This window comes from Arvicola amphibius, chromosome 6 (assembly GCF_903992535.2).
Source record: "Arvicola amphibius chromosome 6, mArvAmp1.2, whole genome shotgun sequence".
Classification (NCBI taxonomy): Eukaryota; Metazoa; Chordata; class Mammalia; order Rodentia; family Cricetidae; genus Arvicola; species Arvicola amphibius.
Window position 1 is genome coordinate 131,952,783 of NC_052052.2, and position 72,089 is coordinate 132,024,871.

The window sequence follows — 72,089 nt, forward strand, 5'->3', positions numbered from 1 at the left end:
ATATGAATATGCATTTCACTATGGAAATCTATGAGCTATTGCATGAGAGACTGGCTGCTGAGTTAATTATTGGATGATAAGATTCAGGACAAATAAGAAGGCTCTGAATGAAAGGCGTCTTAAACAAGTTTTTGAAACACATTCATAAAAGCAGACCATATGCTATCTTTTGAAAACTTAGAGAAATATTAATTTTGAAATATAAAGTTCAGTTTTATTAAACATATGGGTGATTTCGAAATTATCCAGAATAGTAAAATTAATTTGAAAATAATTAAAATTCAGAAAAACTTCAGGTGTGCATCCAAGTTCTGAGCAACTCTAATATGATATTAAAATGGGTGAGGAAATTTACAGTGAACAGGTGTGGGAAATAATTGAAGGGGAAAAGTTCAGACATTAATTAGCAAGAATTATGAATATCCTTGTTGGGTTATTTTCTCTCAAATTGATATATTTAAGCATATGTATAAAGAAAACATTTAAAATTATGAATACAGACCAAAATTTTTACTTAAGAAAAGTTAACTGTATAACGGTTTCTATTTTTGCCATCAGTTGCTGGATGAAACAAAGGAAGGAAACAAAGTAGGAGTCTAAGGCACAAAAAAAATGTGATTTTAAATAATTTTGAAACTTTGTTCAGCAAGTCTTATAGTAGTGTTGAACTGTTCTTCATCAAAATCCAGCCAAATAAGGACATATATGCTCAGGGATTATCTCTGCTCTAGCTGGAGAAAAGAATCAATATGCCAAAAGTAAGACCTCAATTCCTGTATGCAAAGATCGCAGATGTTGAGGAGAGGTAGAAGGGGGAAAAAATCGAACCAGTTAGAAAACAAAAACGGTACCTACTGTACAGAGAGTTTGTCATGGTGACAGAAGGACTTTGCCAGAACTGGGAAAATGGTGGACTTAGACATTCATCAAGTAGACAAACTAGTTTTTTTTTCTTTTTTAAGTCATAAACAATTATTGGAAAAAGGAGAAGATGCATAAAGTTCAGAATTAAACAGAAGCCTGCTGCGCCAGCGGTTGAGAGTGTGACACAGAAGTACCCGCACGCATGGAACTGCGCGCAGTAGAACGCCGTGACGGGTTGCCCGGTACTGTGCTCAGCGAGAGTTACAGTGCAAGCTGAGTACTTCATGACAAACCCCGAAGAGTCCTTAGTGCTAGAGCCATGTGACAAAGCTGGGAAGACTCTGAGGAGAATATTCAGAGCTGGGAGAACCTAAAAGAGTGTTTCATGAAATCCTAACAATGTTTGAGAAGGCGTGAGCATGTTAAGGACATGTGAAGCAAATTCCCTTCGAAACTGGAGACAGACGATTCTGCTGCGCGCTGGTTGGAAGTTCAGGAACAGGCTGTCCTCTGCAGTAATGGGGACTTCTGGACTCCAAGATCTAGCTGCGCATTTCCAGGGAGCAGAGATAGCACTCCCGATTTCTTCTTGCCTCTTACAATAAACAAACACAAGAGAGAAAATTTCCGAAATTCCAACTGCAGATATCAAATGATGCTAACACCTATGAAAGAGACCTCCTTGATATTTAAAATACTGACACAGAAGACTTCAGGGCAAGACAAAAGACTAGAAGCCTCATCCACTGAAATTCCGTGATAGAGAACAGCAAAGATAATACACGGTAAGGTCGATCTTAGGGTCTTATGCAAGAAACATGATATGTGAACCAATTTATTAAGCCAAGGGATCTCTCTACCAGGAAGAAGTGGTAATGCTGAGACTGGAGCCCAGGAGGGTGCCCTCCTCCACATCTGCCCCCACATCTGCCCGCTCTGGCATGCAGAATAAAGCTGCCCAGGAAAACAGCGGGGAAGAAGCTACAAGAGGAGTGTTGCATTTCATAGGACATCAGATCTGCAGGACTAGAACACTGAACTGCCAGAAAAGGAACTGGAACCTCCCTCCTGCATAAACTGGAGCACCTGAGAACACCAAGTGGCAGAGAACAGTGGTTCCCACTGCATCCTGAAGGACCTACGAGAAGCGGACGCGCTCGAGGAACTTCATCTTTGATTCAGCGCAGCCGTGCCAGCAATTCCTTCTATAAGTGTTCTATATTTCTAACCTTTTCTACTGTTGATTCTATTTTGCATATACTGTTTCTTGATTTTGCTTCTTTTTGAACATTGCTCATTTGGGGTTAGGGACTGTTGTTCTGTATCTCTACCTGCTTTCACATAAGGTATTTTTACTACACTTCAGACAACACATCTTCTCCCCTTTCTATCCCGATTTCCATTTTTCTCTTGTTCATCTCTATCTGCCCCATCCTTTACATCTTAATTACAACCTTCCATGGCTTTAACATTTTCTAAATCTGTGGATCCTAACCGTATGTCACCCTTCCCCTCCTAGCTACATTATCTGCCATGGAGGGTACTTTTTCTTTTTTTAAAAGCCAATCAAATAACTAATCTTTATCAGTCCTAATTATATTAACTAAGACCAAGATATACCCCAAACACCCCTTGGTTTGTTTACACTGCAATGGTCTACGGAAGTCAAAGGGTCCATTGTTGTCAATTGGCTAGTACAGAAATTACATGGTGGTAACATCAAGCAGCTGTGGATGAAACTCCCAGTTAATATCCTACTCAGGGGATACAGCTTACACCAGGCAGCATGGTCTCCTAATCTGAGCAAAGTTTTCTAAACTATAATAAATGCTACCCACATCCCAAGTCCCACTTGAAACATTGCAAATACTCAATTGAAGAATAGGATGATTTAAAAAATGAACCAAGCCAAAGAAGTAATAGCAGATATGTAAAATACCAATGCAATAATATAAGAAACTGTACAAGAAAACACACCACACACACACACACACCACACAATCCTCCAAAGACTATTAGCACTAATAACCATGACACCTACTAAGAGTGAGTTAGATGAAACCCTAGATAACCCAAAATAATGATTGTAAGCATGTACAAAGATACAGGCACTTGAATTAAATAAAGAAGATGATGGATAGTATGAAACAGGCATTCAACAAAGAGATAGAAATATTGAAGATGAACCAATTTGAAAAGGGGGACATAAGCCCAGTAAGGTAGACTCTGTAGAAAATCTAAGCAACAGACATTCAAGAAGCAGGCAATGTATCTGAGCTTGAGGACAAGGTGGAGGAACCGGGACAATCCAACAAGGACAAAGATAAACTAATAATAAGATACAGTGGGCACTCCATACACAACACTTTGACAAGACCAGTTTTACTCATTATGTGGATAGGAGAAGAATCTCATTCTAAAGGCACAGAAAACATTTTCAAAAGAATCATGAAGGAGCGAGAACATGAGGGAGAAAGTCAGGAACATGAGGGGTGCGTTCACTCATGGAGACGGCGGGACAGAACTAAAGGGAGATCACCAACTCCAGTTGGAATGGGACTGATGGATCATGCGACCAAACCCGTCTCTCTGAATGTGGCCAACAGCGGGGGCTGACTGAGAAGCAAAGGTCATTGGCGCTGGGCTCTGATTCTTCTGCATGGACGGGCTCTGTGGGAGCCTTCTCAGCTTGGTCGATCACCTTCCTGGACCTGGGGGGAGTTGGGAGGACCTTGGACTTAGCATAGAGTGGGGAACCCTGATGGCTCCTTGGCCTTGAGAGGGAGGGAGGGGAGGTATGGGTGGAGGGAAGGGGAGGGAAGGGAGAGAAGGAGGGGCGGGAAGGGGGAGGAGGAGCGGTGGGAGGGGGAGGAGGAGGGAAGGAGATGGAAATTTTTAAATATAAAAAAAAATAAACCATGAGAAAGAAAAAAAAAAAGAATCATGACTGAAAACTTCCCAGAGTTAGGAAACAATATGCCAATCCTGTAGGAGGCTTAATTTAGGACACAAAATAGTCAGAAGCAGAAAAACAAAACAAAGCAGAAAAACTCCCTTGTCATATTATAATTTAAAGAGTAAATATGCAGAACAGAGGGAATACATTGAAAGCAACAAAAGAGAAATAGCATGTCATAATAAAGACAAGCCCACCACAACAATGACCAGATTATTCAGTTGAAACATTAAAAGCCCCAAAAGTGTGGAATGACATATATCAAGTTCTGAAAGATAACAGTTGTCAGCCCAGAATTTTATACCCAGGAAAGCTGTCTGTCATAATTGAAGGAAAAATTAAAAAAGAAAACTTCCAGTGATAAAAATAGACTAAAGGAATTTATGAGCACTAAGCCATCTCTGCAGAAGATACTTGCAGGCACTTTTCTGACTGAAGAGAAAAATAAATCCAACCATCAGGCCACAGAAAAGACTAAACCATGCTAGAATAATACTAAGCAAGAGAAGAAGAGGCAAAACCAAAGACTACAGAATCAATAAAATGGTAGAAGTCAATACATAAGTTTCAAAAATAACTCTGAGTAGTAATGGCTCAGTTACCCAATCAAAAGATGCAGACTAGAAGATTGGATCAAAAAGAATGAACCACATATTTGTTGTCTCCAAGAAACACATCATATTATCAGGATGGAAGGATGGAAAAGGGTATTGCAAGCGAATGGACCTTGGGAAAAAGTGGGGATACAGTAAAAAGTGGGGGGGGGGGGATAAAATTAGAAAACACTATGCTGTGGTAACCTAGATCCAGGAAAACAAATGCCCTATGTTCTTGCATATGTGGATCCTAGTTTTGAATTTAGAATTGTGTTTTAGTTTGGAGTATATATAGAGCTCAGGAAGTTAGAAATGGCCCATGAAGGGGGAAAGGAAAATGTTTGAAGAGATGAGAGAATAGCAGAACACATGTACCATGAAAGGAGGGGGGTAGACTTTGGGTCACAGTTAGAGGTTTAAGCTGGGGTGGAGGCAGTGGGACAAGGAAAAGGAGAAATTAGAAATAGGTCAACCAAACCTAAGATGTAAGAAAACCTACTGCTTTATAAGTTAACTTTAAAATATAGTTTTTCTAAGAAGGAGATTGAACACAGTTATCTTGAATGGATATATAGTGCTTCCCCTAGAAAACATGGGTTATTAAATGGAAATCACAATTCCAGGAGTGGGATTCCTCCTGCATTCATCAGAAATGCCCAAGTGGCCCTCAAAACAAAAACTATTTCTGTTGCTCTTGGTTGCCCACAAGAACTACAGAAAGACCATATTGCTGAAGACATAACACACTTTGATAGCAGAATATAGAAAATTCTGGCTGGTACTGATCTGAGCATTTCCTTTAGGCTGGCTAGCTTTCATAGTACCATGGCTCTGCATGCCACTGGGGTAGAAAAATCATCAATGGTATCACCCAGCAGTGAAAGCTGCATGCTACAGTACCAACCCCTACCATGATAGACTGTACCCTTGAAATGTGAGCTGAAACAAACTTTTTCTTACTTTGGGACAATGGTCTTGTACCCTGTAAAGATTTGTCAATTGTATTGGTTTAATAAAACACTGATTGGCCAGTAGCCAGGCAGAAAGTATAGGCAAGGTGACCAGAATAGGAGAATTTTGGGAAGAGGAAAGGCTGTCTGCAGTCATCACCCAATTGCAGAGGAAGCAAGATGAGAATGCCTCACTGATAAAAAGGTACCAAGCCTCATGGCTAACACAGACAAGAATTATGGGTTAAAATGTAAGAGTTAGTTAATAAGAAGCCTGAACTACTAGGCCAACCAGTTTATAATTAGTGTAGACCTCTGTGTGTTTTGGGGGGACTGAACAGCTGCAGGACCAGACAGAATAGAAACCTCCACCTACATTTTCTCCCTTAAAAAAGAAAGAAAGGTAGGAAGGTAGGAAGGAGGGAAGGCAGAAAGGAAGAAAGGAAAGAAGGAAGGAAGGATGAAGGAAGGGATGGAGGGAGGGAGGAAAAGAGGAAGGAAGGAAAGAAGAAGGGAGGGAGGAAGAAAGACAAAGGGCTTTTGAGTAAAGATCAAATCCAGGCATGCTGGTAAAAAGATGACCTAAACAGGAACTTAAAACTCTTTCCTAAGACCTTCCTTAGAAATGCCAAGGACTATGGTTCAGAGAACCATTCTAACAGCAGAGCTTCAAGAGGTTTACCAAAAATCAAAATAGAGAGGGGCCTATCTGAAAGGACTTGCAGGTATAGTCTTTATCTAATGGAGTCAGTCTCAACATTCTTAGGAAATTATAGACTTTTTAGGAAATTCTTCTTATCAGAAGTATCATCAGCTTAGACTGAAGTCGTGGGATAAAACTCAAGAACAACATGGCCTGTGCACTCTTAAAGTTCTGCAGAATAGAACTAGGCTGAGAGACGTGCACAACTGCACACAAATACTCACCTTCCTAGAAGCGGGTGAAAATGACTTGGAGAATGAAGCCAAAGCCAGGAAGGTGGAGTCAAGTTCTATGGACTCAGGCCTGGGACTAGAGTAAACTGGAATCCAAAACAAGAGCCTCCCATTATATATTCTCAACTGCACAGCTGCTCTGATTCCTTTCCTCCTCTTACTGTCTTAACCTGTCCATCACTGTCTATCAGGGGTCTGTGGAGGGGAAGAATAGCTCCCCTCTTTAGTTTTCTTGTCTTTGAACTCAGAGAAACTGTATTCTGAGAACTAAATCTAAAGAACTCCCCTCAATAAGATGCTTCATCCGTGAGACTAGATGGCAGATGATATTCTTGACTTTGAGCTGATACCATGAGGAACTTGACTTTGAGAGTCTCTGAAGTGGGAGAATGTATTGAGTGGTAGAATCATGTCTCATTGGAGATCTAAAGGGTGGACTGCTATGGGATGCTTCTGTATAATGTGAATACATATTGTTCGCATTGGCTAATAATAAAAGCTATTTGACCAATAACCAGGCAGGATAGGGTTAGGTGGAACAATCAAACTGAGTACTTGGATAAGAAAGGGCAGAACAAAAGAAAAATAATATACCAGCAGACCAGTAAAAGCCACAGCCATGTGGCAATACATAGATTAAAAGAAATGGGTTAATTTAAATGTAAGAGCTAGTTAATAATAAGCCTGAACTATAGGTCAAACAGTTTGTAGTTAATATTAAGCCTCTGAGTGGTTATTTAGCAACAACTGCAAGACAGGGAAGGACAGACAAACCACCATTTACAGTGGACAGTGATGACCAGCCTCACAATGCTTCCCATAATTTCCATTTCTTATTGTGTGTCCTTCCACACAAAAGGCATTATGGGAATTCTGGATTGTTGCTGCTAGGATCCTTTTCTTACTCTCTCCCCCTCAGCTTCTTGCTCTGAGAGGCATGTGGTCACAGAATCAGACCTGTAGGAAAGTCTGCACGGCAAGAGACTGAGGCTTCTGCCATGGTTGGTATCAGTTTGTCAGCTCTGCACTGAAACGCTGAGAAATGCATCTTCCCATCCCAGTCATGGCTTTTCTAGCCATGGTTATAATAAAGAAAAACACCACCACCATTGACCTAACCCTTCAGTGCTATGTGTTCTAAAAGCAGATAAATCTACATAATGTCTAAAACATTCCACCTTTGAAGGCCAACCATGAGAAGGTTGCCTTAGTGTGGCCCCTCAGAGGCCTAGGAAGCTATAGTACAGCTTAAGGTTGAGAAAGTGAGGGAAATGCCACAGATGGTCTGGGAGAACTAGCACATGGACACATGAAGATCTTAAAATGACACTAATACATGTAAAACTTCTAACATTTAACATGACCTGATTAGATGTAAAAACATAAACAAGAGGTGGAGGTTTGGATCAGGGTAGAACATAAGTTTAGTACATTAAACTGGATCCCCAACACTGCAAAAAAAAAAAAAAAAAGATAAAATGATCCTCAATGTGGAGGATTCAGGAAGAAAAAGAGAGAAGCCCAGGAGACCAGCAATGCAACCCGAGATCTCTACAGGATGCTCCATCAAGTGCTCCCCAAAATTGGGGTGGAAAGATGAGAAATGAATGCGGTGGAGGGAGGCAGATGGAGACTTACAAAGGTAACTTTGCCACTGTTACCTCAACTCACCATAGAAATTGTAAGATTTACTTTAAAAGGGAGTGAGGCTCAGAAAGACCATTCTTCCAGGAGTGTGGAGTAGCCCCAGTGTCCTTGGGAACAGTCTTTGCTGCTTCATATTTACGCTGAAACATTCCTCATAGGACCTAAGAGGACAAACGCTCTAGTTCAACTGTCCAGTCCACAGCAAGGGTTCTGGGATGATATGCTGTGCTGGGGTGGTGGTAGGGCGCTTTGGGAACTGTGCATTTTGGAGCAGAGACTGCCATCAGGGGAACGCAGGGAGGAGGAGTCCACGACTGGGGACTTGTGTATCCCTCAGCCAACTCAATGAGAAACTAAGGGAAGAAGCGAAAATAGATTTTGTTTTCCAGGAAGGATTAAGTGAGATTTTGTGGCTAAGCAGGGTGAATTTGCCTGCGATTTCTTATAAAACACTCTTATGGAAGTGAGGTAAGATCCAGAATATATTGACTTAATCAAGACTGTACCCCAGAGGCTGGGTGGGAACGTTTAAAATTAGAATTCCTGTCTTCATTCCCTGTATTTATTTGTTCAATAACAGAAGCTTTTTAATTAGCACAATTGCAATTATTTTTAACTGGTGAAATGACTAAGAGCTAATCAATATGTGGACTGGTGACAAATGCTCCCCATATATTTGCACGTTTACATTAGGAATGAGACTTTAATATAATAGGATATCGTGGTCTTACTCGTCATCTCCTAGATTCATGCGATCGATCATCTTCCTCAGCCTCATACGCAGCTGGGACCACAGGCCTGTGCCATGCTGCTTCATGGCCATCTCAGGCTAAGTAATAACTTGAAAGACCAGAGCCTATGCCTTTAAGAGTGGCTCTCAGGCTTTCTAATTCCATTGCCCCTTTGTTCAGCCATTCACTGTGGATGCTGCCACCATCAAAAAGGAAGGGATTTGTGTTGCATTTACGAAAGCTTCTTTATTGAATCATTTAGAGCGTTAACAAAGATAAATAAGATCCATGTTGTTCTTCAAAATAATACATATATATGACTTACAATACACCTTCATAAGGCAAAGAAATACAGCCAAATGTTCATACTCCATTCAGAATTTAAAAATATACATGACATATGAAGTCATCACACAATCCACTCCAGTTCTGATCTGCATGAATGAACCTCTTCAGGACACACGGACATCTGTCAGCTAAGGCGACAGCAAAATGCACACATGTCCAGCTTCTCCACTCAGGGTTAGGTGTCTGCTGCTCTTTGAGTGGGTGGTCACATCCTTTACATGTCTTCATGGAAGGTGAGACTGTCCATATAGAAAGATCACGTATAAAAACACACCTCACCAAAATGGGGCGAGACGACATGTGGGGGACTTCTGATTGGGGAAACTGCAAGTCGCACAAGGACACACTCTGACCCCGAAAGCCAGCATCGAATGTGTCACTTATCTACCTTCCTGTGGCACCGAAAGCACTTTGCCATTTGGAAAATAAATTTTCATCTCAAAAAGTCACGGGGGAGTTGATGTGCAGTTCGGTGGTACAGCATGTGCCTAGCATGTATAAGGTCCTGGGGTCCATTTCTAGCATGAAAGAAAGAAGGAGGAAGGAAGGACAGAAGGATGGGAGGGAGGGAAGGAAAGAGGGAGGGAGGAGGCAGGCCTGCAGATAGGCTGGCTGGCTCTTAGAGGAATATCATAATGAAGAAGACAGACTTCGTTCTAACTAAAGAAAAAGAAACAAGTGAAGAAAAAATTTAAGAAGCAAGCACAGTGTCTGAGTTCTGGAGACACTGGGCAATGAGCTCCAGCCAGTGAGGCCCACAGGGATGGTGGAGCCGAGCTTAACCACTGCAGCCCACAGGCCCCTGCCGCCCCCTCTTGCTTATACTTTCATAAATAAATTTTCCAAATGAGCTGGCCCACAGCCCAAGCTAAACAAGCACATGTATGTACATTGGCACCCCACTGCCCAGGCGAGGAAGTAAAGGGGAGCAGTAGGGATGCAGGGGGAGGAGAAGGAATGAGTTAAGAGTGTAGTTTTCATTTCCTTAGTATAAAATCCATATTTCTGTTCCAAAACAAGAAGAAAATTGACTGTTAATTTCCACAAGCACACACATGTTCTTCAAAACATCAAACTATACATGCCTATTTACATTCTTAAAGAAACAAAATAAATTAATATCAGTTTGACAAAAAGCCACCAACATTAAACTATTGGGTCTCAGTACATACGTGTTACCTGTAAAGCTTTGCCCTAAGCTATGTCAGAGAAATTTCTTCCAGAGTATTTTTGTGAAGCGAATGAAAACATACGCCCCTTCTTTCTTGTTCTTAAATATCTGGGTAAGTGTTACTGTCTTCCGAAAATCTGAACATGGACACATATCAAAGTTATTTGCAGGGTATTTCTCTCTGAACAGCAGGAAGTGCCCATTGCTGCCTTGTGATGCTCAAGAAAACAACTTCTCCAGGCATCAGAGGGAGATGAGCGGAGCCCTCCTGTTCATGAAGAGGGTGGAGGGCAGACAGTCCCTCAAAATCTTATGACCCCTTGGAAAAGTTGATGACAAGAGCCCCAGAGCAGACAGGCTCCACTTCCGAGTCCACACGGGCATCTGGCTTGATTCCCTGGCTTTGCGAAGCTCCTTTCCCACCACGGCTGACATCTAGCAAGTTACGCTGAAGCAGCAGTGTGGATGGAGGGGACAAGAGAAGACAGACTGGTCGGCTCCTGCACCTCTGTAACTCAGTCTGCAATCATCATTTGGTGGCTGAGCTCGGCTATAAAATGCTGCCGCTGGCATGGGGCTACCCACCTTTCTTACTGAAATGCACAAGCTTAACTGCACATTGGAAGAGCCACTCCCAGCAGCCTCCTTTCTAAGCCTTGGAAAACAAAAGCTAAAGAAATCATACCAACTAATTGTGGGGTCATCATATAGATTCAGGTGGCCAAAAAAAATCATGCCTGTATGTGACCTAAGCTGTCCCTTCCACATGTGGCAGGCCCAAGTGTCTGCCAACATGAGTTAGAACGAAAGCTGATGTCTCTCAGAAGATCTGTGCCCCGAGCTGGGGGAAGAGTCCATGCTTAGAGCTGAAAATGCCCTTCCATGCAGGGTTTCCAACCAGACCCTTGTGCCCCATTTAGCATTTGAGTGAGTGCCAACCTGCTGTGGTCAAGGAACATTAATGCATGCACTGGCTTGTATTTTTTCCATATTCAGTGAATAGTATCAGCTAAGCATAGCACAGTAATAGAACATTGAAGTCAGAACTCTGCTTATTTGTCCCTGCTCCTGTGTTTGTGTGGTGGGGGTGTGGGGGGGGTATGTGTTCTTTTTGAAGGAGAAGAGAAAGAGGAGGAGAAGGAAGAGGAAGAGGAAGAAGAAGAAGAAGAAGAGGAAGAGGAAGAGGAATAGGAAGAAGGGAAGGAAGGGAGAAGGGAAGGAAGGAAGCACTGCATTTTCAGGAAGCTTTGCAAAGTTCTGTCTTCGTACAAAAATGTTGCCTATTTTGCTTTCTGTAGCCCCAAAGCTTTCTGTCCCTTAAATGTCACCTACAGTAATGCTCACGTTCCTTATTAAACATCTGACAGAAAATAGCCCATGTGCTAGGAAATAGGAAGTTTGCAGCCCACAACTCTGCAGCAGGTACAAGTAGGTATCTATGAGTTTGAAGCCAGCCTGGTCCACATAGCAAGTTGCAAACCAGCCAAGGCTACACAATGAGACCCTGTTTCAAAATTAACTACAACAACAACAAACAGTTTGCAACCAGAAATCAGTTTTCCTTATTTATCTCCCTACAACTATTGACTCCTGTGAGAATTTGCAAAGCTGTGAATTTGCATAATTATGATTATTGGTTTTCTAAATTCAGTTTACCCAGAAGCTGGAGAGCCACTTTCTAGTCACCAACACTGCAATCTGAGCATTGTCCTTCCCCAGGGTGCACAGATCCATCTCCTACTGGTGACATCTAGGGCTTGAAGGAAGTTCTCGTGACTATCTTTTGAAGGTCATCATTTTAAGGACTAACCACAAATAGACCCCTTTGCATCATGTCCCCAAACCACCATGTTTAATGGGGATGAACTTGCCCGTTAGACCAGAGCAAAGGGCACTCTGTGAAAAGGTATGGTATGAATCTGAACATGGAACCAGCCATTGGGTAGAAACTGTTGCACTTGGGAGAAAGTTGAGAATACACAGAAGGTGCCCTGTGTGAAGTCTCTTGCCTTAGAGGCCTTATGTTCCAGCAAGTAAATTTTCCATTGACTTCATCCCATTTCAGATCACAAAGAAATGCAAATCAAAGTGCCCAAACCTTAGACATTTTCTGGTGATACTGCCCACTTGAAAAGCACAGTGCAACAACCGGAAGCCATTTTCTCTCTCCAAATGTATCCTCCAGATTTATGCATTTCAAGCTTTGCTCTGGTAGCCTGAAAAACAGCATAGTGTACCTGCTGCCGCACTAGCATCCAAAACTACAAACAAACACAAGAAGTCGAGGAGGCAGAGCAACATCTTCCCCCTCTGCGCACTAAGTGGGGTGTGGCCATCTGCCTGAGCCCCTAGGGAACCGCCTGGATCGCCCACTGAGCACAGCAAAGCCTCTCCAAGTTCAAGTTCACGGCTGCCCGTGCTATGGCTGCCAGTCATCACAAGGGTCAAGGCACCAGAACTGCTGATTTTTCCAGAAGTCTTCTCAAAGCAGCAGCAACCGCAGCAGTTTTCCTGCAAAGCAAACAAAATACCAATCTTGTTAATTCAGCAGGACTTTAAAATTGTAATTAGCTGGTTATGCCCCTTAGGAAAACCACAGATGATTTTTCATAATGTATGTGTGTATGTGTGTGAGACAGAAAGAAAACGCCTGACAGATTCCACTGCTCACCAGGGCTGCTTGGTTTTTTTTTTAAAGCCCCTGTGAGTATTTTAGCACTATTTGCAGTACTGAAGGACAAGGCCCTCTTTGTTTCCTCTGAAGCACAGCCACTCCTATGCTGCTGTCGTCAGTCCATGGTCACCTGATTTCAGCATCAGTGAGAGTTTGGGCTAGGCAGGGGATACGGTCACCCAGTATCTGTTGTATTTCCACCGACCCTCCCACAAATGCCGGGATCCACAGATGGCAAAATCCCTTATATAAAGTAGCATAAAATTTGTGTAAAACCCACATACAGCTTCTTGTATGTCTAAAATCATGTCTAGGTGACTAATAATGCTAATGATAGAAGGTTTGGTGAACAGTTGTGTCCCATTGTTTAGGAAACAACGACAAGTTCCCACTTTTTCCCTACAATGTTTTTCTCCAAATATTTTCTACCTACAGTTAAATAGATCCAAAGAGCAGACCACATTCCCACCTCTGATTGAGGTTGCTGCCCAGACTCATTTCTAAGCAACATCTCAATTTTTATGCCTTATAGACAGGAGAAGACTCAGGTTGGGAGTGATTGACAGAGAGCCACCAGGCTAGTTTTGTGTTTTATTGGAACCTACATCTCTTTCTTTTCCACAGGAATAATCTTTAACCACCAGATCTCTTAAAATATTCATCTCAAACTTAGTGTCACTTATAAGATCTTACCACAAACCTCACTCATCTTCTTAAGTGGTTTCTCTCAGTGTTGATACCTGCACACATACATACAAACACATACACACACACACACACACACACACACACACACACACACGAGTGCACACACACCACATTCCTTTTCCTTTTTGTGTGATGAAGAAAACTGAACCCAGGCTTTGCACACACTGGGTGAGCACTATACCAACAAGCCGTAGCCCCAGCTCTCTTTTATAATCTGAAAATCTGAGACAGTTGTCTGGTCTGACCTTGAGCTCATTCTGTAGGCCAGGCAGATCTGGAGTTTGCCATCCTGAGTTCATTTTTAATTTAAATAGTGGCACCATGGTAGGCCCCATGAACATTAAGCATGAGGCTGGGTTCCACCCCTACAATTGAGACTGAAGAGAAACTAAGGAAGCAGGCAGATTGTGTAGATCTGAAAACATTCTTCCTGACCTGCAAGGAGCCTCTATGGCCAAATGGGGCTAGAGGAGCCCAGGGAAGGGAGGCAGGCAGGCAGCCCTAGACCATCAGGAAACAAACCTGTCTGAGTTCAGTAATTCCAGCAGAGTGTACCCAGCTGTACGGTGTGACCAGCTCAGTGCTTCCGTTTCTGTTCCTACATGGGGCTGCACTGTCTTCCATCACACTGGGTTCAAAGTGACAGCTTTGGCAACGAAGGACGTTACCTCCTCCCACCACCATTTCCTCTTCATTCTTTCCCCACAGACCCTGGCGACAGGCCCGCCTTGGAATGCAACCTCCTGTCACCCAGTGCACTCATTCCCACCAGGCCTCAAAAGTGACTCCAGTACTCTCTGTGGGAAGGTGGTTTGTGGCAAACCCTAGGGGTTTGTGGTGGCTGGGGACAAAGCTGCTTCTGAAGGAAAGGGTGGGGGAGAGGAGAGATGGGGATTGGCATTGCCTGCTTGCTCTGGGGCCCTGGGTGTTCACAGCTCCCAGTGCAGGCTATGACTGAGTGCTGTCACTTAGGCCTGGGGCTCCTGTTGGCCTTAAAGCAAAACCTTCCTCCAACTCCTCTCACCTTATTGCCCTTACAGTTTTTGACAAACAAGGATGATCTTGGAAACACAAAGTTCAAATCTTCTCCTTGACTGTTCATAGGTTTCTAAATAAATGACAGACTTTTAGACAACCCCGACAAAGGCTACGTGCTTTCTAAACCCTAGCTTGAGCCTTTGACTGTGATATACTGACTTAGTCCCTCTCCATCTTATTCTCTAAAAGACTCAAGGCCGCTTAAAAGACTATATCCTGGCAGACGGACAAGCAGAAACCCTGGCCCAGAAAAATATAGATCAGAATGAAAGATTAAAACCAGTTAGAGCTGGAGTTTACAGCTCAAGGTTAGAGCACTTGTTTAGCATGCATAAGTCTCTGGATTCATCCCAGGCACCACAAGATGAAAAGGGGGCTGGGGCTGGGGTGGGGAGAAAGACTAGTTGCCCATTGCAAAAGTGTAAGCCTTGTGCAGTCATTAAAATTTTGCTGCAAGAATGACTGCAGACTTTCTAAGTTTAGGGAGGTAGCCCTTCTTAAAGTCTAAATATTGCGATTTCTAAGTCTCTTGGTTGTTGCCCTGCTGTTCTATCTTTTCTAGAATATGCCTTGAATTTATTATTGATATAAAAAAAGGCATGCCCCAAAACTGTCCCTTAATAATCCAACAAAACTAAGCATGGGGCAAAGAAGCCATACCTGACTTTGTGTTTCTTGAAGTCAGAGAGCTCAACCCTGGTCAGAGGCAGCTGCTGTGTGGGGGAATGCAGACTTTAGCTTCTAGAATTGCAGAGTATCTCACTCCACTGTTTTTAGGTAAAGTCTGAATAGTCTTGGGTGTATTACTTCATTCTGCCAGGTATCACAACTATAAGGGTACCCTGAGACAATTTCTGTGCAAATTCTGGAGCCCACTGTGCTAAGAAGTGTAGTGTGAAGCGGCGGGGCTGCGTTCCCGCCGCCCAGTTCCCAGCAACCAGCTAATCCGCCGCCGGCTAGCTTTACCCAAAATAATTACACGGAAACTTTATTCTTTATATTTTCTTTTTCTCTCTTTTAAGCCTACGTGAGCCATTTAAAGGCCTTCTATGTCTGAATCTTTTCTATTGTGAATCTGTAATTTTTTACTATCCAGGAGCATTTCTTAAAAGGTTAACCACTTCTTAAAATAATACGGTACTGCCTGTTTATAGCCAAGTCTAAACCTTAACTGCGCTGTTATCATGGTAATTACGATAGTTCCTGCCTGAGGTCAGCACAATTCAGCATGGCGGAGCAGAGCCAAAGCCGCTCCTGCCTCAGTCATTTGGTGCCCCTGGGCCGCACACAGTTCCAGGCACACAGCAGTCGACATTGGAGCCGCACTCAGCAGTTTAATTCTGAGACTGAGCGTGCAGCACAGAAACTCTTTTCATCCAAGTTACAATCAAATCTGACACGCAGAGCACCGAGCAGTCTGAAAAACCTCTCTCTCTATGGCGGCAGGAATCCGCAAATGCTGTCCCGCTCGCCTAAGCCTGATTCCGCCATCTGCCCAGGTGCAGGAAGGGAGCAGTGAGCCATTGGCATGGTCTCAGAGTACTTTCTTTCCGATCCCAAGCGGGCAAGGTTTTTAAGTGGATTTAGCCACCACGTTGGAGCGCCAATCTGTAGTGTGAAGCGGCGGGGCTGGGTCCCGCCACCCGGCCACCGGCTAGCTTTGCACCCGAAATAATTACACGGAAACTGTATTCTTTTAAAACACTGCCTGGCCCATAGTTTCAGCCTCTTATTAGTTAATTCTCACATCTTCCTTTAACCCATATTTAGTAATCTGGGTAGCACCACGAGTTGTGGCTTACCAGGAGAGATCTTAACCTGCGTCCATCTCGGAGAGGAGCAGCATGGAGACTCCTATGGCGACTGCCTGAAGCGTCTCCCCAACTCTACTTCCTTGTTCCCACAATTCTGTTCTGTCTACTCCACCTACCTAATTTTCTGTTCTTAAAGGGCCAAGGCAGTTTTCTTTATTAATTAATCAATGAAAGAAACATAGACAGATAACTCTCCTCCATCAAAGAAGTCGCAGGTCTCTGCCTGTATTTATCTCAGTGGGGCTACTCAACAAGCTGGGGCATTGGACTACCTACAATCCACTTCCTCCCCCAGGACCTGGTAAAGCTGGAAAGAAGAAAACACAGTAATCTGATTGGAACCTTCTCCTACCCACCAACCTAAACACTGCCTGGGTCTCTCAATACCTGTGCAAGAAACACCCAGCTTCTCTCTCCTACGCCCTTCACATAAGCAATACGCAGACACCACTCAGCAAACAGTCCCAAGACCAGAGGAGTACATTTTCATGATAACTGGAATCTGCTTTTCCTGGGGGTACAATCCCAGTTATCCCCAAACAAATGTAATTTTAATTGTTCCCATGGGAGGAGGTGGGGGAAACTTGAGACCAACCTTTGGAATAGGCTCGCTCCTCAAGTTATTTGGTCGTGAGGTTCTGTGCACCAGAGTTAGAGTTCTTCTAGGGAAACAGAAACGTTGGAGGAACGATTAGAACAGCTTTTTATCAGTTTCTGACTTACAATAACAGAGCATGTGAGGAACTGATAATTCGCTATTGGGTTCGTGGTGATCTTCCAGAGACATCCAAGAGGATAAAATGTCAGCAACCTTCTGATAAGCACACCTGTTCCTCACTCTACGATGACATCCAGCCATCAGTTCCCTTTCTTCCACTGAAGCCAGGGTCAATCCACTCCCTCCCTCGTTGTATTTAATTGACAAATGTATGTTTGCTCAAAGCCCACTTTGGCAGAGCAAAAGAACTAGTACCGATGACCCTGGGGCTAGGACAAACGAGAGGAATGGCTGCTTCTGTGGCATTGACCATCAGCCTTAGTTAACAGGATTCTATGCGACAAAGAGTGACAGAGACAAGACTGGAGTTTAGAATGTATTAGAATAGCTGTGTCTGCTAGTGTGTTGCTTTGGTGTGAACAGCGGCAGGAATATGAAGACTCTGTGATTGGGGATGGTCATGACATAGCTTGTATTTTAACTGTCCTTCCCCTAGGCCCATGTGCTAAATAAAAGCTTAGTCTCCAGCCCGTGGTGCTACTTGGGGGTGTTGGTATATCTTTAAAGTCACTGGGGTCATAACTTTGAGGGAAGTGATAGGACCCTAGCCTGTTCTGTTTGTCTTTTCCCGGCCAGAAAGTGAACCCTTTCGGACTACATCTCCAGAGGAGCAAGACTAATGAGTTTGTAATTGTGATGTAAAATAGGAAAGCTTAACACAACAACTTCATCATGTTGTATGTATGTTACAGTGATGGAAAGACAACTGATAGAGATGTTGGGAATAAGGAAATCCTTGGATGGTATGAACAGCAGTGGATATTAGCCTTTGGTCTGTTTTCGTTCACTGGCGGGAAAAGAACAGCACAAAGTGAGTAGATCTGAGAAGAGGAAGAAGGGGAGAAGGAAGTTTTGTTCCAGGAGAAAAGAAGCCAAACCATCCTTGCTCACATTTCTTTCTTCTGGCTCCAGAGCACTGAGGAATTTCATAAGAGTGCCTACTGAGTTCTGCTAGACAGAGGGCTGCTTCTGATGTGGATGTGTTGTGTGTGGTTGGGGACAGAAGACAGAACAGAATCACTGTGTTGGCGCTTTAAGCTAAGACTAGAAAGACAGAGAACTTCCAGGTCGTAACTTCTAGGAGAGGAAAAAACATGCTTCTTAAAGAAATGGCAGTTCAACTGATCAAAAGCTAAATTAATAGCTTTCAAGCATTAAACAATTAAAAGAGATAAATAAGAAAACACAAAGTACTTGAAATAATGTAGGCCAACTGGCAGTTTTCGATCAGATTAACATTTTGACACATTGAAAATTCTTATTTTAGAGAACATACAGGAACCAGATTGCTTCAAAAGCAAATATGCAAAAATTTAAGTCTCAACAGGTTTAATATCCCTAATCCAAAAATCTGAAATTTGAAAGGCTTCAAAATCTAAAACTGTTTGAGTTCCAATGACATGGCTATGTAAGTAGAAAAGTGCACAGCTGACTTCATGTGCTAACAGTCCAAATGCAGGTACACTAAACACACTGCACACAGCCTCTTGAAGATGGTACGCATAGGGTGTACATGAGACAAGGGGATTCCATGCCAAGACTGGGTCCCATGCTTAAGGTATCTCATCATACACATGCAAATATTTCAAAATCAGAAGAAATCTAACATCCCACATACTTAAGGTCCCAAGCATTGTAGATAAGAGATGATCAACCTGTATTTTATTGAAAAATAAAGAGTACTGATTGCATGTAGGCACCCGGAAATGCCAAACACATATAGAACTGGAGTGGGTCTGGAAGCAAGCTCCAAGCCTCTTCCCATTCGTCAGGAGCGTGGTAAAGCTTTATCCATGTTCCAGCACTTCCTGACCCCACCACAGTGTTCTCATCTACACGGTGGCCATAGTAATAATGCCAGGTTAATGAGGTCAGCATGAGGGTTCCATGTGTTAATCCTTGTAACGCAGTTAGAGTCAGCTCCATGTAAGTACGACTTTAATAATAACTAGATGTATGCACAGCGAGTTTAAAAACTATTTTCTTGTGATATCTATTTGCTTCAGGTGTCACCAGTTGGGTGGGATAACAAAAAGGTGATTTTTTTTTGTAGTTGTGGTCACATGATTTAAAATTTTTTTGAACAACTTTCTAGCCTGCATAATGTCATTAATTCCTTGCTGTGGTTTCTATATTGTCCTGACATGGTCAAAGTGTATTTAGACTCCTGGTTAAAAATACATTGGTGGAAAATGGGCTCAGAATAGGTTGGTCACCCTAATAAGCAGTTTATGCAGTCTGGGTGAGGTACTGGCTAGGTAATGAGTCTATTTTTATTTGCCATCAGTACCAATTATCAAGGAAAGGTATATTCAGACACAAATAAACTCAGTACTGATGCTGAATTTAGAATGTAGATTTAATTTCAATAAAACTGGCTGTGGAAAAAGTGAGAATCTGAAGCAGTCATTCCAAGGTTTGCTGGTCAGAGAGAAGTTCTCTTCCAAACCCCAGGAGTATGGACGGTGAAGAGAAGAGTAGGAGCAAATGGGAGTGTGGAGAGGATGTAGAGTCCCAGGCCGGGAATCAGCCGACCAACCAGTGTACCCGTTAGAGACGTCCTTACAAACTGGAGTCCGGGAGGTGGGCTGCTCATCACCTCCACGCTCATCTATCCCAGCTACACCTAAGCGTTAAGTAAGGCCACTTAATGTGGTGCATCTGCCTTTGCGTTATCTCGAAAATTCATTGTTATTTGGCAGGGGAAAGCATATGAGGCGGAGAAGCAGTTAGAAGTTTACGGTAGCAATTCCAGGAGCAGATCTCCCGGGCCAGGGCAACGTGGGATGAAGAGAGCTGGAGAGATTCCTAATGCGATTAGAATACACAAGGTGCAGAACTTGGAGAAGAATGAAATAGGAGGTGGGTGGGCTTATGCCACGTTGAGTATTAGACGAGCTGGTGCCCAGAGGAGAATAAAGTACACAAGGCGAACAGAGAATTTAGAATTGTGAATGTTGTTTTAGGGAGAGAATTCTCCTAAATGTCTATTAGCATATCTCCTCCAAACTGTTTTATATATCCCAGGCCATGTATCCGTGTAAGTGGGAGAGTTTGTGGTGCAACACACTTTACAACAGATACAATGATTCCCTAGTGCTAAAAGCAGTCTATGAAACATACATAAAATATAACATTATTATCTCAATCAAAACACTCTAAGCCACTTATTTCTAGCATAGATTTGAAATTGTGAGCAAACACATGGGAAATCTCACTTAAGGCCAAGCTGACTACAGAATCCGATGAGATAGGCAAATGGAAAGCAAAGAGAAAACAGGAAGTATGGTCACCTGGGCCAGTCTGGAGTGGAGTCTGCGGTCTGACAGCCAAGGGTGCTTGAGAGCTTCGCTGGCACTTATTCTCCAGCTAGAGGGAAATTCAGAAGCATGTTAGAGGAGCCCACTAAATGACGCCTGCATCCACAGTTTCTCTTTGGCTCTGGTCACAGGTTTTGGTAGAGTGGCTAACTCACATTCAAGCCTGCTTTCTGGAATTGTGCGATAGGAATGTCCAGAGGGGACTATCAGCTCTAACCACGGTAACAACATTGGTAATACAAACAGGACAATAATCAAATTCTTATGAATAATTGAATGTTTCTTCAAATATAAGTAATTATTCTGTGATATGACATCTGAACTCTTAACAGAGAAATAAATGCACATTTCTTAATTACAGGAATAAAATGCTCCAGTAATTCTCAATGACTAGAGAAGCAGTATGCATGGGAAATCTTTTGAATATGTCTGCTAACTTTTGAATGAAGGAGTGTTGGTGAATTTATCACAGGAGTATCTGGGAGTTAAAAACACACACAACACATACACACAGTTCAAAGTAAACACAGTTTTTCATCCTTCAAAGTTTGAAAAAGTTGGCATTTTTCCATCTCTACATTGTCGAGGATCCATAAACATAAAATAATAACAATATTGTCTGTCATTGTGCTTAGAAGTCAAGGACAAACAAGTTAATTCTCTAGATTGTCCATCCTCTCAGACTGATCCTCGTCCTTCAGAGCAGCGGTTCTTAACTGCAACCCCTTCAGCAAATCATATCTCTAAAATTATTTACATTACAATTCGTAACAGTAGCAACATTACAGTTATGAAGTAGCAATGAAAATAATTTTATGGTTGAGGGTCACTGCAACATGAGGACCAGTATTAAAGGGTCACAGCATGAGGAAGGTTGAGAACCACTGCTTTAGAGATTCGGATCTGGCCCCATTGTCTTATGAACTGGTTTGTATCATTTCTTTCTAAAAAGATCTATCTTGCCAGACATGATGGTGCATCGCCTTTAGATCTCAGCGCCTGAGAGATAGATGCAGGCAGATAGATCATTATGGGTTTGAGGCCAGCCTGGTGTACAAACTGAGCTCCAGGCCAGTTGAGACCTGTTTCCTAGGGATAGTTGGCCAGTTAACTGCTCAAGTGAAAGACTCCCCCACCTACCACCATTACCGGTTACCTACGGTATTTCTCCTGCTCCCCATAACATCCTCTTTCCTATTACTTCACAGTCTTGTTTATTAGTGGGCCTAAGTGCTATAAGGACAATAAAGCAGCTGTAATTGGCTCTGAAGATCTTAAAGGTGACATACTGTCACACAGTTCAGATATAAAGCCATCTAAAGAGGCTGCTCACAGTGCCCTTCTTACTCCATGAATCTAAAATCAAGCCCCTATATTTTAATATCATGCTTGTTCATCCACTAAAATTTAAATTAATGTGTTTTTAGCATGAGAGGAAAATATAAGGCCATCTGACAGTCTAGAGCGTAAGCTTGGAGGAAGACCAACTTCTGTTTAGTGTCATTGCGGCCTCTTTTTGGCAATGTTGTCAGCAATAGGCTAACAATATATGGCCACATCATAAAGTGGTCATAATAGAAACTTCTCCCTCTGGGAATTAAGGGCTTTGATTAAAAGAAATCATGTCCAAAAAAAAAAAAAAAAACAGATGATACTGTCTGGCCCATAAATGTTGATCAACGAGAAAGGGATTGAGGGCAGGTCACCCGAGATCAACCAGACTGCTGGAACTTCATTACAAAAGTCACAAAAAAAACCCAAGTTTTTCAGTTCCATTCATTCTCATGACTGAAACAGCCCTAGGCACTAGTAGATTGGGTCAAGGATTCAACCCTCATTGCATTCAGAGCCGGCATGGGCATCACGGATGTTAGGGAGGGGATGGGATCTACTAACTCCACGGTGCACACTGCACCTAGTCATCCCTAGTCCTCCTGCAACACGAGATGAACTTGGTTTACCTCTTCTCCTTAATGAGGAGCTTAGAGATGAATTCCTTGGCCTCCTCTGAGATGTCCTGAAATTCTTCATCTTCTAAATCCCACCTGCATGCCAGGATATTGGTCAGCGTCTCTGCATCATTATCTCCCAAAAACGGGGACAAGCCACTGAGTCTACAAGACACCGAATTGAAGGTGAGGATTGTTTAAACAGTTTTGTATGCTTTATAGAAAGAATACTTTTTAGTTTGGCCATTTAAAAATGAAAACAGGAAAATATTGATAAACTGTAAGTATATAATACATCATTGCAGCCAGGAATGTGCCTGTGTCTCCCATTCCAACTCCCAATGAAGCAATTGCAGCACTAAAGGTTTTAGCTATACCTAAATAAAGCTCAAATAATAAAATAAGGTCTAAAACAAAACAAAATAAGACAAAACCAAAACTATGTTTAGGACTCTTAGCTGGTATCCTGGGACTCAAAGTAACCTGTCGAGAAGACATGCATTTTTTGTTTGGTTTTTTTTAGATATAGTAGGGAAAAGGATTGACTCCTTCCACTTAGAAGACTCAACAGAACCTAAGCAATGGGCGGTGTCACTGTGCTAGTCTAGAAGACCTGGGTCAAGGTTTTCATCCCAGTGAGACCTCCTCGAATGTTCACAGATTAAGGATGAGCATGTGAAAGACAGGAGAGCTGCTTACAGCATGTATGTGATGACACCCACACTCCACATATCTGTAGGAAAGGAAACGAAATCGTAATTCACAACTTCAGGGGCAAGAAATTCTGGGGTTCCAAAGTTCACCTTCAATTTCTCTCTGGGTTTGTATCTGAAAATGAGGGAACAAGGTGGGAGGGTTGGACATGTCAATCAAAAATCAAAACTACTGAACATTGAAAACAGGCACCATCTATAAGGCAAAACTAAGCTCAATTATGCAGCAAACAAAAAATAAATACACTTTTGCCAGAAATTGAATAACCATACTAGTGTCAAAAACTGATTAACATTCCAGGGGTTCAAAAGTAAAAACGAATCCTATACAACCTTAATATTCTGAAACAGTTGTAAGAAAGCCATTCTAAATAACTGGAACATTTGAACAAGGTTGTGACAGTACCTAATACAGTTCATCCCATGCACATGGCCAGGACGAACCCTTCCAAACTGACAAGATGCTGGAGTAATCCATGGCATCCGTTTTCTGTGCATTAATGTGCTGAGCTTTTCATATGCCCATGTAAATTATTTGCTTCCCTAAGAAATCAGAACCCGCTATGCCTTGTTTAAACTACTAACATTTTTAAAGTAAATTCCTCCTTTATAAATGAAACAAATATAAAATTAGGATAAACATAGATTCTAAATTAATGCATTATAAGTTAACAAGCTTTAATGGACTAGGTTTTCACTTCTCATTTTTATTATATGCATTACAGAAACTTCTCAATGCTTAAATCTCAAATCTAACAGGGTTAGGGTAAAATTAATTTTGATTAAGTTAATTCTAAATGAAGGCATGAGATCTGGGCCATAGCGCAGATAGTCTTTGCAAAGAATGAACTTGCCTCCCACCCCCTACCTCTATCCCTGAACTTACATCCAAACAGACATACCTTCTGGCCAATCCAAAATCAATAATTTTTATTTGCTTAGCATCCCGATTCACACACAGGATGTTCTCAGGCTGCCAGGAGAAAGAGACACATTAGCAATGAAAACAACCATCTTTCACTCAAATTGTCCTTGAACCACAACTAAAAATACAAGATGCTCAGGAAAAACATATCAGGCCTTTTACTCGGGGGCTGGTTTGTCTGTGTGGGTATTTTCTCCTTTAATTATGTGGTGGATGAGGTTGTGGGTAGCCTGCCAACCTTGCATTACCCTGCCTGTCCCTCTTCATGGTTTTACAGATTGCCATAATGCATGAGTTCAGGCAGGGGCCTTCTAGAGGAGAGAAAGAGAGGGAAGGCTGTTCCAGCATTTTCCAAGTGGGCTGGTGGAGGCCAGTTCAGAACTGACAGAGCCCTTCTCCTGTTAAAGTATTAAGTATATTTCCTTCTTGGAGGAATATTTCCCCCAAGATTTACGAGTTCCAAGAGAAATGGCCTGATTCACTTAAAGAACCACGCTGAATATGCAATATAATGCGAACATTTTTGACCTCTAGATTTTTCCCTTGTGCTTTGTCTATGGGAAAGTCGCATGCTAAAGGAAGGCTTTTGTCTCCTGCTCATTCTTCATCTCCAAAATTCCAAGGTTTTGCTGAGCTCAGTCTCAGTGCTTAAAGTCCTTGACTAAGTGTTCCCTTGGAGTTAGATGCTAGTAAAACTTGGCCCTGCTAATCTGACAGGCTTGGGGGAGGGGACGAATTCAAGCTACAGCACTACTACCCTACCCAGTGTCCCTGGAATGTCCTGCTGATGTAGCTATATTTATTGGGATAGAAAACCTTAAGTCTGGGAAAAAATAAGTAATTTCATTTAAAGCCAAGATCATCCATTAACAAAAAAAGAAATAGTATTTTCAAAGAAGAGCCAAGAACTCTTAAATTCTAATTTCATCTCCACTAAGAGCTGGGCATTGCAAAATTGCCAGGTGCCCAGGATTCCATCTCCATCCTTTACGTGGGCCACACCCCCTTCCACATCCTGTCTGGTGGAAAGGAGGTCCAAGTGAGGCAGAAACCCAGACGCACTTTGTGAAATGATGTAGTGTCTCCATATCAACGTCTAACCGCCCAGTTCACTGTGTGTAATATCTTTGGAAGCTCTTCCCTAAAATGTCTCTAAAACAGATGTCTGAGAGTAAAAGCCATTTTACACAGAGGTAGGTGCTCACTAGGGTAGTTTGGAGTCATGCTTAAATTGTGGCTTGAACAAGTAAAAGCTGTCCTATTATCAAAGAATACCACGGTATCCTGAATATTCTTTTGCAGAATATAAATGAGGGCACTTCAAAAAAATAATTTCTATGATACTAAAACTTACAATGTCCATCATCTCAGATAAGATTTTCGGGAAATAAAATTATAAAGGAGAATCATTTGAAGTCTCCCCTTGACTCCCTGAAGTGATGCACGCTCAATACCATCAGTCTTTTCCTTCCAAGGAACTCTCTAAAGAAACCTGCTCCTTCGTGACTCATCCGGCTGTCACCTTTGTTAGTATCTTTCTATATAAGCCATAACTAAAACTGCCCATTGCAAGTCTTCAATCAATGTTACAAAGCCACAGACGGAGTCATTTGATTTATGATAGGTCAGCCCCTGGCTCCAGTTGCCAATCAAATCCCTTTAGGGTTATTTGTGGAATATCCACAGTGAACAAAAGTACTCTTTGGACGCGCACATTATCATATTCAGCTCGTGGCCAAGGACTTTGCTAATGATTTTTAACCTCTGACTTTGTCGTTTTATGTACCACTTCCCCCCTTCCTCCTCCTGCGCAACTGTGAGTGGGAAAGGCAAGGCGCATAAATCAAGACCGTGAGGGAAGCCAAGTTGTAGGAAGAGAGGCCCATGGAAACCTATTTAAGGAGGCCAGATTTATTCAGCTGTACCTTCCCCGGAGACTTACAATACATGGTATGTTACATAGAATACACAATTTATCTCACTGTCATGCTGTGAAACAGAGAAATGAGAAAATGATCAAGCCACACAAGAAGATGCACTCTGTGACACTAACTCTAACGCAGACTGGACCCGGCCCATTAGGGCTCAGCCTTTTGTTGGTTTTATCTAAAGTGATGTGCAATCCAGTTCTGGAGACTTCATAATGAGAGAGAGAGAGAGATAAAGAGGAGGAAGGAAATGGACTGCCTTCCCTCTTGGTTTCTGATCTGTGAAGAACTGCCCTCGCTTCTCTTTGGCAGTGCAGCCCCACCCTCTAGCTGCCCTGCATTCTGTTCCCCACAGCCTCTACTCAGTAAACACATAGGACAGTAAATCCCAAACCAGAGTCTCCTAGAAGAATTCAAGACGATACTGGGGATTCTTAAGACCTGAAACGGTAGCTACAGCTTAGGAATTGAAGACTAAAATATTCCCACTGTGTACTCTGATAGTAAGGAGATGGCAGAAATATTGCGATGCTGGTTTTAATTCTACCCTTTTAGGGAAATGACCTCCTGTGTTGATTTAATAAAGTTAATTTATAATAATCTTAACAAGGGACTCTAAAGATGGGTGTGCGAATATTAGTCCCCAAGAGCGGTGACAGTTGTAAAAGGAATAAAAATCCTGATTTTGCTAGGTGGTGTGACGTGAGTCTGTCCCACCAGCTAGGGAGGCTGGATTTGACAGGATAGCTTGAACTCAGAAGTTCATGCCTAGGCTAGGTGAAAAAGCAAGACACTGCTCAAAAAACACACAAACAAAAAGAGAAAGGAAAAAAATTGAGATTTTTGTTAATTCCTGAAAACATGACCAGAGACAACACACTTTTCCAAGGCTGGTACATAATATTCCACATGGGGGAAGAGCTAAGGAGGCCTTGCATTTCACAGGATGAGAAACATGCCGTACCTTGAGATCCAAGTGGAGGATGTACATCTGGTGCATGTACCGTATCCCCTCACAGATCTGCTTCATGAACAGGATGGTGTCCAGCTCTGTCAAGTTGCAGTTTTCATCAATGATGCGATCGAACAGCTCCCCACCCTCCACACTGCAGAGGGAACAGGTGGAACTTTGAGTCCTGACTCCATGAACACCGCATGTGTGTCTTGCGTGAAGTTGCCACCCAAGTGCCTGTAGCTCTTGCAACGGGTTGGTGTGTGCAGTTATTGCCTTGCCTTCTTTACTGTATGGGTTACATGATGCTTATGTGGAAACCTTCAGTCTACCTTATGTCTATACCTTCAACGTCACACAACTAAAGTCTCAAAGTCCCTGTCATCGGTGGCTACACTGTAGCTGAGTTCATGTATGCCACATAACAGATACTGGGGATGAAGAGAACTCAAGGACACACTGAGGTGGGATTCCAGTGTTAACAGGAAGTGAGTCAAGGTCTTCACCTTTTGAGTTCTTAGATTAAGAGTAGTGGCAATGTATTTCTGTGTGGCTGGATTAAGAGTAATGGCAAAGTGTTTCTATGTGGCTGATGCTGGATCCAGTTGTTTTTCCAAAAGTCTTATATATCATGGCAAACAAAACAAACCAGCTTTCAGTGTCTGTTCAACATTAAAACTACTTGAGTTTGGTGCTGGGTGTGCTGGTGTAGCACTTTGTAGGACTTTAGATGTAAAGCAGGGCATCACGCATGCTCGGCAGGCACTCTATCACCTGAGCTGATCAAGTCTTTGCAGAAGGGATTCTGAAATGGAGCTGTTTAGTATCAGGGGCTTGACATGTGCTTTGTGTTCTTGAATGTTTAACCACCCCCTCTTCATTCTGTTAGGTTTTAGTGACTCATGGTCACCTGTGATCAGTATAGCACAAGATACCCTGAGATTGAGACTGCGCTCACAAAATTTTTGTTTGATATATTATTGTAATCGTTTCATTTTACCACGAGCTGCTAACTTATAAGTTTATTTTTACCATGGGTATTTAAGAACCTGTTGGCTCAGTACCATTCCCAATTTTAGTCATCCATTAAAGTTTAGAATATATGCCCAAGGTAAGAGAAATCACTGTGTAAGGAAACAAGATTCACAAGCCACTTTTCATTTAGGTTGCACAGGATAAAACCCAACCTTGGTTTGGGACAAGAGCCTAGATACAGGCTGCATCTATTTTGTCCTGCTGCATCTGATCAGTGAGTCACACTGGGAGACTGCACTTGGAAACAGTTTCCTTCTGACTCTGGCAAGATCTCGTGTCTCCTGCAACTCAGAGCCAACGGTGCACTGCCCATGGCTCCGGCTGAGTCATGAGCACTGGGCAGAAGGTGTGTGGCAGCAGGTGGAGGGGAGAGGACACCTACTACTCCATGACGAGGATGATGTCCTGCTTGGACTCAAAGGCATCATAGAGCTGAATGAGGTTCACGTGGTCCAGCTGGTTCATGATGCTAATCTCATTCCTCACATCCTCCTGAGAAGGAAAGAGTGAATTAGTGTGGTGGAGACTGGCCCAGAGGGAGAGGAGACACAGCTCCCGGCGCCTTTACCTTGTCCTTTGCACTTCTGATCTTAATGATTTTAGCAGCCAGCTTCAGGCCCGTTGCTTTCTCTTCGCACTTGTGAACCTGGCCAAAACGCCCCCTGCCAAACAACAGACGGTTTAGTGAGGCACTGTAGTCTGCAGGGCCTCCTATCGGTCCCTACCAGGTGGACAGTATGCGTCCCCAGTCCTTTGTCTCTTGAGTGAGCAGACTTGTAAATATGTCTCAGTATCTGGAGCAGCACTGGCCAAGGTGAGATCTAGGGGTCACCTATATCACCCCCCCCCAGGAAGTTGTACTTGTTTTTAGTTCGTCTTCCACGTCAGAAGCATTGGATGTCACAAATCTCTGCTACATAGAGGGAATGGGCAAGCCCTGAAAAAAAATCTTACATCTTGAATTATATTTGTGTCTGTCGTCTTGACCTAAATCCTAGAAGTTAATTTGCCTCAGCAGTATGCCAATACTTATTCCTGTTTGGGGACAGAGAAATTTTGTCAGTGTCACTTGGATTTTGAATTAAGGACAGTGGTTAAAATTGCCAAGAATTCTGTGGTATTGACCTGTTTCAATTTCTCCTCCAAGTAAAAGACAAGCTACTGCATAATAAACCCTTACCACCGACAGGCAGCATGGACTTGGTGCACACTTCATTTGCTCTGCTAACCTATTTTTTTTCCAGTACAGCATAGCCGCCAATGTTGAGGTGAGCCCACAACAAGCAATGACCGACTTCAAATCCTACTGTGCGCAAAGAGGCAGATGAGAACTTCAAAAGGAGCCACTGACAAACCCCAAAGCAGCACAAACCCTAGGAATTATTTCAAAGTTCAGGGGCTTCTACATGGCAGAGGGCAAAGGACTGTGGAATGGTAAGGAGGGGACACACCTTAACAGAATTAACTGGTCACCCCTTAACATCCTGAAGAAACCACACTGGGGGATCAGGCATATCTTCCATGTGCTAATTGTGTATATGGTGCAATTTGCTGCTTTCCTTCTATTTTACAAAAAAAAAAAATGTGCGATGGTAGTAAATTTTGTTACGTAGGCTCTGAGTTACAGGAAGTCATTGGGAGACTGTGGATGAAGTAGGAGGGGAAAAGGTCCCCCAGTGTAACCCTGACCCCGATGACCTCTACTCTTCTTCTTTAAGAGACAGTGTGCACTTTGATGACACCCAGTTGAGTTCTTCCACGAGAAAAGCAATCAGCTAAAATGATAATAGCATGGAAGCTATAACCACAGAAAAGGAAAATGGGCTAGATTGAGAGAAAGATGAACTCCAGGCCACTGGAAATGCATAGGTTGAATGCATTCCTATTTCTTTTCCTAAGGGCTAAACCTGGGTTTGGACAGTTCCTGGACCTTCTTCTGGTGACATCACGACATGGTAACTAAAACAGTTGCTAAATAGGAAGTATAGCTACCACGTCAACCATCCGGGACAAGTGACAATTTTCAAAAATGGTTAAAATCTCTTAACCTGTTTGCTTTTAGTGTTTTAGTGTTTGCAAGTCGAGACCAGCGACATTTCCACCATCTCGGGCTCTGCCTTGGGGAGACTGTCTGCTTTTACTGAGGCATTGTTCAAACTGAGCCTCACTCACCCTCCTAGGATCTCAGATTTGCTCACGGCGTACAGACTGTCTACGGCAGCGTGTTTGGCCATTACGATCCGGTGATCAAATGGGGCTGCAGGAGCGGGGACATCATCTGTAAGGAAAAGTAATGAGAAGGGAAGGGCTGTCCGTCAGGGCGTCTGAACTTTCAGCAACGAGCAGCATGTCTCCTAGTGAAAATCGGCTCCTGTAAAACTAAAACATAATCAGCCACCTGTCTTATCCCTAATGACCCTGGAATACAAATTTCCATTTCACGTATGAGTGATCTGTAATTCATGAATATCTTATCAGGTATCTTTGGGAAATAAAGTTATTCACAAACTCTTCAGTATAATTTTTAGAAAATACAAGACAGAAAAAACAAAAACCCTGCAATCCCAGGACAGACAAACACTTCTGACACTGGAGTTGAAGCCCAGCAGAAAAGCCCTTTCCTAGCATGGACGAGATCCTTGGTTTGATCTCCAGCATGACTTTTTTTTAATGCTTTCAAGCCTGAAACCATTTTTCATTTGACCATGAGAAATTAATGGATTTATCTTTTTGGAAAATGTGTCCTGTATAATTCATATTTTAATTAAAGCAGAGAGGGTGAAATGGAGAAAGATGAATTATTTCCTTGTGTCATTGAAATATTTGATGCTGTATGCTACTTTCTAAAATGTTTTAGGCTTTATTTCAGAGGCACTTAAAGCACAGAGGTGAATTTTTCCTGACTGAATGGAAATAAAACCCCCAATGAAACCACATAAGTTATATGCTACAGCTACCCCATTTCTCCCACTTTCCACCTTCCATCTGATATATTTAAGTGATTGTCCACATCAGCATGAAGCCTAGCATGCATAGCTACTCAGTAATATTTCTGATGATCTTCCCATTCCCATGACTGTTGCTGTCCATGACTCTGCTCTTCTCCATTTCCTTACTAAAACAGCTACTGCACACATACAGCAAGGGTACAAAGGGAGGGGGACAGTTATGTTCTTTAGTCTATATATTTATTCATTTATTGGGTTTTTTTGAGACAGTGTTCTCTGTGTAACCTTGACTACCCTGGAACTTACTCTGTAGACTAGGCTGGCTTAAACTCAGATCTGCCTGCCTCTGTCTCCTGAGTGCTGGGATTAAAGATGTGAACCACCACTACCCTGTTCCTAAACAGCTGTGTTCTTTAAACTTGGAATTTATCCAATATATATTTCCTAATAACTTGGCTTGTTCTAGGTATACTATTAAATAATAATATTAATTTTGTTTGATTAAGTTAACATTTTTATATTCAGATAGCACAACTCTCTTGGAATCTAATTTGATGTAATCATTCACTTCTCATGCCATGAATGTACTCTGAAATAAAACCAGGAGAGAATTCCCCAGGAAGCATTCACTGCTTCAGATTTTGTTCAGGCTGGGAAGACATCTCTATGGGTAAAAGTGCTTTATGTACAAGCCTAAAGACATGTGTTAGGATCCCGAAGAGCCATGTAAAAAGCCTGCCATTGTGCCTGTAACCCTAGGTTGATGGCCACCAGCCTAGCTCCGGTCTCAAAGGAATATGGTAGAAATGATAGAACAGGATACTTGGTGTCCTCCTCCGGCCTCCGTAAATGCAGGTGCACACCATGAACACACATGTTTATAGGCATCACATACATACTAAATATGTATTCACACACACCATAGATAGATAGGTAGGTAGGTAGGTAGGTAGGTAGATAGATAGATAGATAGATAGATAGATAGATAGATAGATAGATAGAGACGGACAGACAGACAGACAGGACTGTTTCTTTTGCCTGCACAAAGAGTGTTCAAGTTAAACACACTAATATATAATCACAGAGCATATGTGTTCTTTAGAAATGTTAGGATAAGGGAAATTCAGTTGGAATGCTTGCTGTGGATAGTTAGAAAGCTTAAAAGTCCAGAACAAAAAGCATTTCCTACCCAGTGGGACCGCTGGGGCTTGCTCTCTTGGATGGAGGCTCATTCCCTCCTGGAGTCTGTCATCTGGGCTCCAGGCTTGTCTGGCTTCCTCTGTCCTGACCGTGGGCTCTTCCCCCACACTCACTACATCTATTCTGCTCTTTTTGTTGTCCTCGCTTAGGAAACACTCCTCTGCCACTCTGCGCTTACTGCTACCAGAAGACTCTGTCTGTTCAGCGTTCTGGAAAGTGGGTCCTGACGCCGAATTTCCCAGGATTCCTGGTGTAGAAATGGCCTTTATATTACCGATGCACCTGGAAAATAAAACTCATTTGCAGATCTCAATGTTTCAAGGAAAAAAATTCCATGATTGTCAAAACTCTTAGAACTGAAACTTAATTAGGATGGTATTTGGAGAAGACGATGAGCTTTGTGACACAGAGGTGACCAGTTCAGCAGTTGAGGACATCAAATCTAAATAGATTACCAGACACAGAGAGTCTTCCAGGGACCTCACTGTGAGCCCAAAAGTGGTCATTTATGAAACCTAACAACAGAAGAGAGAAATTACAGAAAAGGAGCTGTGATCTCTCTAAAGATTGACAACCACAGAAGAACAGTTATAGGCAGAAGAAATGGCTTAATTGGCATGTTCTGGCAGCTGCTGGTCTTCCTGAGCAAATCCCGTCATGATGGACTTCAATAATGGCCAGTGTTTAATATATAGAAATTATATTTCTTCAAGATTAATTTCAAATGCATTATATTAAAGCTAAGTAACAATTATACCTTTAACAAATGCAGTACTTAGAGTAGCTAATTTTAATTGGATACAAAAATTCCTGAATTTGTATGAGACGCTCCTTAATTTTAATTTTAAGGAAGAAGCTTAATCAATTATCTACTTCCTACAATGCTAGGGAAGAAACAACCAATGGATTGTTTCTATAATGTTTCTATAATGGATTAGGTCAACTCTTTCAGACTTGGGTTTTTAATTTACAACTCAATATAATCATTATTTAATTCTTAGCCTTAGAAAGTTTGCTAAGCAGCAAAACTTTTTACTTGTTCTTTATAGGGTATTGATTATTGACGATATCAAAATTTGTGATCTTAGTGTTAGTGTAAGACTTAGAAATGATCAAATGGGGCTCAGGGAGGAAGCACAGGCTTAGCATGAAAACGGCCCTGAGTTCCATTCCCAGTGGAGGGAAGCAAGGGAAGGGGGAAGGGAGAAAGGAATTAAGAGGGGGAGGGAGGGGCAGAGGGAGAGTGGAAATAGGGAGGGAGGGAGATAGGGAGGAAATAACTGAAAATCATGGAAAATAGAAAGAGGAATAACAGAATAATAGGAAAATGTAGCCATGAAAAATCAATATAAGAGAGGAGCGCATCCTAAACATTGCCTTTAAAACCATCTTCATTTTTCCTTCAAAATGGCATCAAATACCACAGCACAAAGGCCTGTGAGAGAGCCCAGTTGTGGCTGTGTGGTACTGTGACCTGTGACAATACCTTTCAGAGGATGGGCCACCATTCGTCCCGTCCACGTGCTGATTTCCAGGTGAACCTTTGTCCAGCGCTGTTTCACTTGCCGCTGTTGAAACTGCGTTCTCGGCTTCTGTTCCTCTGCTGTCTTCCTTAGAAGGAAGCCCACGTTTCCCTCCTTTGAGAAACAGACATCCATTTTTATCCTCAGGGTCTTGGTTATCTCCCAGGATGTTGCTTTCTTGTCTCTCCAGACTTTCTGTGCACGGACCCTCTTTTCCATCTGCGTTCTCTCTTAGTTCCGTGGGATTCCTTGGAACAAAATCTACCTTCTCTTGTCTTTCCTGATGACATATGACATAGCTCCTCTGAACTTCTGAGGACTTGGTCTTCTCAGCATTTTTCTTGTTGAGTTTGGTAACCTTTTCTTTCTCGGAGAAGACCAGGTTTGTCTGGTCAGGTTTCTCTAAGAAGCCACAGAACACAGAACACTTTAATGAAGAATTCGCAGGATCATTTTTATTTTGGTTTCACTTAATGGCATCTCTAGTCTGGCTTCTTTTTAGCAGCAGATATAAGTTTTCGAAAACAAAGCAGAATGAAATACGCCCCGCTGACTGAAAATTGTGTGTCAAGCGTTTTTCTTATTTGTCACTGGTAAATCCAAAGCCAAATCAGATTTTTTAAAAAAAAGTTAATAAAACAGCATTCCTCCCCATAGGATTTAGGAACGTGTGATTTCCTCCGAGTAAGAGTCACAGCAGAACTCTCTCCATAACCACTGAGTCTCCTAAGGATATTACCTGTGAAGGCTGATGACTTTCCCCCGGCGACAATTGTCCTTTCGTTCAATGCAGGGTTGGACCACACGTTTTCTTCAGCCTGTGGGTGTAAAATCAAGCCATTACGATTACCTACAGTGCACACACTGCTTAGCCTCAGCACCAGTGACGCAGGCTGTGCAGTTCTCCATGTAAAGTGAATCACGGCACGATAGGATGTCTAGTGTCACACACCTGGCCTCTCCCCACCAGTTCCAGGAGAGCCCTGCCTTCCAGCTCTGATAACCTCAAAAATGACTCCAGACATTCAATTTTTAACTTAGTAATTAGTTTTACAGTACATAATACATTACTACTGACTATATTTACCCTGCTATGCAAAATAAAAATCTCAACCCTATTCTTGTCTATGGAATGTTACTAATTAAAAATAATATTAATAAAGCAAAATGTCTCCAACGATTACTAAATTTTCTCAGAAGTAAGGGGAAACATTGTTCCAAGTTGACAGTACTATATTATACAATTCAAACATGGGGAAATACACAAAAAATGGTCGTCATGTAAAGTGAAAAACAGTCTGAATCAATGAAACTCTGTATACATAGCAGTATCAAATAAAACAAGCTTACTATTGTCAAACAAATTCTGTCCTGGTGTGCAGAAGGTAGCCCATCTTCATGATCTCATTAAAGGCTACAGGTGATGCGTAAGCTGCCCTTGACCTCTGTTTCAGTTGTTTGGATTTGGTTCACCTTTCAAGTGAACTCAAATCGGAGAACACGTGTGAATGAGTTCTTTAAACTACCTGGAGACGAAGGCAATGAGCTTCTTAACAACTGGCTTTTTCTTTCCTTAGAAGATGCCTTTCTCCCAAACAGTTACATGTTCTCACAGTCCTAGCTTCCCCAGACTAGCATAACAAACCCTTCCACACACTGCGAAAGGTGAAGATTACCCTAATCCACACAAATTGCGAGTTATACATTGTAAATTGATGCACTCATAGGAAGTCACAGAAAATGAGTTCCTCCACTCTTTGGAGCAGAACACAGTTTGCCCAAGGGGGTTTGCAAATATGAACTATCCCATAGTGCAGACTGTAGGGACGTAGACACATTGCAAATACACTTATAATTCAGAATTCTTCCTTTTTCCAGATGGGCACCTCACCACACAGAGGCACATTTAATACATCTGTAGAAAGCCAAGGATGGAGATCGAAGCTATAGAAAGCCTCTCACTTTTCCACACAAGTAGAGAGGTGGTAATAAAAAATGCCCTTCAATTTCCTTAGGCAAGTCCAGTGGTGTAATGGTATATTATTCATATTTTGATAAATAAATCTTGCCTGAAGACCAGAGGCAAAGCTAAACCACCAGAGGTCAGGCTGTGGTGGCACACATCTTTAATCCCAGAATTTGGGAGAAAGAGGCATATGGATCTCTGTAAGTTCAAGGCCACCCTAGGCTACACAAGATCAATTCAGAAACAAATCCAGGTGGTGGTGGCTCACACCTTTAATTCCAGTACCAGGAAGTCATGCTTTGATCCCAGAACTAGAGGGAATATAAAATGAGAGGCTTAGGCTGCTTAGTTTTGTGGTCACCAGCCTTCATAGAGGTAAGATTTCTCTAGTGGCTTGGCTGCTTTGTTTGTTTTTCTGGGGGGAGTTGAACTCTTAACTCCTGTCTCTGGGTTTTTATTATTCATGCTACACAGTTGCATCTTCTGTCTGTGGGCCCAGAACTTGGCACTTACGCCAATACCAGTGTCCCTTGTAACACTTCACTGAACTGTTATTGCCAGTCTGTTTCTTCTAGGTGTTGGGTTGATGACAGTCATGGTGCTTAGATTCAAGGCATCACATGATGATAATGATGATGGTGATAACAGTGAAGAAGAAGAAGATGATGATGGTGTCATGGTGATGGAGATGCGAATGAGAAAGACAGGGATGGCTGACATGTACTGAGCACAGCCGAGTCTACTAGAAACTCTTCAGTGCACTTTGCACGGTCAACTCCCTTACAATTCACAGGAACCCTCTGAGAGAGGCTGACTACCAACCTCATTTTTATAATGAAGTTGGGATTCTAATTCATTTCTCTATTTGGTTTGCTTTCTGAGTGGCAGCATAATCTGTACTGTTTTCCTGGTGTAGAAAGGGGTTTTAGCCAACCTGGAGAGTAACTCTGATTGGGATCTACTGCAGAGTAGGCACCATAAAATAAGAAGAGCAAGAGCAGGGGGCATACAATAAAAACATTAACACGGCCAGGGAGATATGGGTCCGTGAGCTAAAAGACTAGAATTAACATGGAAGAGGGGAGAAGGAGATCATTTCATTTTCTTTCTGAGAAGTCTATATATATCAAGCTAGTCAAATAAGACAGTTAAGCAAATTGTGTTGATGGCTTTAATATGTCTCTTGGTAATTTCTCTTCTGAAATGAGAAAGTCTGGCGTATTGGTAGGCACCATGCTTTGGGGTTTGTCCTGTGTGGCATAGACACTACAGTAGACGGAAAGCGACCTGAGAAGGATGAAACCTGGTGTGTGTTCATTTATTGCAACCCATCAAAATATGTAAAGGTTTGGCTATAAAACTCTGTGGAACCAGTCAGGCCATGAGTATCTGGTGGCAAGTGTGAGCGTGAGATGTCCACACTCTTCAGGCAGAGTCTGGTCTAGCCGGGAGCAGAAACTATCAGTAGCGAAGATACAGGAGCCAGTCACTAAGCAGGGCTGCCCTTCTTTTGTGTAATTATGCTGCACATGTTTTACCACTTAAATAATGCAAGGCCTCCATTCATGGCCACAGGCTATTTACGGTTTCTTTTCCCTATGTAATACTGACATCTAGAGGAACTGCAGTGTCTCTGGTAAACAGAAGTAGTGTTTCTCCTTTCTTTTCCCTGCCTAGCAACCGTGTGGACCTTTACTCGGAAGCCGTTTTACTTTGTCTTTTAGGTCCTCTGGAGGAATTCCTAAAACAGGACACTGGTCTGTGGATGCATCTTACCTGTCGTCCAAAAATGACATTTGTTTCCTATGAATACAGAAGTCAGGATCAAAGCTGCTAAAGAAGAAATTCTTAAAAGCATTCCCATCATCTTGCAAAGGGATGAATCAGGATTATGCTCTCTACCGCATTCACAGTTCTGACTGAAATGAACAAAAGAATTCATTTCATTCAGATTTGTCTATTCATTCATTTAGAAAATGTGTATGTATTTGCATATGGATACCCTTGCCAGTGTCTACCCTTTCCTTTTATAACAGTTCTTTATAAATTTATATTTAATGTATTTTAAAATATATATTAACAAAATTGAGCAAACATAATTTATGTGTTACTATAATAAATGTCATTTCTAAAAATAAATATCCACACACATCATCAATGTATATAATTGATAATATTTTAGAGTGGGCTAACCTTTTGCTCTTAACCATGTAAAATCAAATAGTTCTCAGAGACCTAGTTTTCTAGGCCTGCTGGTTAGAGTTTTTCAACTGACTCAAACTAATCACCTGGAAGAAGGAACCTCTACTGAGGCAGTGCCTCCCACAAATGCCCCGAGGGCATTTTCTTGATTAATGATTGATGTGGGAGTGTCCGGCCTGCTGTGGTCAATACCACCCCTGGGCAGGCAGTCCTGAGTGGTATAAAAAAGGAGGCAGAGCGAGCCACTGAGAGCAAGACAGTAGGCAGTGTTCTTCCACACACAGTTCCTGCCCTGGCTTCCCTTGAGGAGCCAGTGCAATCAGGAAGTGTAAGGCAAAATCAAACAAACAAACAAAACCCTTTCTTCCCCAAGTCACAAGCTGTGTTGTTTGCAACGGTAACAGCAAGCAAGCTAGGACGCCAGGCAACACTATCTATCTCAGCAGTGTTCTGACTTTTCTCAATTTTCAGTTTTGGAGGGAAAAGCCATGCTAATTAGCTGGTTCAAGGACAAGTACATATTGAGAACTCTCGGCTCATTTCTTACAAAGTGTGTTTCTCTCTCTACAGTCTACTCTCTACGTGAGGTCACGATTCTTTGCTCGGATGCCTGCTTTCATTGCCCATCGTACACTCTTGTCTCCTATAGAGTTTGACTTGCCAAAGGATCCGACCACGCACATTGGTGAGCCCCCACTGCCGGGGCCTGAGTTCCTTTCTGTCCTGTATTTCAAAGCCACTTCAGGGCCACATCCCAACTCTCCTGGAAGCAGTGAGATGACTGAATGGGAAATTAATCCACAAGTACGATTTTGTCTTCTCCCCCCCTTCATACCCATTCAATAAAAACTATCCTTCAAAACTCAATTAAGAAATGGATTTAACCTTAACAGTGACAGTAAAAGGGACGCGTCCCTTGACTCCAACAACACTGTAGTCAGTGTTTGTGTCATTGGCCACCGAGTGACACATCTGTCCTCCAGCTGGTATGTGGAGCCTTCCCTCTAATTTTGGTTCTCTAGCACAAGAACAGAAGAATTCAGGGCTCAAAAAAAAAAAAAAGTGAAGGGAGGAAGTGCCAGAAGAAATGATTCTGCCAATGTGCGAGTGTTCTGCCATTCAGATTCATTGCAGGGAAGCAAGGTTTCCCCAAGGACCATCTCTGATGCATCCCTGCTACCACGTCGCATATCCTTTGCTTCGCATTAGAACAAAATGTTACACTATAATCACATCCCTGCATTTGGGGGTTATGGCTGCTTCGGAACAGTCAATTCATAACATCACACATGGAACATAACCAAAACTGCACACTGAATAGTGGCTTTGTATCTCGTTGCTATGGCAATGCCAAAGTGACTTTCTGGTCACTTTAACCTAATGACTAATAGCACAAAAACAAAATTATAATAATTTAAAATGAGTTTGTTAAATTTTAACTAGGTTCTTAATGAGAGAGATGAGAATAAAAATTCCTGATAGAATACAAAGAGAAAGATTTTTAGAAGAAATAGTAAAAGGACTTACATCGCCCTATTTGAATGTAAAAGGTTAGTTATAACATCTTATGTCTATTTGTTTAGTGTGAGTTGGCGCAGCAGAGTGTGGAGTTGATTCTCTCCTTCCACCATACGTGTGCTGAAAACTGAATGCCGATTATCAGACGGGGCAGCAAGTACCTGTATCTGCTGTGCCATCTCACCAGCCTGATGAAGGATCAGTTTTAGAGATTGTTTGCAAATAGATCTATTTCTCTTCAACTGCAGATGCTCTCGAATTCCCTGTGCTCTAAACACAGAGAAAACACCCTGTGTCGCTGGTCAGACAGGAGTCATTCTCACACAGCACAGACTGTGCTGTGGGCTGTGGGCACTGGCATGGGGTAAACTAGGGCAGGGTCCCACCAACAGAACACAGGAAGGAAAGGGTTGGCCTTGACCTCAGAATGGTGGGAGCAGGAGCGGCTCCTCCCTGAGCTGTAGGTGACGTCAAGCAGAATCAGTCACCTGAGTAAATAACCCTGCCCAGAAAATGAAAGCCTTCGGATATGTCCACAAATCTGTGAACAGTGCTTCATTCAGACCTGTAAAAACTGGACTTCAGGGGTCTGATGTTAAAGCTGCCAGTTCAGGGAAGTCTAATTAGACCATCTGTCAAACGGAGATACATAAACGTAGAAGGCGGACTGCTGGGCTTCTTCTAATTTTTAAAAGCAAACTATTGTGTTTCTCAGCCTTCTCCAACAAAAAAAGCCAGTAAAGCACAATGTTGTTCCAATCATCCTCTTTGGCTATTCCTGCTTGACAAAGGCCTTTCAGGCCTTTTTTTTTTCCTTCCTTCCTTCCTTCCTTCCTTCCTTCCTTCCTTCTTTCCTTCCTTCCTTCTTTTCCTCCTTCCTTCTTTCCTTCCTTTAATTTGTTCTTTCTTTTTTAATTGAGTGTTGAACCTAGGACCTCACACATGCTAAAGCAGATCCAAAGCCCACATAGATAATATGTCTGAGTTTTGGAAGACCATTGATTGAGGCTGGCCACAGAAGACAGAGCCATAGAAGTTGAAATAACCTGGCCATAAAAGTAGGCTGCTGGCCAAGTGATTTTTTCAATGAAAAGCAGGCAGTTCTTACTACCTCTGTGCTATTTCTGTAAGCTGACTGGCAAGGGAAAAGTGAAAAGGGTGAACATCAGAAGTGTAAAGGATAGGAAGTGAAACAGAGGGTACCACCAATGCATTTTACAATCTTAGAGCTTGGGGCAATGGTCCTAAAATTTATAACTCTCCTTCCTTCTGATATTCTTCATCTGGCTTAGAGCCCAAGGACATCTCACAAGTTTGCCAGTGATTCTGATGCAAGCGGTGCAGACACCATACTTTGAAAAAAAAAAAAAAAGCATGCAGAGTTCCTATGCGTTATTCAGGCCCTGACTTGGCAAAGTGTTCCTTTATGGATACTTTCTCAGAAATGCTTGTCTTACATCCTGGTTCTCTACCTCGGTTGGCCATGAATCTCACACATGTGTAACACTTGGTTACATGTTTGACCCTCCCTGGGGATCTCAGGATCTCTAACATCTAACTTCCTGTCCAGCAGGTGACAGACAAGCACTGATAGACTGCTTCATTCATCAGTAGGCTAGGAGTCGAGTCCCAGGCAGTGAGTGAGCATATTGAATACCTGTATAAAATGTTTCTTGAGACCATGCAATAGGACACACATTACTATTCTCTTCCAGCAGCAGACTCTGATATCCAGCTCCCAGAATCCTCTAGTGCTCAAAAGTACTTTCATGTAGGGAAAGTTGCCAATCTGTACCTCTATTAAAGACTAGAGTCTTATTGGACCTTTATAGGACGGCAAATGTTTGTGTCACCACTAACATCTGGAACTCTATTTCTAGTGTGGTTTTGTAAAGTAATATACTATTTGATCACCTTCTCAACAAATGCCTTATTCCTAATGAAAATCAGAACATGCACTACAAATGTTCTTTTGTTTAATGTGCACGGTTAAGATCTGTTCTTCACATTTCTGCGCTGGCTGTAACTTATTCCGCATGTAACTTCTTTAACACATTAGCACAGAGGGGTGCTTCATGGATACTTCTGATGAGAAAGGAGAAGAGGTTTGAGTTAGGCACCATCCCTGCCACTGTTCACTTGATTGTAATTATGGAATCTAATTTTCCCAGAAGGCAAGAGCAGGCAGAAGCTATTTCCTTTGACATATTTGATAAAACTTCAATGCCTAACACTAAATCGGGTGTGAAATAAATGTCTTTATTATGTTACTATTCAAGTCCTTCACATCCAGGCAAGGGAGCACTAAGTCTATTGTCCCAGCTGTATATGAGGATAAGGCAGGGCTACTTTTGCCCAGCAGTTCAGGACTAGCCGAGCCTAGACAACATAATAAGACCTGCCTAGGGGGGTGGTCGTTGCAATATTTTTGATGTCAGTTAAGTAGGTAGTATGATTATATATCATATGTGTTATCTACTGTCCCCTCAGCTTTATACAAACCACAGAATGGCAGGGAAACTAGAGGAAAGCCTGATGCCATCAATGGCCACCCCCGTGAAGCTTCTGACGCAAGAAACCACTTCTCGGATGCTTTGCCAAGTATCCTGATTCCTGGAACCTGCCCTCCATTGTGAAGATGGCTTCCCAGTGGTGGGGATCCCAGTCAAGAATGTCTCTCCTAAGATAAGGCTCTCTCACTGCATCCAGGACTCAACCAGAATTCTGCTGGACTCAGTCAACAAAGTTTCCCAGATGTCTACTTGCGGCTCTAAGGGTGAATGGAGTCCACGAACTCAACGTTCCGTTTGCTGTAAATTTTAGCGTTTACACACGGGCAGAGGGGTGTACTTGAGATCTAATTTAGCCATGCCTGTGGTATCTACAGAAAATTCTTGGACTCAGCCTTAGCCTGGGCAGTGCTTGAAAACAGAGGGCTACCTTCCCTCCTTGGCAGTGGAAGTCTCCACAAGGAGTTTTCCAGAGCAGAAAGGATGTATCTGGCAGGGTATGTGCTCAGAGGCAGCAAATGGATGCAGATTTGCTCCTTCTTCCCCTACACTGGAAGCGGCAGTAAATAAAACCTTACAACGAGGTGACAGCCGGCCTCTGCAGCACGCCACAATCACAGATGGAAAGTTCAATTACGGGTATTCCAAGAGCAGAAGTGAAGTCTGTTTCCAGTTAGAAGTCTCGCATAAAGCACTACTCCATCTGTGTTTACTACAGGCAGCTGTGCCTTCCCGACTGCTTGGTGAACTTCCCTTCCCTGTGAACACTGCCCTACACAAAACACAACCACCTAAGCAGCACATGTCCTGAGCAGACACTGCATAAGACAACCCGGGACCGCATACATGTGCTCTCTTCCAATTACTAAAGTCTTTTATGCATCACAATCACTGCCTGAGATAGTTTGGCAAATTGCAGAAAGGAAATCCAAATTGTGAAGTGAGAACTTTCTTTAAAACATACAAATAACTTTCCCCAGCTATTCTGATTCTATGTCCTTATTTTGTGTATTAAAATGTAAATGGTAGTCTAAATATACTTGCATTACAACATATAATGAGATCAGTTCAACTTGCCATTTAACACTCACTAATAAAAATTTTCACTCTGATTTGATTCAGCTCTGCACTGACATACTTTGCAGAGTGAGCTCATTATTGGTGGCGCAGATGTGCACAAATACCCGACTCTCTGTGACAACATCCATCAAAGCTGAACATGCAAAGTGCTTTCTGTGCACTTGATATGCTGTTGCTCATTTTTCATTCTGGTATTGCCATGAAGTTCTCTCTAACAGGCTAGTAATCTGGTGTGAAAACGAGCAAGCTCAGCCTCCAGGAACTGCTGTAAACATGTTGAGAACATTTTATGAATTCTACTTTTAGTTTGTATCACTTGAAATTTTTCTCTACTAAAATTATTATGACAATAAATGTCAAAGTCAAATTAGTATTATAAAAACTGGGATTTCAGCTGCCAAAACAGTAAACAAACAAACAAACAAACAAACAAAAAGCAAAAAGCAATCTTCAATTCGAAATTCTAAAATCTGTGTTTTTTTTCAAGTGATTAAATAACCAAACTTGATTTATTACACAAAATGGGTATTTCTTTTTCATTTATTAAAAAGAAATTTAATTAATGAATTAATTGCATTATATTTAAATGCATTGTGTTTTTAAATATTACTTCTATTAGTACCAACTCAACCAAATTTACTTTCATAGAGTGCACATAACCTTTTCCTTCTAAAAGACCCAATGTATTAACATCTAGAAATAGGAATTTTGATAGCAATAATCACAACTTCATATTGAGACATACTTTCTCTAAATCAGGTTACATTACCTCTCTATACTGGTCACCATAACACCCTGAGAGTTGTCTACTAGTCTTCTTGGCATCTATAAACATAGAGCACACTTATTCTCACTCCTCTTGTGAAACTCATCCAGCCTTCAACTCTACACCAATCACTTCAAAATGCATCTTTATTCCTATAAAACAACAATAATTACTAAATCTTAACATCTGATTATACTGTACCGTGTGTTTTCATGCGCGCGCGCGCGCGCGCGCGTGTGTGTGTGTGTGTGTGTGTGTGTGTGTGAGAGAGAGAGAGAGAGAGAGAGAGAGAGAGAGAGAGAGAGAGAGAGAGAGAGATGTAATATGGGTGTTCACATCTGTTTGTACATAGAGGCCAGGGGATGTTGGATGTCCCATGCTTGTCACCTTATTCCTTTGAGACAGGGTCTTTCAATGAACTTGAAGCTAAGCTGGCAGCCAGCAGATTCAGTAATGTTCTGTTCTCCACCTTGGACAATGCTGGGTTAAAAGCTCATGTGTGGCCACACTCAGTTTTTCACATGAGTGCTGGGGATTTGAACTCAGAAGCTCACACTAGCCTTAGAAAGTGTTCTTCCCTACTGAGTCGTATTCCCAGAGCCAAGGATTTTGAAGTCTATGTATCAGAAAGAAGAACATCATCTTACATTAGCATCTCATACTCTATCTAAATTAGTTTGTTGCTGTAGTTTGGATATGGAACGTTCTTTGTAGGCCATGTCTTCACAGACTTCAACTTGGCACTGTTGATAGGTAGCTTTAAGAGCTGAGGTTTATCGAAAGGTCTAAGGTCACTGGGAGTATATCCTCAAGGGATTGTGGGATGTCAGCCTTTTCCTCTATCTCTCTGTTTCCAGACTGAATAAGATGAACTTCATTCTACTACAGACCCCTTCCCATAATACATTGCACACTCCCCACCCCACATAGTCCCCAAAGAAATGGAGCTGCCTGACCATAAATTAAAACACCAAAAACTATGAGCTGAAGTCAATCCTCTTTCATCTGTGACTTATTTGTGGAATTATGGAGTTTGGAGCAAGACAGAAACTGATCTGTGAATAAGTTTCACCTAAGATTCCAAGATAAGGATTGCAGAAATGTCAGCTAGTAAAATGCCTGATATGCAAACATTAGGATTTGAGATCAGATTTCCAGCATTCATGTCAACGCTGGACATAGGAACATATATCTGTGACATCTGTGCTGGTGGGAACAGAGACAAGCAGATTCTTGGGGCACAGTGGCCACAGAGACAAGCAGATTCTTGGGGCACAGTGGCCACACACACACACATACGTGCGCGCGCTCATGCACGCAGACACACACACACTTCAAGGTCACTGTACAAAAATGTTAGGCACAAAAATGGCATCAGGCGTGCAAGATACAAGCAGAGGACACAGCTAAGAATCTGGTAAAACTGCTCTCAACACCCACTTTAAGTATTGTCCATTTTTCTCCAGCAAGTGATGTGATTTTAATGTTGAGTCAAGGTTGAGAACAATTGTCCTAGGGTTACCTGGATAAATGATATCACTTTTAATTTGCAACCTTGTCTTGTCTTCAGAAGACAGTGACTTTCGTAGCCCTAGAGGCCTCTCTGGATTTGGGTAATGAGGAACTCATTCAACAAATAATAACAGTATACGTTGAGAGACACTAGCATTGGCCAGCAAAGGAACAAAGTACTGTCCTCATTCTCTGGCAACAATATTGCAAAGCCAAAATAAAATCTTCCAAATATGAATATAAAGAAGAAATAAGTGCTGGCAAGTTGGCTTAGCTAGTCAATAAGCCTGATAACCTGGGTTCATTCCCAGAGACCTACATGACTGAAGATGAGAACCAACTCCTGTAGGATATCATTTGACTTCCATGAGCATATGGTAGCACAATCCCTCCTGCCCCCAGCACATACACACAATAAATGAATAAACAAATAAATGTAAAACGGGATAATTTCACTAAAATATTTAGCTAAATCCGCCCTAAGGTACTCCCATTTCTGATAACCAAGATGAAGTCTCATTGGATGGATACATTAAAAGTAGAGTCTTTAAAATTGACAAACTTTTAAAGCACACATTTCCTCAGCTACACCTTCTCTGTCTACACCACACTTTCCTTGTCTACAAGTTTTCTGGCACTGGGCACACTTCCAGTCCAAAGTGAGACACTAGTCTAGCAGGCGCTTGCGACTCTGCTGTCGGGAGCTCTCAGGTTGAGCAGCTCCTTAGATTAGAAGCCTTGCTCTAACACTCTAAACCTGGTGTTGAAAAGGTTGGCAAGGGTTAAGGACGCAGACTGATGTTAGCTTATCATAAGGGTCTGGAGTGCTGGTTCAATTGTTAAGAGCACTTGCTGTTCTTGCAAAGGGACAGGTTTGATTCCCAGCAACCACACGACAGCTCACAACTGTCAGTACTCCAGTTTCAGGAGATCTGGTGCCCTCTTCCAAGGGCACCAGGCCCACATTTGGTGCATAGACATATATGCAGGCAAAGCATACATACAATAAAAGTAATAATTAAAAAATATTATCTTATCATAAACAATATTTTATTATGTCCAAGACCTTAAACCTCTCCCCTTTCCCATCTTCCTTTCTTTGTGTTAATGTTTTGGATGTGTTATTAACCCCTAGCCTAGTAACCTGCTGCTTCCATTCCCTGCTGCCATTTCCTAGTACAATGCCTTATTCAATTCTCTTGCTTTGGGCTCAGTAAGGATGAAATGACATGGGGACAAGAGTATCTTAAATTTCCAAAGTACCTGTACGTTACTTTGACACAGAAGAACAGTTGTCTGGGTAGCTGGCCTGAGCTTTACTGTAGAGAGCTAGCCCTGTGGAATATAGATAGCTGTACATAAATGACCTCTAATAGGCAGTACTAGCTGAGAAGCTAGGAGGTGTAAGGATGCTATGGAAGGTCATTTGAAACACACATTCGATTATCTATTAACTGAAAAGAACTTTTAAGAAAGGTGAAGTTGGGTATTTTTTTAAGGCAAAATTTAAGGGCTATAACTTTAAAGTCTGAGAATTTCATTCCAAACAGCAACATACAATGATAGATGTTTCCAGAATAACTAAAACTCTTTCTTCCAGTCATGGTGTCTAGTATGGCACTGTGGCACTTAGGCTGAGATTTGTAATGTGAAACACAAGATGTGCTTTGTGCAAGCAGATATATATCGGAAGACAGACTAGAGTGGGTCATGTGAAGAAGCTTTATCTTATCTTTTAAATGTAAAAGAAAGAGGCTATTGTTAGCTGATTTATTTAAAGAAACCATGGTCATGTCTCCACCAGTGTTCCAGTAAGCCAACACCTTCAAGCCCTGTTCTTTGGTGCCCCATAACAGCAGCTTCATCATGCTTTGGGGTTCATGTTCAGCAGAGGCCACCTGAGTTGATGGGTGAACTTTACAGAGAATAGCTGGAAATCTAAGCCGGTTCCCTGAAGTCTTTCAACAGCTTCACAAACTGCATGCACAGGCATCTGTGTATCCTCTGTGATAAACAGCTAGTTAGCAGATTCTAGAAGCTAGATTGCCCAGGCCTGTGTGACAACCTCAGACCACTTCAATCCAAGCTGAAAGATAATAGTAACTCAAAGGACATTGCCAGTCATACAATCAGTGTGTGGTCAATGTGTTCTCTGACTATCACAGTAACAATGAATTCATTAGTCTATGCCATCGTGGTTCAAGAAAGTGATTTGTATATCATCACAGTCAAGTGCAATGGTTTCTAAACTTAAGACAGGGATCTTAAAGAGAGCTCATTTGATAAAATGCTTGTTAGACAATGTGACCCTGAGTTACATCTTTTGAACCTAGCATTGGAAGACAGGACGGGAGTGCTGGTGACAAACTTGCTCAGCGGATAAGAATGTTCACTGCAGAGCCTGGCAATCTGGGTTTGATGTCTGAAATGCTCACAGAGAAGAAGAGAACAAGCGTGTGGTATATTATTTGTATGTTGATAAATAAATCCTGCCTGAAGATCAGAGGCAAAGCTAAACCACTAGAGGTGGTTTAGCAGTGGTGGCACACACACCTTTAATCTCAGGATTTGGGAGACAGAGGCAGACGGATCTTTGTGAGTTCAAGGCCACCCTGGGCTAAATGAGATCAAGGCAAAAACAAATTCAGGTGGTGGTGCCTCACCTTCAATCCCAGTAGTAGGGAGTCACAGCTTTAATCCCAGAACTAGAGGGAATATAAAATGAGAGGGGAGAGGCTGTCTGCTTAGTCTGCAGTTGCCCAGCCTCGGTAGAGTAAAATTTCTCTAGTAGCTTGACTGCTTTGCTTTTCTGGGTTCCAGGCAAGACTTACTTATCAAAATACAAATAATATACCACTACAAACAAACTCCTACAAGCTGTCCTCTGACCTCTACACTCTTGACATGAAATGCCCCATCATTAAAATAAAGAATTAAAATTCTTTTAGAAAGTTGAGTATAGTGGTGTGCAGTTAAAATCCCAGTGCTGGAGAAGCAGAGAAAGAAGTAGGTCCTTGGGGCCTACTGGTCAGCCAGCCTAGGTCCATCAGCAGGTTCCAGGTCGATGAGAACAAGATGAACGGCTCCTGAGGAACAATACTCAGATTGACCTCTGTCGTCTTCAGACATATTTATACACATTAGCACATACAAATTCACACACACACACACACACACACCACACATACACACACATCAAAATAATAAATTTAAGATAAACAGAAGAGACCTGACCAATTTAAACATTAATGGTTTGCAGGGGGATTTGGTAGCTAAGAAAACCCCTTGAGATATGCCTGTCCTCACCAAACTGAACTTCACTGGACTTCAAAATACTAAGGCATAGGTGAACACTCTCTGTCCCACTCAACAGAGTAACTTGCTTCAAGCCCAGAAAAGTCCTCAAGAAGGGAAGCTACCCAAAGCCATCATAGTGTTCACTCTACGGGATCATCTCTGTCAAAACCAATTACTGACTTAGAGCTGGATGCCAAATACTGTGATCTGAAAAAAAACATTGTCCAAAGATCTGCGTATAAGAAGTTTGGACGCCGGCCGATGGCGCTGGGAGATGGAGAAACCTTTAGGAGGTAGAGCCTACTGGGAGGAAGTTAGGTCATTGTGGTTGTGCCCTTGAAACAGATAATGGGACCTCAGTATTCTTTCCTTTTTCCTTTCTGGTCACCATTAGATGAACAAACTTCTTTACCACTTCCTTCCCACCGTGATGGCCTGCCTTGCCATAGGCCTAAAAGCAATGGAGTCAAGCAACTATGGACTGAAAGCCCTAAAGTCATGAACCAAAATGAACTTTTCCTCCTACTACACTGATATCTCAAGTATTTCGTCACAGTATTCGAAAGCTGAATAACACACAGGCTCTGATCCCATGTCTTCTGACTAACCATGTGTCCTTGAGGAAGGCACAAACAACATCTGCCTCTATCTATGACATATATAACATAAAATTGTGAGACTAAAGCACAGTGGAATAAGTGAAAGTTTAGAAGAAGAAAAGTAAGGAAGTGTTCTAATTCAGTTTGGTCTTCCCCTTGACTAGCATGTTCAAGGTCTTCACAAACAGCAGTGCACTGATGCTCTATCTACTGCTAAAACAGAAGGTTCTCCATGTGTGGATCTCAGTGTTGAGTCTTTGTCACCTCTGCAGAAATTGGAGTAGCGTCTATGCTTGACCGTTACATGAGGAAAGACACTGTCCTTTTTATATAACAGCCACAGAAAGCTGCCCCTAGTAATGTGTTAGGCAGCACATTCCCCACCCACGGAGTCAGGACAGGATTTCACAGCCCAGACTCTCCTGGGAGGTCAGTAAGGAACAGCAAAGGCTGGTGGCGCAGCCAGTTCCTGTTAAAGGTCACATCTCTCTTTTAGCCTAAGCATAGGCTGTCATATGTGGCCTGGGTTGCCATTTGGTGGAGGGATCTGGCTTTTAAATTTTTCCTCTTCAAATAATAAGTTGTGGTCACTTCCATTCATAGTCAGGGTGAAGAACAACTTTTTCCTTGTGTGAAAAATAATATATACCCAACCATAATGAGGTGCATTCTACAACAATGGCTATTGTCAAAAATGGGACATTAGTAAGGAAGTAGAAGAACTGGAAGTTTTGTGTGATATTGACAGAAATGTAAAATGGTACCATGCTGTGATAAGGCATGTGGAAGTCCCTCAAAAGAGGAAACATGACACCTCCGTGTGATCTAGCAATTGCACTTTTAGGTCTTTACACACAAGAATGGAAAGCAGGATGTCTCAGAGTTTCTATTGTTGGACAAAACACCATGACCTAAAGCAAACTGGGAGGGAAAAGGCTTAGTTTGCTTACACTTGCACATCACAGTCTGTCATCAAAGGAAGTCAGGGCAGGAACCTGGAGGCATGGACTGAAGGAGCCATGAGGAAGCTTGCTGGCTTCCTCCTTATGACTTTCACAGCCTGACTTCTTATAGCACCAACCCAGGGGTGGCACCGTGGCACTGCCCACAGTCAGTTGTCACCTCCCACATCAATTATCAATCACAATATATACCATACACTTGCCCAGACGCCAGTCTGGTGGGGGCATTTTCTCAGCTGAGGTTCTCTCTTCTAAAATGACTCTAGCTCAAGTCAAGTTGACATAAAACTGGCCATCACCCAGGGCTAGGTGCACACTGGTGTCCACAGCAATACTACTCACAACAGACAAAATGTGGAACCCAATCTAGCGACAGAAGAACTAGTAAACGCCATGTGATGAGTGCTTACAGTGTAATATTTAGCAGCATTAAGAAAGAAGCACAGAGCAGGCGGTGGCGGCACACGCCTTTAATCCCAGCACTTGGGAGGCAGAGGCAGGCAGATATGAGTTCCAGGCCAGCCTGGTCTACAAGAGCTAGTTCCAGGATAGGCTCCAAAGCTATAGGGAAACCCTGCCTCAAAAAAAAAAAAAAGAGGAGGAGGAGAAAGAGGAGGAGGAAGAGGAGGAGGAGGAGGAGAAAGAGGAGGAGGAGGAGGAGGAGAAAGAGGAGGAGGAGGAGAAAGAGGAGGAGGAGGAAAAGGACGAGGAAGGACATTCTAATATGCTTCTACACAGACAAACAGGAAGAACATTATTCTCAGTGAAATCTGTCAACCAAAAAAGAATAAATAGTATATGATTGCACTTACAGGAGAACTTGGGATAGATATATTCATAAGATGGAAAATATAGCAAGAACACAACAAGGAAGGTAACAGGTGTTTAATGGGTGTACTCTCCATCTGTGAAGATAAAGAGTTCGGGGATGCTGAGGTCAGCAGGTTTCTAGAGATAGGTGAGGTCAGTGGGAGAAACCATACAAATGCGCTGAAAGCCTGAGCTGTGTCCTGAAAGATGCAGAAATAGGTGGATGTGGTAGGTCACATGTTACCCCAGCATTTGAGGAGCTGAGGTAACAGGATTCCCATGAGCTCAAGGCCAGCCTGGGCTACAGAGTGGGACCTTTTGTGAGGGAAACTGACACATTTATTAAAATGTTTGCCATGTGTGCTCTATAATTGGTTAAGAACCTAGGTTCAAATCCTGGCCTGATAATTTCTTAGCACACAATCTTCGGCTATTAAGCACTCCCACCCCCCTTTTTTTGCCTCAACTTTCTAAGCCTGGTGGTTTCACAATTGCTTAATGGGAAGCACTCAGACCTGAGTCAGCACATGATAAATTCTAATAACCTCTGACGTGAACAATGGAAAGAGACAGGTGTCACGCCAGAAGAGCAGGGAATTTCTTCTGCAGGGTCCTTAACTTCTGAGGATGGGAACTGAAAGAGGCGTCAGATAGATGGTTAAGACCATTGGGCGACTGCAAGGTGAGGAAGGAGAGACGGGGAACAAAGGTGGCTCTGTGACAGCAGCCAGTGTGGCCACTGTGAACTTCTGAACCTTCCTTCCAAAAGCGGCACAAGGAAATGAAAAACAACTTTGTTCGTATTTTAAAAGTCCAGCGGTAATTCCCGTAAAGTCTGACCCTTCGTAAGGCATTTCAGGCTCACATGTTAAATTTCTTCTATACAGTCTTCTTGGTAGAAATTCACACCTGATCAAACATCTGTAAATGAGCTAGTATAAAAACTGAAACCCCTCAACTATAAGGCCAATCCCCAAGCAGACCTCTGGGGCACAGATTACCTCACACTTCTGAAATCTAATTGACACCTGCTGTGGGTGCTTGTGGCTGACAGAGGGCCTGTGACCCTGTACCACCCCAAGTAGCTACTAAGTGGGATTCAGAGGTATGGATCTTGCAGGTCCTATGTCCCTTACACATAAATTGAAAGTTAGACTGCAATCTTGGGATACTCAACTTGGCAGTCTTATTGGATGGATGTGTTTGAGACTCTGAATTAAGACACTCCCATTTAAAAACAAACAAACAAACAAACAAACAAAACAGTAGGCAGATCTTATTATAAGCCTGCATCTGAAATTCAAAGTTATACAAAACTTGAAATTCCTGGAATGTCATAGACTACTACAAGTCAAAACACCACACTCAGCCTCATATGACATATTAAAACCACTGTCAGTGGTTTTAATAAGATGACAATCAGTCTATGTGTACAAGGTGTCTATGACATACATGTATCTCATTAGACCTCAGCCCCATCTCCAAGATATGTCATTATTAAATGCAAATATTTCCAAATGCAAAACACGCCCAACGCCAGGCTTTTCAGATAAGGAACACTCAATGAGTATTTCTCTTCTCCTGGGGAAATAGCTGCTGAGGAGTCAAGCAACTTGCTTGATGAACAGCTGGGACTCTGATCCACATCTGACTTCGCATTGAGTGCTCGTCGCTGCTATCTTTGACTGCCTGCTTTGAGAAGTACCTTGAATCCAGTGCCTTAAGATTTCTCCCAGATCCATGGAGCATTGTAGATGTGAGGAGGCTTGTGGTCTCTGTCCCACACACCAAGACAGCTCTGTACACAAGCCTAGAGGCATCCAGCATTGCCTGTCAAACAGCCAAAGGCTGCTAATCTATTCACATTCCCTTCCTACCATTTTCTGTCCACACAGGTATCTGTGAAGCTCTGTCCTTCAGGTTCTGTTGCAGATAGGGTGGCCAATAAAATAAGCATAAAAGAATAAAAGTCTTCCACAGAGAACTGTCTGCTCTTCTATCGCCTTTCCTTTCTCGAGTTGCAGAAGAACAGTGTGGTAATCCAAGCTCAGCAGCTACTTTGAACCCATGAGGGTGGGGTGGGGTCAAAGATTTGGGCTCTAAACATTCTAACTTGCCCCTAGAATCCCGTGTTCCAGGGCTTAAATTTTTTACATAGCTAGTCTGCCGTAGTTAGGGCTCTGCTACAAGATATATACAATCCCCAGCTAATGCACAGAATGTCTGATTGCTGGGTCATACCATTTGCTTTTATACCCTTGTGGTTAGTAAGAGTCACATTTACTTGAAAGAATAATGAATAAAAATAGCTATTTGTCTTGTTTTTGTTTTCTTCAACAGCAAATAGCAGAAGCGCAGATGCCATTAAGAGGGAGTCTGTGAATGTCTCTCCTTCTTACATTAAGAAGTGGGGAGTTGGCTGGTCATTTTAACTTTTGATAAGCTGAAAAGCCAGTCTTCTCTGGTCTCTGGGGTGGCTTTCTAAGGCCAGTCTCCAGAATCACAATGGGGTGCTCTTTCATCCTACTGACACCCTCTCCCTTCTGTGGTAGACTGAATGGAAATAGGGGCTGGCTTTTGAGTCTCCTGGCTTCCCAGGAAACATTCCCAGCATTCTTCACAAAATGATTCTTCAAAGAGCAGGATGTGCAGCTAAGTCTCAAGCTCCTTCCTGGAGTTACATCCACCCACACATGGGGAAAAACATTCCTGCCAGATTCACACGTTCAAAAAGCACACTGAATTTTTTTTTAAATCTGAAATAGAGGAGAAAGGAGGAAGGGAAGGGAAATGGAAAGGAAGCGAGGGAGGAAAAGCCATGGGCAGTATGTGGGAAAACCAAACACCAACACCTTGACTTGGAAGGAGGAGTCACAGTTTGCTTCCTTGTTCCCTGACAGTCCTGAAGGACTCAATAGAGGGTGACAATGCCACAGGAAAACAACCAGTTTAAAACAATAAAATACAAATGACATTCTGCCCAAATACTGAATGGGCAATGCTAATAGGTCAGTATTAACTGGCTGCGAGAAGGCGCTGTACTAGCCTTGTACTGCTTGCCTGTGCTTAGTCATTCATAAGTTATAACTGTTACCGGGCCTTTCAAGTTGCTCTTGCCACCATTTTCAAAAGGATGAGCCCCAAAAATTCCAAGTCCAAGCAGATGAGAAGTCTGTTAGAAAATTCCCAAACTGTGGGTCAAGCCTGTGGAACATCAGGATCACATCATCAGGCAGCATTTGGAGTGGGAGGAACTTGTTTTTTCTACCTACACAGGTTCCAGTAATAACCACTTGGCATTTCTCCTCACCTGTGTTAGCAACTGATTTGTAAGCGTGCCCAATAATTTTGTTTTTGATGCTGGGGATAGAATCCAAGGCTTTTCGTATATTAGACACTGAGCCACACCTACACCCACACCTACACCTATAAGGCTCTTTTAAAACTGAAGTTTTTTTTCTTGTCAAATAAGACAAAGATAAACTTTCACTGAGTTCCTTATCTCTAGCTGTAAACGAGCAGTGTCTGTGGGAAGTTGTCCTGGATATCTAGCAATGATGCCAGAGTCCTCTCAGCAGAGATTCGGGCTGTTTAAAAGGTATTCACTGCTTTTGAATGAATAGTAGGGTCTCAATGCTGCTGGCATGGTTGCAGGCATATCAGGAGAACTCCCATGTTACAGGCATATCGGGAGAACTTCCATGTTACAGGCATATCAGGAGAACTTCCATGTTACAGGCATATCAGGAGAACTCCCATTTGAAACACACCTGTTCGCCTTTCCTATCAAGCACTCTTGAGTTATGTCCACCCATGCATGGGGAAGCTACTCCAGCCAGCTTCACACAATGCATTTCAGGGAGCAGGGAGAAAGAAGGGAGGGAGAGGGCTGGGCTGTGGTGGCACACGCCTTTAATCCCAGCACTCGGGAGGCAGAGGCAGGTGGATCTCTGAGTTCGAGGCCAGCCTGGTCTACAAAAGCTAGTTTCAGGACAGGCTCTAGAAACTACAGGGAAACCCTGTCTCGAAAAAAACAAAAAAAAAAAGAGAAGGGAGGGAGAGAAGGGAAGTGGAAGCCGAGTCCGGGGAAGGAGAAGACTATGCTCTGCTGCCTCCTCGGATGTCACTCAAACAGCAGTCCAGAGATATGAGAATGGCAAATGTAGGAGCCAGCCATGATAAGCTAAATATGAACAGATCACCCAAAGGAACTTTTTTTACTTCCAACCATTATCACCTGCCAGTGTAGGACTCAGCCCTTAATAAGTTTAATAGAGGCCTGAGTCTCAGTAGTTTACCCAGAAGCAATACCTGGTTGCAGGAAGGACCATAAACTAGATTACCTGAGCATGACCCAAGAACAGACCATCCAAAGGAAATGCCTAATGTTCCAACCACTGTAGACAGGATCACCCGCCAGCACACACTCACCAGGACACCCCTAGACAAATGTCAGCCAATCAGGGGTCCTGAACCTCAGAAACCCCTCACCCCCACCTTTACTACTATAAAAACCCAACTCTAACTGAGCTCAGGGACCTTTATTTATTCTAATATGTAGGACAAGCAGAAAGACAGAGTTTGCAAACTTGCATAAAATAAAGGCTCTTTGCTTTTACATACAGGACTCGGTCTCCTTGTTGGCTTTTGGGGAACTTCATGGATTTGGGCATAACAGCAAACACCCACACAATCAAAAGACTAGAGATGAGGGAACACTAGTAGAGTTTTGGAACTAAACATTGCCAAGAAAGCTAAATTTTAAGTAGAACAGAAAAGGTGGAGAAGCAGCTTGAGTTCTATATTGAACCTTCATAAATCTGTTACCCAAGTAAATAGCAAAACAAAGACACTCAGAAACATAAGGTCTCAAAATACTTTACAATTCTCCATAATGTTTTAGGAAGCAACTGGAGGTTATAGTCCACTTAAATGAGATGTTGAAAAGAAATTACAGCTGGGCGTGGTGGCACACACCTTTAATCCCAACACTCAGGAGATAGAGGCAGGTGGGTCTTTGAGTTTGAGGCTAGCCTGGCCTACAAAGTGAGTTCAGGACAGCCAGGGCTGTCCTGAGAGAGAAACCCTGTCTTGGAAAAAAAATTAAAACAGAGGCTATCCATTGCAGAAGACAACGTCATACCATCTGGTACCAACCTGTATCAACTGTTTGGGGTACTGTGGGATAAAGTCAAGACTAACCAGGACTGATTTAGAGACTTTTCTCCAAGAACATAAAGTCTGTAGACTGTGTAATACATCTGAATGTGTGTAGAAATTATTTGGATGATTAGTTTATAGCTCAGTTTTGAGCTAATAATATGTTTTTACTAATCAAAAAAAATTCAACCAATAACTCCAGGGTTGGGGGAACAGTTTAGAAAGGATTAAAGTTGTGATAATGTTCCACTTTGACATCAGCCATGAGTGGGATTTTCCAGATTAACTCCTATTTAACAAAAAAACTGTAATAATACCATGTTGTAAGAAGAGGACCAAGAAGAACAGCATGAATGTGTGTGTGTGTGTGTGTGTGTGTGTGTATGTGTGTGTGTGTGTGTACCTGTGTTGGAGATAGAATCTGTGTGTAGGAGGAGTGTTTTGTAAGTGGAAGGTGGAAAAGATCTAATTCATATCTCCTTTTTTAGAGAAGTCATAAAAAAGCTTAAGTATGAAAATCAAAAAGAACATGTACATACTATTTAAGTATACAAGGCAAGTACCAAAATAATTGACAAGTTTAATTGGTAAATAATGTGAAAATGGGAAGAGGAGTATGGATTGCTGTTTTTATGAAAACTTTTTAGAACCTTATGAGTCTTCATATCACATAAGTATACAATAATTATATCAAAGATATGTATGTATAGCAATATTAAATACTTAATATAGTTATAAATGGATTTTCCTAAATTTAGCATGACACTCACTGCTACATATTCTCAATAATTAGCACTTCTTCAATAAAATAGAAACAACTCATTTTTATACTTCTTTAATTTCATTTTATTTTAGACTTTATATATGTGAGTGTCCTGTCTGTGTATATGAATGCATACCACGTGCGTGCCTGGTGTCCACAGAGGTCAGGAGAGAATATTGGTCCTCTTGGGACTAGAGTTGCAAATGTTTGTGAGCTACCATTTGGGTTCTGGGAACTGAACCTGGGTCCTCTAAGACCAACAACAAATGCTCTTAACTGCTGAGCCATCTCTCCAGGGCCTTTCCTTCAGTTTTAAAAAGCGAATACCAACAATTGTTAAAGTGGTTAAGTAAGATTTGAAACATATTTCTTTGATTTCCCATCTTCCCAGAACATGGAGGAAAGTCCGCTTTACAGCACTAATTTGAAACAAATCTGCTCAAGAAATCCAGTAATCAAATATGTGGAACTAGAGAAGACATGGAGGTTTCTCACAATCGCTAGGTGACCTCCTTTGCCTTGAGTCACATTAGGTTTGCCTACCCTCAATGGCAGTGCTGGGTCTGTATTTGTCTTTGTTTCTTCTTCATTTATTGGGCTTTTGCCATTCACTGAAAGTCCAGAGGGACGCCCTTCATTAGGCTTCCAACACTCACAGAAGTCTCACCTGTGATCAGTTGCTGCCACCCTTCACACTGGCTTTGCTGACCGAGCACTTCAAAGATGACGTTGTCCTCTTTCTGTAATTCAAGGTGATATTTCTCTTTGTCCCGCGTCTACCTCAGATGAACTATCTACATCCTGGACATTCCAGTAACTGCTCAACCAGCCCCAATCTAAGGAGCCATAGCGGCTTGATCTGGACAGGGACAGGAATCCCAGGGGGTCCAATATACAGGAGCTATAAAACAGCACCCCTGATTTTGATCTCACTAAGGAGAAATCAAGACCTAGCTCATATAGAAAAGTAGTTATAAATCTTTCATCGGCCCATGTTTAAGATATGATCTAGGAAGGATAAATGAAAGCCAGGCGGACATTGTTTAGAGAACAAAATGTGCTGCAGTGGGGATGTGACGTGTTCAAGGCTTGGGTTGCAGGTGGTACTACTGGGAGGCAGTAGAGCCTTTACGCAAGAGGGCCTAGTAGGAAGACACGGGTGGACAGGTGGGAATGAGTGGGAAGGTGTATCCTTAAAGGGGACTGTGGGACTCTCAACCCTCCTTACTTTCCTTTATTTATTGACCACAGAATGAGTGGGTTGGTTGGTATACACTCCTATTATGATATGTACTCTCTCCGGTGCCTAAAAACACTGTGTCAGCTCAATCAATGGGCTGGCATCTCAAAAACTGTCCCTCGGGTGACCCTTTCTTCCTGTAGGTTGGTTATCTATCGCAAGGATCGGCTACAGCGACATCTGTCTACACACCAAGAAATGCATCCTTTGGTATTCTTCCTTGTTTGTTTGTTTTTTTTTTTTTAAAATCTGGTGCCAGAAAGCCCAAGACACTTGAACCTACTCCGAAGCTTATCATTGACTGGGTATCTGGAGGAATCTATTCTGTAATGATGGGTTTAATAGATGCAGCCTACGGAGTCTAATGTTTTAACAGGATACAAATCTCACACCACAGGAAGAGACAAATACCAGATGTCTCACTGAATGAAAGGACAAGGAATGGGGAGAGCCTCGTATTCTAGAAACCCAGGAAACATAAAACTCAAACGTATAGAAACTCTATTTAGAAAGTACATTGTAGGCAAGTAAGATGTTGAGCTTCTCTTTTAAGTTAAATCTTGATAGGCAGAGCATTTTTTTAATGAATTTATGTTTGGCAAAGCATATCACTAGAAATCAAAGTTTGTCTGGATTTGCTGTTTTGAATAATTTTATAGTTCAGAAGTTCCCTGTGTACATAAAGCATTTGATCTTTTACGATGGACCTAGCAGGAGACAGTTATCCAGTCACAAGCTCTTACTTCTGACACCTATTCCAAGACAGAATTATCTCAGTATTTGAAAGGTCTGTTTTTATATGCCAAGGTGAACATTTCTGGTCTCTTATCTATAAATACTGATACGAGAGGTCTCCCAAGAGGCAGGCTATCCCTGGTGCACCTCTTTCTCTTGGCTTCCTTAGTGCTTCATCAGCTGCTCATACTACCACACACCTCATACGGGCAGGATCATCAGAACCCTTGTAAAAACACTTGTACACATTGGGTATGTTTAGGAAATAAGGCACTGCATAGGAAAGTCCAGTAATAGAACTGAGACTCTCTGCTGAAAGAGTTTGTAAAAGTAAAACATTTCGGATTAAACAGATGCAATAAAAAACAGAGAAGATGGAGAGGGTGAGAAGAGAGAAGGGACCTGGGCACACAAAGTCATATCCATTTTTCCAAGAAATGATTTTAAGAAGGCAGGCAAGCAGTTAGCATGAAACCGGATCCCCAGGGTTAGGTGTTTGCTTAGCTGAGGTGTGCTCTTCTTTCTTCCCAGGAGAAAACCACTGAAATGTAGAGGAGACAAAAGCAATGTCCAGAGTTGTTGGGTTTTTACCAAAGATGAGGAAGCACAGAGAAAAGTTGAAATGGCTCAAAGGAACTGCAAACCAAAGTAGCAGTTGTCAGCTCTGTCTAGACTTAACCGAAGACAACTCTGGTTCAATAAATTACCAAGCAATACTTCCACATGGTATTACTGCTTCACAGCAGCAAAGACCCATTTGGTGGTGACTAATGCACTCACGCTGTGGACATCTCAGAGTGTGATCTAAAAGGCGGTCCTAGCAGAGGCTTCTGTGCATGATGCATAGCGGAGGTGCTGGCAGCAAGAATGGAACCCCAAAGGCACCTGGGACTTGCTTTCTGCTCTTTGTCTGTCTTCCTGAGTTTTAAAGAACAGGCTCCCTTAAGTAAAACTCAAAGTCTGTTGCCCTCCAAAACAAAAGCAAGCTACGACTGGGCTTCAAGTGTGAGAAATAGCCACCACTCTAAGATTCTACCTTCCAGAAAAGCACTAGACCCTGAGAAGTCTCACAAGTTTATAAAATTAAATGGAAGTTGAGAAGAGTAGGAAGATGGTGGGCAGGAGGGGTTGATGCCAGCTGCAGACCAGGAGACACCAGGGAGCCTCGCTTCCAAAAGCCCTGTACTCCAGGTGGAAGAGCTGGAAGCTGACTCTCAGTGACAGCGTTCTTTCCCAGAAAAGAAGCTAGTGATATTTTGCCCCCTTCAGCAGCACATAAACAAAAATTGAAACCATACAGAAAGATTAACATGGCCCACGTACAAGGATGACACCCAAATTTATGAAGCATGCCATATTTTAGAGAGGGGGTGATCTGAAGTTTGGTGGGTAGAGAGGTGGGAGAAAATCCAGGAAGAATGAGGAAGGAAAAAGAATATGATTTTTAAAAAAATATGGCATGAAATTATGAAGGAATAAATAAAACATTCTGCTCTCACATCAGTGATTTAAACTTTCAGAACAACTAACTCAGAGTTGTTGTATCTGAACAGGAAGATCATAGACTTTTATTGCCTAGGTCAGGAATGCTTGAAGTATTTTTAAAAGGGCACGGTTAGGGCCGGGCGGTGGTGGCGCACGCCTTTAATCCCAGCACTCGGGAGGCAGAGGCAGGCGGATCTCTGAGTTCAAGGCCAGCCTGGTCTACAAGAGCTAGCTCCAGGACAGGCTCTAGAAACTACATGGAAACCCTGTCTCAAAAAACCAAAAAAAAAAAAAAAAAAAAAGGGCATGGAGGGCACGGTTAGTTCTTATCTCATCATGATCACTATTAATAGTTATCATTTATAATGGGCTTACTCTGGTCCTAACAGGCCTTACTAAATGTCTGCCTCTACTTCATATGTGCTAAGCACCCCTCCCCCCATTATGCACTTGAAAAACTAAATAATGTATCCGAGGCCATACAGTGCTAAGTAGCAGAGCTGATATGTATTTTTTTAACAACAGTTCCAAGAACTGGGGAGTGTAGTTCAATGGTAAAACACTTGCCTAACACTTAAAAGCTTTAGGTTCCTTCTCTAGCAGGAAAAAAATGTGAACACTTGAGCGCAAATCCCTTTCTGCAGTGCACTTTGCTTTTGAGTATTTTTCATGGCAGACATAGCAGTGCAGTGAAACCTGGTTATTTTCTGCAGAGTGGGAGGGGTGAGTTCCCCTCTAGAGGGCCAACTGTTCATCTTTTACTTAACTCATCCTTTATGTATTATCCAAAGGAAGAGCTTGGAAACAAAATAAAACATGTTGGTAATGCCTGGTAAAGTTGAAAGTTCCGTAATCAGTTCCCTGTGGCCCAAGTCCATCTGCCTTCTTACGCTGGCCTTCAGCGAAGTCCTGTTTTAGGCCGTCTGCATGTGGACTCTGCATTCTTTCCCATCTGAGACCCCTCTCTTCCTGCTTGCTCCACTGGCGGTCCTGGGCATGAGCACTCCAGGGGAGGCCCAGGCTAAGAACCAGCTGGGGACCCACAGAATGAACTTCTGTTCTGGTTGCCGCAGCAACCAAAAATTCCTTGGCACCTGGTAGGCTTCTCCCTGACATGGAAATCACACAACTTCACATGTGCTTTCTCTTGGTTTTCAAAGCCCTCGTTAACTCTACTCCCAGTGAGAAGACCCCCTGAGACCTCAGTCTTACTTGGACTGAATCTACCCAGGTCCAACCCCAAGAAGCTGGAGGAAAGAAACTGGCGAATATTAACTGTGCCCATCAATATTGGGGGTTGGGTATTTGCGTTGTATTTGCATTCCCAGTAACCGGTATCAAAATGAAGTCTCTGGCAGCTGCTATCCCTACTTGCGATGCAATGGTCCCCAGGATGCCCCCACTTCCTGTTAATGTCTACCATCTGTTCTTCAAATGGGCGTATGTAAGCCTGACCCTCATTTTGGAGGAGGTAGTGGTCACATTTTATTTCTTTCGAGGAGGCTCTTCTCAGGGGCTTTCTTTAGCATTTGTGCTGAGATCATTGGGAGGGGAGTTTTTGACAAACACAAAGGACACTGTTAAGAAATATCCCAGAAGCAATGGTGTCTGTGACTTTTTTCATTTACATAACCACAAAAGGTCACTTAGCCTGTTTTTTCCCCCAGCAGAACCACTGAGCTCAAGAGATCATCACACCTACACCCGGAAAGCAGCTGCTGCTCTTTAAATGCTGGGTTTTCTCCCTAAAGCAGGGCCTGACCCAAACCCCACTATCCATCCTGCTGACTGGTGTCAGCAGCTCAGCCACAATCAATGGGCAGCTGGCTAAGGCCAAGCAAGGGGGATGTGTCTAGAGAGAGGGCCACCCATCGTGCGTGGTTCCCACACAGCACACAGCTGCTCTTCAGAGAGGCAGATTTGCTGGGAGCCAGCTTGTGCTCCCTTGGCTAAGCCCAAAGAAGAGAAGGTCAGCTGATCAAGATGCGAGTCTGCAGTGCACGTAGAAGGATGTTCTTGTCAATCTACAGTCCCAGAGGGAGCGTCTTTTTAAATTTTGCAAAACTGCACTTGGCTGGCTTGGTGTGGCTCTCTATTCCAAGAGAATTTCCTGGTATTGGGGAAGAAAAACGATGCATAAAGCAGAAGGCAAAGCACCAAGTCTCAAAAACCCCAGTTTTTCTTCATTGCCGCATTGATTAAGGGCCTCCAAATAGCCATGGGAGCAGAGCAGTCCCTGTGTGGTTAGAGGCTCAGGCATTCACTTAAGAGGGTAATTTTCAGCAACTTTCTCTTACTCAGCACTTTTAATCAAAATAGTAAGCTCAGTGTCTGAAGAGGAACAGAGAATGAATAGGGCAGTGTAGGAATCCCGTTGCTAATGAAGAATTTAAAAATCAGGACAGCAATGATTTGCGCTGCTTCATACAGAGAAGACCGTGGACCCCAGATCTTATTTTCCCTTATTTGCAAGAAGAAAAAGAAGAATTTATGTACCTTAAGAAAATATGAAGTGAAAAATTATCCATCAGCACAGCAAAGACCTATTTCCAGGAACTGGATTTTAAAAGGGAAAGCCTTGCTGTCCTAAGGTCGAGACCAGGAGGTCTCCTGACTTTGAACGTGAAGGATGAAAGGACCCTATGTCCAGGTGCGGGTCAGGCTGGCCTCGTTTCAGCTGCTACAGGAGGCTGCTTAAAGCCCTGGTTGTGGTCCAAGAATATCCTGGCAGTTAGTATCCTGCATTAAAATTTATAAACCACAAAAGACCTTTCCTCACAGAGAAGTTAATTCAGGCTGCATAGCCTTTGAAAACCTCTTTAAAAGGAGGTAGTCATCAGGAGAAGTTGTATGGAAAACTAGGAGTAAGTGATGCTTTTTACTCCCCCCAAATGTACTAAAAATACAGCAATAGGAATTTCAGAAGGAAGGGAAATGGCACCACGTATAATTTTATTTCAAAGAGGTCCCAGGAATGAGCTATGGGATTGCCAGAATTAACTTTTAACGGTAACCAAAATATGGGAAGAATATTTCAGGCTACAGGCCCTGCCTGAAGAATGGAAACTGTGTCACCTTGGTGTCCCACTCTCTGGAGACTCCAGTAAGGTAGGTTTGAAAAGGCTCCCAACCACTAGCTGAGCTGTGACTGTCCCCAACCACTCTACTCTCTGACCTACCTTCTTCAATCTTTACTAAGCCTTCATGGCGTACCTCCTCTAACCACCCTGGGTTAACCTGGCCATCCTTCAGAGCCAGTTGAAACTACACTTGCTCAAGAAGCCATTCTAATGCTATAAATCCCCCTGCTATAGACTTCTCCTGCGCCTGCTCTTGCCTTAACCCTTAGCCACCGTCTCTATCACCTGACCAGCATGTGGTGTGGTTGATTAGACTGGTTCTTGGTTTTACCACTGTGTCCAACTTCCTCACTTATTCACCCAACATTTGCAGTAAATCTGCATGAAGCAAACGTTCTTCCCTATGACTCCAGCTTTCTGTGCTGTGTTAGCTCTTCATTCCTATACACACGCAAGACGACAATCAGCTTTTATAAGGAGAAACCTTTGAGTTGAACTCACAGCTTTTAAGGTTCCAAGTCCTGATTGATTGGATTGGTTCTGTTATCTTGGGGTCTGTGGTGAGATAGTACACCGTGGTAGAAATGTGTGGCAGAGCAAAACAGCCATCGAAGTGAAAAATAGAAACAGGAAGAAACTGGGGCCACTCTATCCCTTCAGAGTACATGCTCCCAGTGTCCTGAATGCCATCTAATTGCCCCCCTTCAAAAAGATCCACCGTCCTACCATAGTGCCACCATGCCTGGCCAGCACATCAGCTTGTGGGGGCGGGTATGTGTGTGTGTGTGTGTGTGTGTGTGTGTGTGTGTGTGTTTGTGTTGGGGGACATTCCAACTAAAGTATGTGCTTCATTTATCTTTTATTCCAAAAGGACCTGGAGAGTTGGTTTTGAAGTTTGCATTTTGAGAATATTGGTAAATAAAATGAAGTAGCAAAAGGAAGGTAATCAATAAAACACAGATAGTCACAATGTTGTCACACTATATAGTGGTTAGGTCAGCAGGCAATCAGGATATGGGATGTGAGGGTATTTCACTTTACAGAAACATAAGTAAACACAAAAAATTCTCATAACAGTCTCAGAGTCAGCCTGGCCCAGCCAATTTGACTGTATCTATGGGACACATCTAGAAGATTATAGAACACTCCCAGAGGGGTACCAGAGACACACTTGGAGGGTTACCAGACACATCTAGAGAATTATAGGATCTAAAACCCATGCTTGAATTTTGTCTTGTTTTTGTCCTGATTTATAAAATCAGCCATTTCAACCTCAACAAAATAACAACTTTCTAAAGTAAAATTAACAATAGTATTAGTAACCAGTTTAGCTAGCATTTGCTGAGTGCTGACTTCATATGAGCCACAGGGCTAAGAATTATATATATAGTTTCTGTTTATCTTCCACAGAAGTCTAGATGAGAGTAAAAACATTAACTTGTGGTTCAGTATCTACACAGAAAGCTGGAGAAGTATATATAGGTTCCATAGCCAGTCATGGTAGGCACAGAAATCCTGTTATTTTGGCCTCTTGTAAGATCATTGTGGATATCTGGACACACAGGAAGTGCTTGATGAAGCCTTCTGTATCACTTCATGCAGAGTACAACACAACACATCCTTGTGCTTTAGCTTAGAGAAGCTGAAATCTGTGCCCCACATACGGACATGGGGTCTGCCCCAGAAGAGCCTGATCTTCATAGAATTTGTCAGCCAACTCTGAAATGACACCGAGAATCCAATGCTCTGCTACGTGAGCTAAGGCGAGACTTGAGGCCTGCAGAGCTGATGGGTCCAGGAATGTGTCGGATCAACATCTCAGGAGACTGCAATCTTCTTCTAAAGCTAAAACTGAAAGTCTAAAGTGTCTTGCAAGAGAGGCCAAAGGGACTGGGCTGGTGCCTCAGTTCTCCTGGGAGTGATCCATGTTGCATAAAATTTGGGCTTCCTTCCACCCAGTCTTGGCTCTTCCTCCCAGACATGAAGCCTTCCCAGCCTTCCTTGACCTCTGTCCCTGTCTGCTCTCTGAGTTTATTTTCAGATGTGATTTAAGCTAATGCTGGGGAGTTAGTTGGATTTGAACCAGTCCTCGGTAGATGTCAGAGAGATGTGCTGCTTTACAATTGCCCAGGAAGATGCCCCCTTCCTGCATTCACTCAGAGCAAAGATCCGGATTCTCTAGTCTTCATCCAAGTCTACCACAACCTTCATTCTTCTTCAGAATTATTTTTAACTTATTGCACTTATCACTTTTGCTTCCTCAACTACCTGTTAATTCCCTTATACCAAACCTCAAAAGAAGCTAGTTTTCTGTTAAAGAAAGCTTTCTCATTCAATGGGCAATGAGTTAACCAAATTCTTACTCCCATGTACACCTCTTATCCCAATGCTGATGTAACTCACACATGGGTAGGAGACATGGGGCTGCAGCATGGTTTGGTGAGGTCCTGAATTCCATGCCCAGCACCAAACCAGAAAAGGCAAGGTTACAGAGATAATAGAAAAGAGTGTGTGAAAACTGCAGTCCCTGCAATTGTTCAGGCTATAGCCCTGCAAACCAAGACCACAGAAACCAAGCAAGCAAGAGAAGGAAAAAGAAGCTCAATCAGCTCATAGATCTGTAGCATTTACTCAAGCAATCTAAGCTATGTGTTTGTCCTCAGCTTCACCTACAAAGATACCCAAGTAGACTAACAATAAAAAGAGACAGGGTTAATGAGTAGTACAGAAAAAGGTCAATATTTTAAAATTAATGATTTTTATAGTAACCAAAGTATTTTTATAGCCTACGAAGTAACCAAAAGTTACATAATCTTTTCATACACCAGTCATAAGCATAAAGGGAAAAAGAATAAAATCTAGGTATTATTCCAGGATCTGCCCAAGAAGAACCTTGTGGTATTAAAGACATGGACTCCCGAGCCCCATCCTAGCAGGTTCTGCTAAAGGATTCTTGTGGGGCCTGGGAGTCTGCACATTCTCTCGCTAACACATAACAAACATCAGAGTGTCTCATAAGGCACCAGGAGTCAGGCTTGCTGATCTAACAAAGTAGCAAAGCCCAGATGGAGCCTTAAGCTCCAGACCCTACTGACCTTTCCATGTGACCCTGGGAACTGTGACCCTAACTTTAGCACTGACAGAATGCAGTGAGATCCAGCGGCTCCCTGCCACGGGCACTTAGGCTTACAAACCCTGCCAGCGAGCACCTGGCAGGAGTAACTCGGTGACAGCAGAGAATCTCACAGCCTGTTCTTTTACTCTGCACACGCATGGCTTTCAATTAAACCACCTGCTGCCTTGTTGACAAGGGCAGACCAAGGAATTTCCATGATGCATGGTCCCTTGGTGTCCTGTCACACAATTGCCTCCTTTCAAATGGGTAAAGGACTTGATGTCCAGACCACCTCCCTGGGGATGAAAGTGACCCTTCTAGGGAAGGCAGGGTGTGCTGCCATTCACATGTCCCCTCACCCCAGCTTATCTGACTGGCTGAGGGACAAGTTCTGTGTTTTGTCTGCCTGGGAAATCTAATGGAAACAACTATTAATAGACATATTTATTTTATCAAGGAAAATATGCTCTTAAAATGTTCAAGAAAGGATATTGCCCAGTTCTCAAGGACTAGCCTGAGAGAGGCTTGGGAGCACCACACACACACACACACACACACACACATGCACACATGCACTCACCACTATAAACATACATATACTCGATATATATGTATGTGAATATATAAATGTGACCATGCAAGCATCTATTACCTAGATAAGCACAACTTTACCAGTATCGCATCTCAGCAGCTTTTGTGGGAACAAAAGCTTAAGCCCTCATTTTTCAGCTGCAGGAGGCAATTAATATTCTGGTGCTTTTCAAACGCTAACATTCACCTACGGAGGACCACATGGGGTGGGCCTGAGAGCTTCTTATCTGGAGCAAGTGCTCTGGTCACACCAATGCTGCCTGGCAGGCATGGGCTGCTGTCTGAGGAATGAGATCCCAGTGTACTGTGAACGGCTATTTTTTGCATTACCATAAAATAATAACTAATGGAGTAGGACCTATAAAACAATTGAAACAGGCCCAGTCTTTCTAGATTGAGTCCAAAAGGGACCCAAGAACCTGGGCAATGCTTCACTGCTGCCATTGAAAATAATTTCTAACACACTAGTGCCACTGCAGAGTAGAGATTGGTAGATTTTGACGGAGGATAAAAGATTGCCTCCTTTTTCAGAGGGGACAGAAGGCCCCCAAAACAACAGACGTCTTTCCTGTTGCTAATATTGAATGAAGACTGTCAGGGTGTATCAAGCCACACTGACCATATTTAAAATTCACTCCAGTGTGTCTTTTTAGAAGATCTCGGAAAAAAATATAGGCAAACCCAAAATTCAAATATCCTGACTAGTCATACTCATTATTTTGTGTAAGTATTTGAATAAGTATATTAACCACCTTCACATCTAAAACTTTTTTTTTTTGGTTTTTCGAGACAGGGTTTCTCTGCAGCTTTTTTAGAGCCTGGCCTGGAACTAGCTCTTGTAGACCAGGCTGGCCTCGAACTCACAGAGATCCGCCTGCCTCTGCCTCCCGAGTGCTGGGATTAAAGGCATGCGCCACCACCACCCGGCACATCTAAAACTTGAAATAAGAAATTACACCTAGCTGGGCGGTGGTGGCACACACCTTTAATCCCAACACTCGAGAGGCAGAGGCAGGTGAATCTCGGTGAGTTTGAGGCCAGCCTGGTCTACAAGAGCTAGTTCCAGGACAGGCTCCAAAGGCTACAGAAAAACCCCACCACAAAAACAATTACACCTAAAATCTATAGATAAACAGTACATAGATGTAAATAAACTTATCTCACTGAAGGATATGATACAAAATAAATAAACAGGGAATAATCCCCATGGGAGAGAGAGAGAGAGAGAGAGAGAGAGGGAGCTCTACCTTTCTAGACATGGAAGAGTTTGTCTGCAACACAGCAATGATCATAAAGGACACCCAAAAGTGGCCACATACTGGCACGGGGTACTTAAGCAGTGTATACGAAGGTAATGGAATCCAAGTTGATTAGAACTAACTGTCGTGAGATCTGAATCTGGTCTTCGAGGATTTCAAAAGCCATCTCAACGGGAGAAAATGATCAACAGTGTGGAAATCAACCAAGAAATGGGAACAGAAGTCAGTGTGGAATTTGCATCCCTGTGCCCGGCACCGAGCCACTTGCTCCCAGGCACATCAACTCGTGCAATCTTTCCCCTAAATAATCTGACAAAGTTGAGTTATTATGCCAACGCGATGGCACAAGAACTGAGACAAAGAAAAACCGAATGACTAATGTCATACAGCTATTGAGTGGTTCCCCAGGGACTTGGATGTGGGTACAAAGGATGCCAGATCAAGACATTAACTCCCACATCCAGCCTATAGCTCTATAGGCTGTTAATTATGAGTTGGGAAACAATGCCGAAGTAGGATACTTGAAAACAAACTTTAATGAGTTTCATCTATAAATCCTTATTTGATGGACTTGACTGTGAGTCAGCATGAACGTGAAACTATAACTAGCTTCATTCCTGTGAATATATCTTTATAAAACCAAAACCATGAAGCAAATGCGGTGCGGCAGGGTCCTATGATCCTATCATTTAACCTGTGAGAGCCAGACAGTGCAGGCTTCACAGAACAGAAGACAAGGCCAAGGGTTGCTATTTTATTCAGCAGTGCTTGGCCAGATTAAGAGCTGTGGCCATTGGCTTCCAGTCTTCCATTCATTCCCAGCAAATTTCATTAGAACACAAAGCCATTTCAGTAACCGGCCTCCTGAACTCAGGACTCATGACAGTTCTCAGGGAACACAGAGGGCAGAGTGTGAAGAGTAGGGCTTTTTTTTAAAAAATCTGCCAACTAGATAAGTCGGGTACAGCTGTGCCTCCTTTGCAAAGACAAGATTCTAGACACCAAAAGAATCGCTTCTGCTCCTCTTGTTAGGCTGACGATAGTTAACTGTCATTATTTCGGAGGTGATGATTTCTACAAACAATCTGTATCAGGTTTGACCTGGGTGTGCAGTATCTGCTCCTAAGGGATGTTTAGTAGATTTTAGTAGTGTGCACCCAATAACATAAAGGTCTCTGTCTTGCTTCAGGTCTGTGAAGCCCATGCTGCTTGATTCTTATGTAATCAGAAGCAGGGTCCCACCACACAGTATTTGCATATTCAGTATTCATATGTATATGCTCTTGGCCCTGCAGAAAGGCAGTTCATTCGTTCGTATTGGTCTCCTTCTTCCCTCTTCATGGTATCTTATGGTGACCATTCTGTATCCATCTTTACGTGATGGTGGGGAAACCTAACTCATTTTGTCATCACTCCAGTATGGGTGAAAAAAATGTAAGACATATTTCAATAAATCACACCCTGTCCTGAAGTCTGATAGGGTGTAACGGTGGGGATGAGAGAAGCCAAGCATGGCAGTGTGGTATCAAGATGTCTAAAGCTCATAGCCTAGGTGCTTCAGGAACATGGAAACTTCCACTGGCAGAAGACAGTGAAATGTGAAAAACCATGAATGGAGAAATGTCTTCCAGGAAAGTCAATGTGGAACTCTGAGCAGGAAAGAGATCAGGACCAGAGAAGAAGCACACAGATGGGAAATGGCCCGGTGGCTCCTGATAATGGAAGCTGGGTCCAGGGCAGACCTAAGTGGTGGAGAAGGCTTGCGTGAGGTCCTATGACCAGTGTACACACAAGTGAGGGGTATTGTTTCCTTTCCTGAGCTTATTGTCTTCTCTGTGCCAAGCACTGTGTACACTGATTAGACAATAACCTGTGAGGTCATTATTGCTAATCTCAGCTAGTGAGTGCTCTGAAAGGGTCTACAGAAATGCTGAGTGTCATAGAGGTAACAAGTGGCCAAATGAAATTCAAATCCGTGGTCATACATATGTCGATCTGTATTGCAAAGTGGAAATGTCTCACAGCGCAGCTATGGTAAAGGGAAATACAGATAGATAGACGAGGCTGCGAGGAAAAAATATCAAGTCATGCTCTAAAAGGAGAAGTGGGATATTTGGGGACTATCTGCCTTCCTAAAGCTATCTTTGGAGAAATGTCAGTTGCATCTGATAGTGACTTGACTACTGAATTCATAGGAGCTATTTACAAAACAGTAGAGTATTTAAGAGTTCATGATATTAGTTTACAGTCTAACCTTACGATGTATACTGAAACAAATCAGATCAGGATACTGCGTCCTTTCTCAAGCAGAGCTGAGAAAGTGCTAGCATTGGTTTGAACAACCACAACGATCCCTGGGCTTGGATGTAGCACAGTGGTAAAGCACTTGCCAAGCATGCAAAAGGCCCTGGGTTCCATCCTCAGCACCAGGAAAATCCCAAAAGCCTGAAAGGTCCTTATACCCACACTAGCCTTTCCCAATTCTCTCCACTGGAGGTCGCTGTTACCTTGCATTTGCTGTCAAGACCTTGGTTTGCTTTTTGGCAAGGTAGACATTTAATTCCCACCTAGTCCCTGTATTTGTATTTGAAAAGCAAATAATTAAATTGGGAAGATACTTCTGATCATATGAGAATAAAACAAATTGCCCTTAGAAAATTCTGTTTGTTTATAAATAATGTTTTTTAATTAAATTGCCATAATGGTATACACATGAAATTTTACATTTGTTCATACCCACAGACTGTACAACCCCAGGGGAAAGCCGAGCTCGGTATAAAGTGTAGAGTATCCACAAAGGTTTGTTTGTTAGAGCAAAAACATTGATCTGGTAGGAGAGTTGCTCAAAGATCTGTGCTGTGGGAGACGGACTATGTACGCAAAGCTCTGTAACCATGGAAGACACATTGTGTACGTGTAACTCTGTAACTTTCTCTTGCTTTTGCTATGAACCCAACACTTCTCTGAGAAACAAATTACTTTTTAAAAGAAACCCTAGTAAATGTGTCTGCAGCTAAGCCTATGTACTGTTTGAAATGTGGAGCAAATGAATCCATTCAGAAAGGAATAACGCAGTGTTCATACAGCTGTGTCGCTTGGTCAAGTTCCAAGACCCATCTGACTTAGTTTACTCACCCGTAGACAAAGAGCTTCATGGGGCTACCGTGAAGGTGAACACACGCTGTGTGGGAAGTTCTTAGCACAGTGTCTGGAACATGGTGACCAGTCAGGGACGGATCAAGCTCCTGAGGCTGTCACAGAGTTTTTGCTGTGGCATGACTGGAGACTGAGCCCAGGGCTTTACAGTGCTAGGCAAGGCCCTGAGCTCCATGCCTGTTTATGAAGTTCTTAGAACAAGTGCTGACACCCAGTGAGGACTGCTTACATATCTGTCAGTAAAATAACCGGGTAAGTTAAGAACTACAACCAGGTCAAAGGCATCGATCCTAAATAGGTAATCAACAAACATGACCCTAAGAACATAAAAATTGGAGTGGGGTGCGGCAAAATGGAAGCCACCATGGACTGCATTCCCCAGTCCTGGGGAGGGATCATAGTGTACTATGCTTGTTCTAGAAAGTTCAGAACTAAATGAGACCTAATGCCATCAGTTCTTAAGCTTCTAAATAACTAGGGCCTGCCAAGCCATCTGAATGGCAAGCATTCAAGCATCTCGACTAAAAAGAAAAGAACGCACAGAGTCTAATCCTGCTTAACCCCTAAAGGAATAGCCTT

General features: G+C 42.6%; 1 protein-coding gene and 1 non-coding gene across 2 annotated transcripts; one reads left to right on the forward strand and one right to left on the reverse strand.

The window, feature by feature from the left end:
• Nucleotides 1–8,973: 8,973 nt before the first annotated feature.
• Mylk4 (myosin light chain kinase family member 4) lies at nt 8,974–43,108 on the reverse strand. The gene is made up of 16 exons (XM_042055330.1): nt 43,039–43,108; nt 38,455–38,635; nt 34,657–34,708; nt 34,444–34,522; nt 33,668–34,106; nt 32,171–32,463; nt 30,206–30,311; nt 28,602–28,695; nt 28,416–28,525; nt 27,011–27,152; nt 24,096–24,166; nt 23,180–23,308; nt 22,493–22,645; nt 20,505–20,580; nt 17,029–17,095; nt 8,974–12,710 (listed from the first exon to the last, which is right to left on the reverse strand). Exons 1-15 carry the CDS (start codon nt 43,106–43,108, stop codon nt 17,054–17,056), a joined length of 2,037 nt encoding a protein of 678 aa, XP_041911264.1. The 3' UTR covers nt 8,974–12,710; nt 17,029–17,053.
• A 16,972-nt stretch (nt 43,109–60,080) lies between these two features.
• Nucleotides 60,081–60,186, forward strand: LOC119818077. Its single transcript, XR_005285996.1, has one exon. It is a non-coding gene; the product is annotated as a U6 spliceosomal RNA (small nuclear RNA).
• The last annotated feature ends 11,903 nt before the right edge of the window (nt 60,187–72,089 follow it).

Coding starts and splice junctions, on each gene's coding strand:
- Mylk4 (XM_042055330.1), bottom strand. CDS start 43,108: ATGGATGTTGTCACAGAGAGTCGGGTATTTGTGCACATCTGCGCCACC. Junction 32,464..33,667: donor GGTGGCCCATCCTCTGAAAG/GTATTGTCACAG, acceptor TTTATTTTCCAG/GTGCATCGGTAATATAAAGG. Junction 22,646..23,179: donor GGTGTCATCACATACATGCT/GTAAGCAGCTCT, acceptor GGTGTCTTGTAG/ACTCAGTGGCTTGTCCCCGT.